The sequence below is a fragment of the Nuphar pumila genome, chromosome 9, assembly GCF_984573655.1.
Source record: "Nuphar pumila chromosome 9, dmNupPumi1.hap1.1, whole genome shotgun sequence".
In the NCBI taxonomy this organism is placed as follows: domain Eukaryota; kingdom Viridiplantae; phylum Streptophyta; class Magnoliopsida; order Nymphaeales; family Nymphaeaceae; genus Nuphar; species Nuphar pumila.
The window spans coordinates 115,798,226-115,870,314 of record NC_143257.1 but is presented as its reverse complement, the minus strand read 5'-3'; the positions used below and the strand labels follow the sequence as shown (position 1 = coordinate 115,870,314).

Sequence of the window (72,089 nt, the reverse complement as noted above, 5' to 3'; positions counted from 1 at the left end):
AATAATTCAAATCATTCATATCAGGTACTGCAATGCATTCAAGTCATTCACATCAAACATTGCAATGCATTCAAATCATTTGCATCAAGTATTACAATGCATTCAAATAATTCAAATCATTCACATCAAGTATTGCAATAATTCAAATCATTCGTTGCATAAATTATAATACATTCAAATAATTTAAATCATTCACATCAAGTATTGCAATGCATTCGAATCATTCGTATCAAGTATTACAATACATTCAAATAATTCAAATCATTCACATCATGTATTACAATGCATTCAAATAATTCGTATCAAGTATTACAATACATTCAAATAAAATTTTTAATCATTCACATCAAGTGTTGCAATACAACTCATGCATTCGCATCAAGTATTATAATACATTTAAATCATTCAAATCATTCACATCAAGTATTGCAATGCATTCGAATTATTTGTATCAAGTATTACAATACATTCAAATAATTCAAATCATTCACATCAAGTATTACAATGCATTCAAATAATTCGTATCAAGTATTACAATACATTCAAATAAAATTTGTAATCATTCACATCAAGTGTTGCAATACAACTCATGCATTCACATCAAGTATTACAATACATTCAAATAATTCAAATCATTCACATCAAGTATTGCAATGCATTCAAATCATTTGTATTAAGTATTACAATGCATTCAAATAAAATTTTTAATCATTCACACCAAGTATTGCAATACAACTCATTCATTCTTATCAAGTATTACAATATATTCAAATAATTTAAATCGTTCACATCAAGTACTGCAATGCATTTAAATAGAGATTTGTAGTACAAGATTTTGCTCACTAGCTTGAGAATTCTTCCTCGTCACTAGTTTGACTTTCTTCTTCTTCTTCTTCTTCTTCTTCATTGTTTGCCCATCCACTTGGTACATCATTTGGATCACATTCATCTATGAATGTTTCATCGGTCAATGGAGATATGACATGCATATCATGCGCAACATCGTGACCATAAGCGAAGTCATAGACATCATCTGATTGATAGTAATTGCTGTCTTCAGCTAACTCATCTTCCTGTAACTGATCATACCCAGGGTATAGTTTGGACTTCACCTTGCAAACTGCCCACCATTCATTTCTATCTGACTTTTTTATACTCGGATATGAAGTATAATAAACTTGTTGAGCTTGCGAGGCTAATATGAATGGTTCATATGTTCCAAACCTGGATTTATGATTCACCTCCACAATGCCTGAAGCTTTGTCGAGTCTTGTTGCAGTTGGATCAAACCAATGACACTTGAATAAAGTTACCCTGTTATTTATGCCTAAGTAAGTCAACTCCATTATTTCCTCTATAACACCGTAGTAATCATGTTTATTTTTACCGTAGCTGCTACCCTTGACACACATGCCACTATTTATCGTTGATTTGTTTATACCGTAATCTTTTGTATGGAATCAATAACCATTTACGATGTATCCGTTGTAGCATTGCACAACTTTGGTCGGACCATTTTCTAAATCACATATTCCTTTATCTTTAACATCACCATGGCGGACCTACGCACAGACATAAACAATTATTGTGATCGTGATCAATTAAGTAACTTAGTGTTGTTTATAAGTACAAAATTTATGTTAGCTTCTTTACCAACTGTTTCAACCACTCCACAAACTTAGTTTCACGTTCTTTTTGTACTTATTCATCAGTGAGATGTGAAACTTCTCTTTGCAACTCCAGATCAAATCGTCTGCAAACCACAAATACTTATATTACCGAGCCATGTATCCACATATAGAACATAAAAGGATTTATAATTGTGTTGCATCTACATATACTTACTCGATGTATGGGTCGATCGCTGAGCAATTAAAACGAATATAGATGTGTGCCGCATCTTGCTCTCGATCTGTCAATAGCCTTGATCGGCAACTACCAAATGCATGCCCAAGTGGTTGAAATATCGACAGCTTGTCAGCTACAGTTACTTGTTCTCCATCATCGTTACGAGGCGGGCATGTGTAACGTGTTGGAATATGAGGTTTGAAGTACATAGATGAGAAATTTGAAATCTCTTCTAAAGTGTATGCTTCACAAATAGAGCCTTCTACTCTTGCTTTATTATAAACCTTTTTTTTTAGGTCGAACATGCATCTGACAAGAATATACATTTCAAATTTTAAATATCTGTCATTAAAGAGATAAATATAAAAAAACATATACCTTTCAAATGGGTACATCCATCGATATTGCACAGGGCCACCAACCCTTAGTTCATATGGCAGATGTATGATCAAATATTTCATAACATCGAAAAATGTTGGCGGAAATATCTTTTCTAACAGACAAACAATGGTGATGACAGAGTCCTCGAGATTCTTTACATCTGATACTACGACCTCCGATGCGCACAATGTCTTGAAAAATCTGCTCAATTCAGACAATACCCCCCATATATGTTTGTCTAACATATCATAGAATTCTAGGGGTATCAATCGTTGCATAAAGATATGACAATCATGGCTTTTCAACCCATATAATTGTCTATCGTCAATCTTCACAGCCTGAGCAATGTTAGAGACATATCCATCTGGAAATCTCAGTTGTCTCAACCATTGACATACATGTTTTATTTGATAAGGTCCGAGCACATACTTTGCCTTTGGTTTCAGTACTTTGCCATTATACTCTTTGAGTTCCAATTCTGGTCTTTTACATATTAATTTTAAATCCATACGGACCTTCGGATTATCTTTCGTTTTTCCTTTAACATTCATTACTGTATTGAACACATTATCAAACACATTTTTCTCTACATGCATCACATCCAAATTATGTCGTATCAATAAGGTCGGTCAATACGGTAGTTCCCCAAAAAATAGATTTTTTCATCCAATTGTGATCCTTCACAAATCCACAGAAGGGTGTAGGACCGCGGGCATCTGTTAATACATCTGAAAAATATCGCAATCTTCTTAGAATCTCTATGCCAGACAATCTTGATGATGGACCTTCCGTTTCAGTTGTGCCTGCTTTAAACGCATTCTTTTGTCGTCGGAATGGATGGTCGCTGGGTAGAAATCGACGATGGCACTCAAACCAGTAAGGCTTCCTTCCATGCCTTAATCTAAAAGCTTTGGAATCCTCCATGCAGTACGGACAAGCCAACCTTCCATGTGTGCTCCAACCACATAGCATACCATATGCAGGGAAGTCACTGATTGTCCATAGAACAACGGCCTTCATATTGAAATTTTGTTTTTTTTGGGCATCATACGTGGTAACACCGTCATCCCACAGTACTTTTAGTTCATCAATCAATGACCTTAAATATACATCAAGATTTTGGTCAGGTGAGGTCTGACTAGGGATCAACAAAGACAAGAAAAGATTTGGATGTTTCATACACAAGCTTGGTTGAAGGTTGTATGGAGTTACAAATATTGGCCAACATGAGTATGGAGTTGATCTACCCCCAAATGGATTAAATTCATCTGTACATAGACCGAGTCTAACATTTCGCACTTCCATTGCGAAGTTCTGATGAGTACGATCAAAGTGCTTACAAGCTTCAGCGTCAACAGGATGCGTGATCTTGTTTTCATCGTGTCGAACTTTATTTGCATGCCATCTCATGTGTTTAGCTGTCCTTGAAGACATATACAATCGATGCAATCTAAGAGTGATAGAAAAGTAGCGGAGCGACTTGTATGAAACTTCCTTTGATCTCGTGCTACCATTGCCTCTTGTCTTTGGCTTAAACCGAGGATGCCCACATGACGGACATGATATGTTATTTTTCTGCTCCTTGAAATACAACATGCAGTGATTTGAACAAGCATCAATCTTTTTGTAACTCATACCTAGAGCATTGACCATAACTTTCGCACAATAAAAATTTTGTGGCAATTTCTCATCTTTGGGCAACATACTCTTCACAATCATGCACAAACAGTCAAAACATGATTGACTCAAATTATACTCGAACTTCAAATTCATTAGTTGAAGAACTGCAGACAAGATAGTGTGACTCTCACAATCGTTCCAAAGTGGCTCATCAGCATCTCTAAGTAAATCATAAAATCTACTAACTGCATTGTTTGGTGATTCTTCATCTACGGCAGTTCTTACATCACTAGAACTCATAGCAGAACCCAGTTATGTTCCTGCAGCATCAAATATCAAATTCGTATATGGATTATCGTGCACCATATTCACCCGTGCATCAAAATCATTTCTAAATTCTTCTTCATGAAACATCCAGTTCTGATAATCACTCACAAAACCCTTCCAGTATAGGTGATGTCTAACGCTATGAGGTTCTACAAATCGATTATTCTTACAAATCTTGCAGGGACACCTAATCTGACCTGTGGGATTCACTGTACTGACACTTGTCGTTGCAAATTCAATAAAACTGTCAACACCATCCATATATTCATGCGATAACTCATTGTCCACTATCCTACGGTACATCCATTCACGGTTTGCAGTCATTTTCTTATGATGTTACGAATAATAGCCTAACGAATTAAAAGAGAACAATCAGAATGCAACGATGAAGAACATATCAAATTTATCATGCAATATATGATGTCATACAATAACAAGAATTTCGATGCATGCATTGATAACTTAATATTTTCATGTGCAAACTATTTATGACACGATACAATCATTTGAAACATGCTTTCATTATACAATTTTGCATGGAAGTCATAATCAAATTGAAAGTAACTACATGCAAGCATGTATACAATTACATCAAACATTGCAATACATAGTAATCATTCATATCAAACAAATGACAAATATGTACCTGCAGCAAACACACTTAAATATCTCATTAACTACTATCATGCCTAGCATGGACTCCGTACTCCAAAAATAAGAACACTTCAATATTCATACATTAAAATCATGCTCAACATGATCTCCGAACTCCAACAAAGCAACCCTAAATATCAACAACTAAGTGAGTGTGTGAACAATAAAGTGTTACATCTAATAAATTAAATAACATGTGATACACTTGCATCACTTACTCACCACAGGTATTTACTCGATTTGCATTGTTTTTGATACTTACTTACCACAGGTGGCTGAGCACGAGTTGGTTCCGTTGAAAAATCTGTACAAAAAAATACTGCTTTAAAATGAAGTCACCACGAAAAAAAATGTTCTGGCAAGGGGTTGACTCCCCTGCTGTTTCGGTAGGGGGTCGACCCCCTTACGGAACATAGGGGGTTAACCCCCTTACGGAACGTAGGGAGTTAACTGACCCTCTGTTCGGGCAAGGGTCGACCCCCTGCAGGAACAGCAGGGGGTCGCCCCCCTGCCTGTTCCGGCAGGTGGTTAAACCCCTTGTCGGAAAGGCAGAAGGTTAACCCCCTGTTGTTCCAGTAGGGGGTCGACCCCCGGCCGGAACAGCAGGTGTTTAACCCCCTGCCGGAAAACGTGGGGGGGGGGGGCGTCCTTTACCTTTCTCCGAGCGGCGGGGCCGGCGGACGGTGGGACCGGCGAATGGCGGGAGCAGCGAAAGAAGAAAAGGAAAGGCTGTCTGGGATTAAGGTTATTCGAAACTTAGCGACGGATTAAATCCGTCGCTAAGCCCACGCAAATCAAATTTACGAAACCAACGACAGACTATACTTCGTTGCCAAGTCCGTCGCTAAGTACCAACAGACTAGAGTTTGTCGCAAGAGTCGTCGATAAATCGTGCAACCGTAACGACAAAATAGTATGTCGCAAAATCCGTCGCTAAATAGCGACGGACTATATTCCGTCGTTGGTTTCGTATGCTTCATGGATTATAGCGATGGATGTTTGTCGCTCGTTAATCCGTCGCTACCATCCGTGGCTAACAACGTGTTTTCTTGTAGTGTGCTAAGTTCCAAGAAAGCCTTACACCTTCCAAAGGCCTAGTTGCTTGGGAGGCTTGAGACAAACAAGTCTTAACATGAGAACTCAATCTTTGACATATCATTTGTTTACTGATCCTTTTTTTTTTTTTTGAAAGGCAAGCTGGGGTTAGGCAGACCCCTGCCAGAACAACAGCCGCCCCATGTGGCAGAGGGATTTGATCCTGGGCCTTCAGCTTGACACAGGACCCCACTTACTGCATGGGATACCACCTCGGTTTGTTTACTGATCCTTGTATTTGAGCAAAACTCAATACACACGCAAGAAAGAATTTTTAACGTGGTTCGGTGTGAGCAGCTTCTATGTCCGAAGATCACTCCACTCAATAATGCTAGAGTGGGTCTCTCTCTCTCTCTCTCTCTCTCTCTCTCTCTCTCTATATATATATATATATATATATATATATATATATATATATATATATATATATATATATTACAATTTTAAGTGGGAGCTTTACATCTTATCTTTACCAACTCCCAATGCGATCCAAGGATATGATCATTCATTTGAACGACCCACTCGGGTCTCTAGGATAGATCGCAAATGTGAGCTTCCTCTCCCATTAGATTTATCCTCATTAGCAACGTATCCTGAGAAGTAACAAACTCCTTGGACTCCACCTCATCTCGATATCTTTTCTCGGGTTGGGCTCACTGTTATCTGGGACTCTATCTTCATTTGAGTGATAGAGTCCTCTTGATCTTAGGACTTGTGAATTGTCGCCAATCTTGGACGATATCTGAATGTGGAGCATTGGATTGGATCTGGACCATCATCTTGCTATCATGCTCCCTCAAACTGGGTGCGGGGAATGGAGAATCCCAGTTTGCTTTTGAGATCTACAAAATGAGCTCGAGGAGGGGGGCTTAGTAAAAATATCAGCAACTTGTTTGGAGGACAAAACAAACTTGGTAACAAGAGCACCCATGCCACATTTTTCCTGATAAAGTGGTAGTCAATTTTCACATGTTTCAGCCGTGAATGAAAGGTAGGTTTTATGGTAGTGTGCAGGGAAGAAATGTTATCACATAATAGAGTAGAACCCAAGATCACGAAGATCAGGAAGAAAAACCTACCTTGCTACTCTATTATGTGATAACATTTCTTCCCTGCTAGTAGGTAGAACCCAAGATCACGAAGAAATATTAGGTTGTTTATTGGCAACCACATCAACTCAGCAATAGTCGAGTCCATAGAACACTATTCTGCTTCATAGCTGGATCTGGTTATATTAGGTTGTTTATTGGCACTTCAGGAGATACAATTTGCACCTAAGAAGGTACAAAATTCAGATATGGATCGTCTGGTAAGAGGACAGCCAACCCAATCCACATTAGAAAAGGCATACAACTCAAGAGAAGATCTGAAAAGCAGACGGATCCCATGATCCAGAGTTCCATGAATATATCTAATGATCCGCTTGACAATATGAAAATGAGAGAAGGTAGCTGCATAAATTGTCTCACATAATTGACATTGTATGAAATATCCGGATGGGTCATAATGAGATATTGGAATCTGCTCACGAGACTCCGATAGAAGGTAGGATTCTAGTAGGGAAGCTCACCATTTATGCTTTATTGAAGAGAGAGTACCATAGGCATGGGAACTGGCTTGGCACCAAGTAACTGAGCTCTGTCAAAAAGTTCACAAGTCTGTCAATTTTTGTTAAGAGTCCTTTTGAAAACCATTGAACCTCAATTCTCAGAAAAAAGTGAAGAAAACCAGCATAGCAATTTCCTAACACGTTCAACAAAGTGAGTTAAAAATGTAGAATCACTGCTGGTGAGGATAATATCATCGACATGGAGAAATAACACAATCATTTTGTAACTATCCTGACATACAAAAATTGAAGGGCCACACTGGAAAATAAACCAAGAGACAATAGGAAAGTCTCAAACTGATCATACCACGCCCGAGAGACCTGTTTCAAACCATAAGGGGCCCGTTTCAACTTACACACATGCCTTGGTTTATGAGGATCTTGAAACCTGTAGGTTGTTCAGTAAGAACAGTTAACATGGTTCGGTGTCCACGAAAATCACTCCACTCAATAATGCTAGATTGGATCTTTCCACTATTTTACAAATTTACGTGAGAGTTTTACTTCATATCTTTACCAACTCCCAATGTGATCCAAGGATAGGATCATTCATTTGGACGATCCAGTCGGGTCTCTAGGATAGATTGCAAATGTAAGCTTCCTCTCTCATTAGGTTTATCCTGATTAGTAATGCATCCTCTCTTTTGCTTATCCTGAGAAGTAACAAACTCCTTGGACTCCACCTCATCTCGAACTCTATCTCTTCTTGGGTTGGGCTCACCGTTATCTGGGACTCTATCTTCATTTGAGTGATAGAGTCCTCTTGATCATAGGACTTCAGAATTGGTGCCATCACCATCTTGGACGATATCTGAATCTGGAGCATTGGATTGGATCTGGGCCATCATCTTGCTATCAGTATTCAGTGCAGGAGTTGACAAATAAGATCCATGACAATGATCCAAAAAGGTGGTACCATCGTTCCATATGTTTAACATATTTAAACCTCTATTAGTGTCTAATGCATTACTGACTTTTATGAAGGATATTTGTGTCACATGGTCTGGCGGTTAAGAAGGAATATTTTCATTCATGCAAGAGCATAAAGGGAGCTAAAGTCACTTTAGTAACGTGAAAGGATTTTCCTTGCTCCCTTTGCTTTTCCTTTTAAAACCCTCTGCTTTATTCTTGGTGGTGCAGTTGCTTTGTGTTAAAAACATTTGGCGCAATTTCTTTGTCCTTGCTAAAGAACAAAAGAATTTTTTGCCTGGTTAGAATGTCCAAAGTATGATTACTAAATGCCCATAAAAAAGAAGGAAACTTCTGAGAAGGAATACATAATATCCTAATTTTTTTTCTCCAGGTCCTACTGCCTGTTTCTTTTATGACGAGGAATGCTCGCTGAAGCGAGGAAAACCCCAGGTGGGACCCCACCACCACCCTGCCTTACGTGGCCCACCTTTGAAAGCTATGGATACACCTGTGCGCCAGTGGGGTTTGATTCAGTGCCTTCATCTTAGCACCCTCACAACCACCTCACTGGCCACGCTGGCGACCCCTACTGCCTGTAATGAAAGTTTCCAACTTTCAAACTAATGGAAGTCCAGAAAAAAAAATGAGGCATAATGAGGTGTATAATGGTTATCTTAAAAGCGTATAAAAACAGATAGAGTTCATGATGACTCTGTTAAAACCAAACCCAAAGTTGCACACCAAGAACAGAGAAAGAGTTCATGATGACTCTAAAACTATGTCCAAAGCTTGACAAGGTTTATAGCTGGCCAAGGAAAATTTCGAGACTAGGTTGGCTAGCTAACTTGAGACTCAGAGTTGGGGTCTTGATGCCAAAAAGATAACACTAAGATGAGACTAAAAGCAACCAAGTGCAAGTCTATAAAGGCTTAGGCATAATCCAAATCATGCTCTTGATCCAAGTACACCATGAAGTCATATATGTCAGTTTTCTATATTGAAGCAAAGAATCTCCAACATTAACAAACAGTTTCCAGCCATACTCATTTTTTCTCTATATGACCTTTTGATTTGTTTAATCATGCCAGCCTCTATAGTGACATATAGGAAGTTCCCCTTATCCTTCACTAAGCAAAAGCCTGCTCTCATACGGGAAAAAAAATAAAAAGGAAAATAAAAGACCCTTCCACAATATTCCTTCTCCTTTTGCTTTCTGAAAATCTCAAGTGAATGAACAGCTTTGCTTCCCAGTCCAAACTTGGGCTTCCATGTGGGGAGCCTTTGCTTATTTCCACAAAGGTAAAGAGCAAAGAAAGCATTAGGATGAAGCTGGTTGTTGAAGTTATAGATGCCCATGATCTCATGCCAAAAGATTGCCAAGGTTCATCCAGTCCCTTTGTAGAAGTAGATTTTGATAACCAGAGAGTCCGGACCCACACCATTGACAGAAACCTGAACCCAGTCTGGAATGAGAAGCTGCTGTTTCAAGTGAACGAAGCTGCTAACCTTCACAGCCAGAGCATCGAGGTCTGTGTATACAACGACCGGGGAGAGAATTACGGCCGAAACTTCCTCGGCAAAGTGAAAATTCAAGGCTCCAACATTGTAAGAGAAGGAGAAGTGCAGAGATTTCAGCTAGAGAGGAGGTGGTTTTTCTTGGCAGTAAAAGGAGAGATTGGCCTTAAAGTTTATCTTTCAAGTCAAGCCAAAACTCCACTGCTGCCACCAACAACAACACCTTCACCTGCTGCTGCTACTGCTACTGACAACTGCAGTGCAATTGATGCTTCTACTGACAATACCACAAAGGCTGATAGCCAGAATTCTATTCCAACACCAGCAGCAACATCACCAGAACTAATATCACTAACACCAACATCACCGGCAGCAGCAGCACCTCCTAGTCCTGCTAGACCAACTTCACCCCCTGCTACTGTTCCAGAGGAAATCAAAGAGCCTGTGGAGGTGAGAATTGAGACTACCCAACACATAAACAGGCAGCAAGTCTCACAGCAACCAAACAAATCTGTGGAAGAGAGACAGCCTGAAGGTGTGCCAATAATCATGAACCAGATACACCACCCTCAGGAGGACTACAAACTGAAAGACACTGCACCAAAACTTGGAGAGAGATGGACTGTTGGAGGGACTGGATGGACTGTTGGAGGGATTGGAGTCTGGGGGAGTGGAGAGAAGTTCACGAGTACTTACGATCTTGTGGAACAGATGCACTATCTCTATGTTCGAGTGGTGAAGGCTAAAGAACTTCCAACGAATGTCATAACAGGCAGTTGCGATCCTTATGCAGAAGTAAAGCTTGGCAACTATAAGGGGACAACAAGGCATTTTGAGAAGAAGCCTAACCCCGAATGGAACCAAGTTTTCGCCTTCTCAAAGGAGAAGATACAGTCCTCACTGCTTGAAGTGTTCATCAAGGATAAGGAGATGGTAGGAAGGGATGACTATCTTGGGAAGGTAGTCTTTGATCTCCATGAAGTGCCAACAAGGGTTCCCCCTGATAGTCCACTGGCACCACAGTGGTACAGACTAGAAGATCGGAGAGGAGAGAGCAAAGTGAAGGGGGAGATCATGCTTGCTGTGTGGATGGGCACACAGGCAGACGAGGCTTTCCCTGAAGCATGGCACAGTGATGCAGCGGCTGTTCATGGTGAAGGAGTCTTTAACACCAGATCGAAGGTATATGTCTCCCCTAAACTATGGTATCTTAGAGTTAATGTGATTGAAGCACAAGACTTGCAGCCAAATGAGAAAGGCCGGTTTCCTGAGGCCTTTGTTAAAGTCCAAGTAGGCAATCAGGTGCTGAAAACCAAAATGTCCACTCGAACCATAACACCTTTCTGGAATGAAGATCTCGTTTTCGTTGTGGCGGAGCCTTTCGAAGAGCAGCTTCTGCTCACTGTGGAGGACAAAGTAATCCCTTCACGGGATGATGTGCTAGGTAAGATCATCATACCATTGACACTGTTTGAGAAAAGGTTGGATTACAGACCAGTTCACTCCCGCTGGTTCAATTTGGAGAAGTTTGGTTTTGGTGTCATGGAGGCTGACAAGAGAAAAGAGCTCAAGTTCTCTACCAGAGTTCACCTCAGAGTTTGCCTGGAAGGCGCTTACCATGTTCTAGATGAGTCTACCATGTACATCAGTGACCAGAGGCCAACTGCAAGGCAACTGTGGAAGCAACCCGTAGGAATTCTAGAAGTTGGCATACTGAGTTCACAAGGGTTGCTTCCCATGAAAACCAGAGAAGCCAGAGGCACCACAGATGCATACTGTGTTGCAAAGTATGGGCAGAAGTGGGTCAGAACAAGAACCATCACGGATAGCTTCAGTCCTAAATGGAATGAACAGTACACATGGGAGGTCTATGACCCATGTACTGTGATCACATTGGGGGTCTTTGATAACTGTCACCTTGGTGGAACTGAGAAGCCAGGCACAGCAAGAGACTCAAGGATAGGAAAGGTAAGAATCCGGCTCTCGACGTTGGAAACTGATAAAATATACACGCACTCATATCCTCTGCTTGTTCTTCAACCCTCTGGTGTGAAGAAAATGGGTGAGCTTCAGCTAGCTGTGAGGTTCACATGCTTGTCTCTGGTGAACATCATCCATCTCTATGGTCATCCCCTGCTTCCCAAGATGCATTATCTGCACCCCTTCACTGTAACTCAGCTTGATAGCCTAAGGCACCAGGCCATGAACATAGTAGCAGCAAGGCTTGGCAGAGCTGAACCTCCTCTCAGGAAGGAAGTGGTGGAGTATATGTTGGATGTAGACTCCCACATGTGGAGCATGAGGAGGAGCAAGGCAAATTTCTTCAGGATCATGTCCCTCTTTTCTGGCATGATCTCCATTGCCAAATGGTTCGACGACGTTTTCCACTGGAAGAACCCCATTACCACAGTGCTAGTTCATGTCCTGTTCTTGATCCTCATATGGTACCCTGAGCTCATCCTCCCAACAATCTTCCTCTACATGTTCATGATTGGCATATGGAATTACAGGTTCAGGCCCAGGCACCCACCTCACATGGACACTCGCCTCTCGTGGGCAGAGGCAGTTCATTCAGACGAGTTGGACGAAGAATTCGACACCTTTCCAACATCAAAGCCACAGGAGATAGTTCGCATAAGGTACGATCGGCTCCGAAGTGTTGCAGGAAGAATACAGACGGTGGTGGGAGACATGGCAACACAAGGGGAGAGGTTTCAGTCACTTCTCAGTTGGAGGGACCCAAGAGCTACATGCTTGTTCACAGTGTTCTGCTTGATTGCATCCATTGTTCTCTATGTGACACCCTTTACGGTAGTGGCTCTGATTGTAGGGCTGTTTACACTAAGGCACCCAAGGTTTAGGAGCAAGCTGCCTTCAGTACCAAGCAATTTCTTCAAGAGATTGCCAGCTAGAATTGATTGCATGATCTGACAGCTACTAAAGCTGCTGCCTCAATGATTTCAAAGGGAAGGTAGGGGACCAATGTAGGTTATGCTCCAGGGATGTGGGGGTTGGTTGACTGCTTTTCTTTTGTATAACAGTATTTCATTCAGTTTCTGCTTTTCTGCTTACTGCTTTCTCTCTACTGAGCAAACCAAATGTTGTCTGATAAAATAATTACAGGAGTCCAATGGCTGAAAACCTGGAGCTCCTTAGGTGTTGCTCCCATTGTAAAATTATATTGTTTGTGTTCTCATCAGTGTGATAAATTACTTGTCCTGACTTACAGCTTTTTTCCCAATGCCATTTTTCTGAATTGAATGTAAGCCAAAGTTCACAAAAAGCAAAACTAGTGGGCGACACTTTTGATCTAGAGCTGGCTCATCTGATCTGAGACTGCCAACTCGTTCTCAATCTTCCAGTTCTATTAAATAGGCAGTGGGAAAAGAGGACTTTTCTGGAGTCCAACTTGTTACTTCAGAAGATGAGTTGGTCCAGCTACTCCCAAATCAGACCTGGGACTGCTTACTCAGATCACTGGACAGGGTCCAAAGCATAGTAACCAGAAGCTTCTTGCTACATGGGGAAACTCGCTTCCCTGTAAGCTCATTCCGAAAGTGGAAAACTTCTCACTTCTCCGGGAGGGAAAGGCACTGGAAAACCTGCTTCTAAACTCGATTCTCTTTAGTGAAAAAGCCCACTTTCTCTTCGTTGCCCAAATCAATTCTCTTTCGCTTTCTTAAAGTTTCCATCTTGTTACTTTCTACTCACTTTCTACATTTTTCATATTAGAAAATTATAATTTTTTTTATAACAAGCTTGCATGTTGGTTTTATATCATATTATATGTGTTCATGTCATTTCTTATTTACTTCTGCTAGCACTTCATATTGCTTTGTGTTTTCTTTTGATCTTCCATGTACATGCTTTTCCGCTTCTGCTTTATGCATCACTTCTAGTATCCATTTTGTTTCCTGATAACTATGGTCAAAAGTATGCATGGATCTAGAAGGCAAGTGGGTGCGGAACTAATCCACCGCACATCTTTGCTGAAATTACAGATTTGCTGATTTAAAATGCATGTCATAACATAGAACTAAGGCTGGAAAACAAGTTTGTACCACTCGTACCACAGCCCATGTCCAGCTCGTTTGAACTCATAAAATCTGACGAACAAACCGAACATGAACATAGGTGTCCAGCTTAGGTTCAGCTTGCGTATGCTCATTAAGTAGCAATAAATATATTTTAAATCATATAATATAGTGTAGAACAAATGATTGAAATAATTGGTTAGCAGGCAATAAGTTGAGCAACAAAACCTTATTGGATTTTTTGTAATCTCGTTACTTACTCTAAAACAATGTATTCTTCCTGTAAACGTCTAACCACCCCTACACAACGCAGCATTTGCAACCATCGTAAACTTATATAATCAACTGAATTGCTCCAAATGAAAGTGGGCCTTTTTAAGTGAGCACATTCATCCCGTATCATCAAACGAGCTCTTCAATTAAAGATGCATTAAATAATATAATAATCAGGGATTAACTCCAAAAATTGATGGGGAGCTATCAACATATATTGTATAATTATATGCACGAATATAAATGAACCTTTTCAGATGACATACCCATTTACCCTGAATGACGAGCAGGTTTTATGAGATTATCAGAAGTACCACGAGCGCAAGTGGCGAGTATACTAGACCCAAGGGGTTTGGCGTAGTGGGAAGGGGCCTAGACCGTTTGATGGGTAGTCTAGGTTCAAATCCCATGGTTGTCACCCCAGCATAAGGCAAAGTTTGGAGTTTTACGCCCACATGGACAGCAACCATAAGTGTGGTTGGCTGAGCCAGCACAGCTAAGTCTCTGAACCTGCAGCGGTTTCTCCAAGTAAAAATAAAAAAAAAGTGGCAAGTATACTGCCTTGAGATGGGATAATATTTGCAAGCACCACTTGCACATAAAATCGACCTTGCAAGTTGCAAATTCTGGATTTTGTTTTTCTTTTTTTATTAAATCTAATCCAAGGTTGTAGCCTTCGAATTTCTGACAATACAAAATCTGATTGTTGTAAATGCACTGATTTTTCCCAATTCAAAAAAATATATAATCTAAAGGTCGATTCTTACTAAATCGGCAATGCTGAACACATCCAAGAGGTATAATCTAGTTAAAACTAATTGAATCATGAGATTCAACAAGAATTAGGCAATAGAAGATATAGAACCAAAGTAGCTCACTGCTACGCTTGTGGAACTCAGTTTCTCAATACAACCCGACCTTTTTTAAGAATTTTTTTTTATGGAAACTTGACTTTTTTTATTGTATTTTGTCGCCCAAAAGCAGCCTTTGCAGATTATCATCGGTGTCACCATCATGAGAATCAAGCACAGCTACATATTTAAAAGTAGTTTTCCTACAAAGACTTTCTTAAGCATTTTCAATGCAAGCACGTTAAGTAGAAAATTGCATGATACCATTGTGATAAATCTCGTTCTCAGGAAAAATTAGGCAAGGAAAATCTTGAGATACTTTGAAACATTTGGGGGCACGTTCGGTAGTTTATTTCAAAACATGATTCAGAATCACATGGAGTCTCATGTGATTTTGAATCTCAAGCAAATTAGAAAGTGAATCTCATTTGCAAAGGCAAATGAGATTAACTTTCTCACAGCTTACCTTTTTATGTTTGGCTGCTTATACAAATGAGATTCACTGTCATTCAATCGAGAAAGTGAATCTCATGTGATCCAACCGAACATGCCCTTGGTTTTCTTGGGAGAAATCTCAGGAAAATATTGACATTGTTAAAATTTACATTAATATCAGGACAAAATCATGGCATTTTCTTATTGTTAACGAAAAAATTCATGGCAATTTCAAAGTATCAGCAATGTGTGTCATAGCATGACACATGATGATGACAATGATAGAGTTGACGCATAAAAAGATGCAAGCAATAGCAACCAAGTAAAAATCCTATAATTAAACTCTTTCCTACTTCCTACTGTTTGGCATGTTTGACAAGAATGAACAGCAAGATGAACCTGCCAATTTTTGCCGGAAATAGCTTAACACAAGTTAACATCAAAACAAAGAAATCTGAAAAGCATCGGATAAAGAAAAAAGGGTGAAAAAACATGTCTAGCTACTGAATTGCTTAATAGTCTCCCAACATTTTCTAAACCTATAACAATATGCAAAGAAAACATCACTAGTGACAAAAACTGGCTATAAAAGAACAAATGATGCAGCCAGCAAAAGTCAAAACTAAAAGAATACTTGCTCAGAGACAACAGTAACATCCTACTGTTAAAATAACTTCTTAAAACACAAGCTCATGGGGTTTCATGCCCGACCTCAGGGAAAATCTAGCTGCCAAATAAGCTTTCAAGTCTGAGACCGCCTCTATTGCAGGGATAAGTTGGCTGTCAACAGACTTCTGGTCATCCTTCCTTTCTTGTGGGAGGACCTTGGATTCCTGTAACAAAAAGATAAGCGGTGATAAAAAATGAGTTTAGAACAACAAACCAAACTACAAAAAACTTTATGCAGCTAGAAGATATTAGATATGAGGAACCTCTTTGCCGGCCTCAAAAAATTGTCCTTCTGTCTTCTTATTTTTCTTCTGAGAATCCTTTGTGAAGTATTTATCATCAAACTTCTCAACATTAACACCAGAAATGTCAATCTTAGTAGAAGTTGCTATGACATATGCCTGATTAACACGTCTCAGTGGTACACCATTCACCTTGAATGGTCCTGCAAACCACAAATAAAGTTAGAGTGGGTACAAACATTGAAATCAAAACCAAAGCATAATACAGTAGCTTAATCATCAACAAACGTGAGTCCAATAACTGAAGCAAGCTATCAAAACTGATATTGGCTCAAGATAATTTGTAATAAATCAGATATAAGAAAGTGAAATTAAGTTCATTATCGCCAACCGATACCAATATACAACAATGAACCATTAGACATTTATAATAAGGATAGTTCTGAGAATCAGATGAACAGAGAAAGGGTCTTGATGATTTTTCCATTTATTTGAAAGAGTTCAAAAGAATGACAAATTACTGAAAAATAACTGAAGAATGAAGAAGATTTTTGTGCATGAAATGAAAAACCATGCATAGCAAACATGAGAACAAGGTATCCAATAAGTAGAATTTACCAGTAACAAGTAGAAGCCCAGATGGGAGCTGCTTTAAGAAAACAACTCTCTTTCCCATAAAGCGTCCTGCTAAAAGGATTAAAACTGTTCCAGGACTGATGCTTGCCCTACATTCAACATAAGAAAAAGTAAAATCAAAATAAGATCACGGTTATCCAATAAATGGAAGGACTGATAACTCATACACCAATTGAAGAAAAAGGGCAGACATGTAAAAGCTGACTGAGAAAAAACATTTGAACTTGAAAGATAAAATAAAATAAAACAGACCAAATTTTGGACTTGAAATGGAAGGATTGAAAACTCTTTAACTTGTTATACCCAGTTCACCTTTGAAAAAATGACTACTGTTGAATATAAAAGGGGACATGAAAAACATAGTTTTGACCCATCAGAAGTAGTATCAACTCCAAAGACCCAAAACCAAACAAAACAAAGAAATCTGACAAATACAGAAGGACCATTCACAATGATTGAAGTAAAAAAAAAAGAGTTCCCCAGCAACTACCAAGCTGCAACCATCTCCACATAGTCCCAAGAAAAACAGGCTGACAAAAATAAAATACATGAAAGGATCATTCAAAACAGATGAAGTTCAAACCAATTTAACAGAAAAAGACAACTAGAAGGATTATATCAAAAAATGAGATAAGAAAAAGACAGACTTGCAGGTGCCAATATTTCATTTCCTATTACAGTATGATAATTAGACTCAATATCTATGATTGCCATTTTGTTTAATATTGTTTCATTCTCTTCTCCTATGGTTGTGAATCTATGTCAGAGGTATACTCCATTTTGACCACCGTTCTGTATCCCTTTATATACAAGTCATATTGGAACTTCATAGAAATGGCCGTGTCCCCGTATCTACAGCTGTATCCATGTGACATAGTCGTGAATAAATCATCAATTTCTTTTCTTTTGACCTCCTAAATGATTTGATGTCTTTTTTCTTCGTTCTTCTAGTTGACTATGCAAGCGAAAACCCCATATTTCTTCTCCCTCCCGAAATATATCAAATTTATCTAACAAATTAGAGATGCACAAAACCTCCAATATGCACCAGCAATACAAGACCAACAAATAAAAAATGAACTATCAAAAAGCATATACTAAAGGGATACATTCACAAAAGCGTGAGAACAAAAAAAAATGCAAACAACTGAAAATATCACACAAAGAAGATCAGACTAAAAAGAGCAAACAAATATCAACACGACCAATACACTTTAATCCCCACATGAAAATGAATGGTCAAGTGGTTCTTATGAGGCAGAATCATTCACTTACCCAGAAAACCAGGATAAGTCAAGCCATTGTTTCCTGCTCCATTGCAAAAATCCCAACTTATCCTAGTTTTGCAGATAAATGGGTGCATCCAGATCAACATGAAAAAAACTCCACTTACACCAACAAAACTTCAACTCCACCACGTAAACAAGCAGCCAAGTGGGTTTTTGGAAGCACCCACATGTCCAAAAAGCGAGAACAAGTTGGGCCATCGTATCCTGCTCCATGGGGCAATATCCCAACTTATCCCAGTTTTTCTAGATGGATAAGTGCATTCAAATCAACACGGAAAGACAAAATTCTGCTTCTTACCAACAAAACCTTAACCTCGACATAAAAAAAAGAGATCAACCAAGTGGGTCTTCAGAAGCACACACTTATCTCCAAAACCAGGATAGGTTGGGTAGATCAGTGGGATAACCTATTCCAGTTTTGTACACAAATGGGGTGTATCATAACATCCTAAACCAACTGCCACAAAGGGAAAAAAAAAGGCCATCAAATCACAAACCCCCACATCAATCGATTCCAAATACAACCCAGGAGATCGCTCAATGAACAGTCAACTATGAATCTCACGGGGAGTTTGATCCTGGCTGAGGATGAACGCCAGCGTAATGCTTAGCAAGCGATGGTTTTAAGGAAGAGGAGGAGAAGAGAGAAAGAAGCGACCTGAGCTTGGTGGGCTTGGACTTGCGCTTGTTGGGGATGGGCTTGGGAGCGTCGTCGGCGGGATAGTACTTAGGGAGCCTCTCAGCGGGCAGGGAGGGCTTCGGCTGGGGGTCGTGGCGGGGGAAGGAGCCGCCGTGCTTGGCCTTGATGGCCCAGAGACCCCTCTTGTGGTACATCTTCGACCTGGAGACCCTTCCGATGCCCTTGATCAGCTCCTTGTTCCTGCTCCCCCTCGCCTTCTTCGCTGCCGCCATCTTCGACTGCTTCTCTCTCTCCTCTTCCTCTTCCTCTGTTTCAGCAGCACTCCCCCAAAAAACAAAGAGGTAGAAGGGAAACCCTAGAGTGGGGTTATAAAACCCTAGCGGCGCTGTGTCTCCTGGTCGGACCTTCACCGGATCTGTGTAGTTGGGTCCGAACCGGGTCCGACTTTGATATGTTAGTTGGGTCGGGTTTGACCCGGATATGACCCGTACCAAACCCTATAGGGTCAGGGTTTGGTGATAAAAAAGAAGGTCCGATTAGAATCTCCGTCCGACCCACAGGGTCCGATTAGTATATGGAGTCGGGTATGATTTGTGACATTTTATACCAAACCTGGGTCCAATACTGAGTTGCGATTAAGATCCGTGATTTTTCAACGCAAAAGAGATTAAAAATATTATTTTGTGAGGTATGAACCGGGTCAGGTTCATGTAATCCTTGTAAGATCAGGGTATGGTTTCCTTATGGTAGAACCGAACAGACCCAAGCCCGGACCTGGTACCTGCACCTGAAAATCGGATCCGGATTCGGACTGACATGGGTCTGAACTAGATCTGACCCCTTGACACTAGGGGTGTCAACAGGTCAGGTTTTGTTAGGACCCAAGTTGAACCAAACCCAGATCTGATTTGAGATTGTGGTACCGGGTCTGGATCTGAGTCCAATAAGACTTACCATAAAAAATGTACCTGGTTCTTATAAGGATTGCATGAACCAGACCCAGATCATACCCGGTAAAATAATATATTTTTATCTTTTTTACATGGAAAATTTGTGGATCTTACTCAGAACTTGGGTCGGGCCCAGGTCTGGTATCAAATTTCTCAAACCATACCCGACTCTATATTAACCGGACCCTTTGAGTTTGACCTGGATTCTAATCGGACCTCCTTGTTTATCATCAAACCCTAACCCTATAGGGTGGGGTTTGAGTAGGGGTGGCAAAATCTGACCTGACCCGCCAACCCGCTTCTTAGTCGGGTTAGGGTTTCGCCTAAACGGGTTTGTTTCATAAATGGGTCAACCCGGCTAACCCGTTTATTAAACGAGTCATGTTCATGTTAGGGGTATGCCAACCCGCCAACCCGTTTAATAAACGGGTTATGCAGGCGGGTCAACCCGTTTACACGAACCCGTCAACCCGTAACCTGTTTATATATATATATATATATATATATATATATATATATATATATATATATATATATATATATATATATATATATATATATATATATATATATATATATATATATATATATATATATATATAACCCTAACTCCTGTTTGACCAATAGTCCGAACCAAACCAAATGGTAAACAAAAATGTCTATGTTATCGGGTTGACCCGTTTGTAATCATGTCGTGTCGACCCGACCCGTTTATTAAACGGGTTAACCATGTCATGCCGGGTTACCCGTTTAATAAATGGGTCGTGTTTGCCACATCCGACCCGTTTAATAAACAGGTCGTGTTCGTGTTGAGGTATTCTGACCCGCCAACCCGACCCGATTACCACCCCTAGGTTTGAGTCAAATAAGACCCTTTGACACCCCTAGCTGACTCTAGTACCGGTTTTCTCAGTAGAATCAGACATGGGCCCGGATATAGATAGGCATGAACCAGACCTGGAGAAGTTTCTGTTTTTTTTACATATTTATTGCATTGAAAAATATTGGATCTTAAATCAGAGCCCGGGCTGTACTCAGGTTTGATGCTTCAGAGACCATACATGGATCCATATATTACCCGGACTCTCTAAGTCTGGCTCGAATGTTTAATTGGACCTAATTCATTATGCCCAAACATGGGTCCTATTGGACCTGATTCGGGTCATACTGGCCACGTTTACTTTACACCTAGGGGTGTCATCGGGTCGGATTTGACCCAAACTTGACCCCTACCAAACACGATAGGATTAAGGGTTGGAGATAAAGAAGGACCCCGGTTGTTTCTATAATAGGTCCAATCAAACCCAGTACCAGTACCAGCACCTCAAAGTCGACTCTGAGTCTGGACAAAGTTTCTTTCTCGGTCTTCATTCACAAGGTCCAGTACCAACATACATATTTTGGGTATGGAGTCAAATCCACTTCATCTCATTCATATCCAGATTCAGCTGGGATTATTGCATTATGTTTGGATTCATACCAATCACAATCTGGACTACGTCTGATTCATTTGACCCTATGCACTTTTAAACCTGATGTTAATCGAATTATCGAACTGCTGCTCTTCATTAAGATCCATTTAAATTGTTGGGCCAGGTTGGCATGGTTTGGTTTTCAGTTGGACTTCTACCTGGTTTCAGTGGTTTAAGTATGAACAGATGTCCAACTAAGGTCCGGCACATCTGCGAACCTTTATCGAAAGAGAGGTTTTACCCTTTGAATTTGGTTGGGTACAGAATAATCCGAATCTGGTCCTGGATCTAGACTCTCTATGCTAGACTCCATTAAACCTAGCGAGGTGACTTTAAGATTGGATCTGGATCCTCATGATTCAGATCCGTTTTGCAGCTCCATTGACTCATTCGTACCCTTCGCAGTCAATACACTAGGATCCATAGGATCAAGAAGTGGTATCAGACTAAGTCTTTACCAAAGTTTATGGACTTGGTATCAGTTTAGTTATTAGAACTTGATCTAAGGGTTGGCTTCTAGTACATCAAACATGTAGATTATCTATAGAGGATCAGGCGTGCAAAAAATATATATATATACAAAAATTAAAAATCTATAGGCCTCATTTGGATGAAAGGGGTAAAATCTGATTTTGAGAAAACCAAGTTTTACTATAAAATCTGGTTTTTTTGCAAACTGGGTTTGCAAAAAGTCAGGTTTTTAAATTGTTTGGGTGACTAAAAACTTGAGATTCAAGTTTTTTGCTCATTAAAAGCTTCAAAAAAGTCTTAAAAAATAAAATCAATTTGCTGATCATTTTTCAGTCAGCTATCAGCAAGTAAATGGTCAGGGTGGTAATGCCCTAATTGTGTGGCAGCGCCAGCTTGACCATTTTCTGGCTAGTGGTTGGCCCCAGAGACCCAAAAACCAAAAAATATAAAACATCAAAATAAAAAATACAAAAATTTTGCTCTTCATTTTATGGCCAGCTACTGATCGAAAAATGGCTGGAATCAGTGGCGAAGCCAGGGGTGGGCATGGGTGGGCGGTTGCCCACCCCAGAATTAGAAACTGAGTCGACTTGGGTCTTCTTCTTCATTCCGCACGATTTGGTGGTTGCATTCTTTCCTTGCGAATGCTTGTTGAAGAAGATCAAAACAGGGTGCTGCAGGAGTGGAGATCAAGCCTCCCTGCGATACAGAGTACCCTATGGCACCCAGACGGTGGACATAGGATGGAGCCAGCCGAGGGAGGTGCTCTGCCTCATGCTGTGGCGAGGACCGTCCCCTCCGAGAGGGAGCTGAGGAGACACCTCAGTTGGAAGACCTTCGGCTTGCTGCTGGATCACCATCGAGAAGGAGGTGGCTCAACTACCAAAACAGGCTTTCAATCTCGATCTATGATCTTCACCACCACGGAGGCTTCGAGCCATTGCGCCACCGATAGAGGTCGATCACCACCACCCAAAGTCTGCCCACCCAACGAAAAACTTCTTGCTCCGCCACTGGCTGGAATGATGTTGCCCTTGCTGAGAGACAACAGCCCCACCATTTTTCGGCCAGCAAGTGGCCAAAGAGCAAAAAATCTAAAAACATTAAAATCAAAATAAAAAAAATCCAGCCATTTTTCAGCTAGTTCTGGCCAGATACTGGCCTAAAAATGGCTGGGTTGGGAGGCAACAAATGGCCGAAGAGCAAAAAAATCTAAAAAGATTAAAATAAAAATAAAATAATCAAGCCATTTTCTGGTCATATACCGGCCAAAAAAATGGCCAGGTTGGTGCCACTCTTGTCAGAAGACACCAGCCCGGCCGTTTTCAAAGTGCAAAAAAATCTAAAAACATTAAAATCAAAATAAAAAATCCAACTATAATTTGGCCAGATACCGGCCGAAAAGTGGCCGGGTTGGTGCCACTTTTGTCGGAATGCACTAGCCTGGCCATTTTCCAGCCAGCAAATGGCCGAAGAGCAAAAAAATCTAAAAGCTTTAAAATCAAAATAAAAAAAATCCAAACATTTTCTGGCCAGATACTGGCCAGAAACCAAAGAGCCAAAAAAAAAATGTTTAAATTCGAAATGAAAAAATTTTGTCGGAAAATGGCCGAGATGGTGCTGTCCTTTTTGGGAGGCACCATCCTGGCCAGTGGCTGGCCGAAAAAATGGCCGGAGAGCACAAAAACAAAAACAAAAAGAACAAAAAAAAAATTGCAAACCATTTTCCTGTAGGAAAATGGTCGGACAGCCATGAATTAAAGAAACTAAAAAGAAAAATATTTGGCTATTTTCTGGCTAGCTGATCAGGCAGAAAAATGACTAGAACGGTACAGCCTATGCCAGATGATACCATCATTTGCCAACCACCCCTGGCCGGAAAGTGGTCGAACGGTGGTTGGCCCTGTGAGCAAATAGTGGGAGGGGTTAGTGGATGATGATGGTGAGAGAGAAGCCACCCCCACCCGCGATAAACCAGGTTAAGTGGGTGCAAAAACAGAGGGTGAGCTGTTTTTCACAAACTGGGTTTTCAACATAACCAGGTTTGCAAAAATTGTGTTTTTGTGGCATCCAAACATGCCCAAAACCAAGTTTTAGTCTGAAAACCTGGTTAATATAAAAAACCAGGTTTAAACCTAGTTTTGGGCATCATCCAGACCAATGTTGTCAATATCGGTGCGTATTGGCCTGTATCGGCACAAAATGGATACCATACTGAACTGAATTGGTTATATAAAATACTTAAAATTTAATTTTTAATATTGTTTTAATAGTTTTAACACTTGTCACATTCTGATTAACATGAAAATTTTTTTTTAGCCGATTCAAAACGATTCACTTGAGAATCAGCATCGGCAGATTCACTTGAATCGTTGGCTGACAACGTTGATCCAAACACTACCATAAAGTTTTTTTTGAAAGGCAACCATAGAGTTTTCACAAAGGGTTTGGAACCCATTAAGGTAGAAAACATTTTTTCTCTTGGAAAATAGGCGATATTTGGAAATACATGTTTTTTTAGATATAATATCATCCTTTGAAGATGTTGCAATAAAGTTGTGATATGTTCAAGTGTTCACATTATGCAGCGCCGCTAACAACCACCAATCTTGGCATTTCTCGAGATGGGTGTGGTCTCTATCTCGAGAAATGATGAGATGGGTGGTTGTCAGCGGCAGCAGCAGCGCTGCATCATTAGCATTACTGCATAAAAAATGCCAGATATGTTATATCTCGTCTAAACTTAGTAACATGATCTTAACAAAGTTGATCCTGGTCTATAGTAAATCATCTTAAGAAAGTTGATCTGGTCAACAACTTGGGCTTGAAGAGTCATGACTTGGTTTATAAAATGAGCATTTATGGGTAGAGGTTCGTTAAGATATAAAGTTGCATCATAGGAAGTCTGAATCCAAACCCCAGATATATGCAAAAGGTCAGAAACAAAGTTTTTTTTACAAGGTGACGTGCACTAGCTTCTCCTACCATACAAGTGGAGCTCCCTCTGGTCTCAATCAGAGCCTTTACCTGGTGTATTAGAGTGTGACTGAGTGTGGATGAGTCCAAATTTTATGTGATAGTACTAGACACCTTTGTCATATTAACACATCATTTAGGGCATGTTTGGAAGAGAGAACAACTCTCATAGGAAAAGAAAATTTTGTCTATGATAGTTTTTCATATGAGAAGTTTTTCAAAAGAAAGTTTGTTGCTTGTTTGTGTAGTATGAGAAAAACAAAGTGAAAAATGTGAAAAAATGAGAGAGAGGAGGAGGGTGGTGAGATGGATGGTAGTGGTGATGGTGAGATGGTGGGTGGTGGTGGTGGTGAGATGGGCAGTGGGGAGTGAAAAAATAAATTTTCTCTTCGTAGGAAACATTTCTCCACACCCCTCCCTACATGGAAGAATGTTTCCTATCAAAAAGTGTATTTTTTAGAAAAAAACTCTCAGTAAAAAAGTCTCTCTTGATTGGAATGGTCAAAAAATCCGTACAGTTTTTTCATTTTGCATCACTTTCCTACATCTTTCTCACTTCCAAACGTGCTCTTAGGGTTTGAATGTGTAGGATGCACTGTCTATAGGATGCTCATAGTGTGGGGCATGACCACACAAATGTGGGATGCATGGGCATTTCAGACACTAAGTCCCATGTATCCCTTTGGAATGTTTTTTGTCGTCTAAGAGTGTTATGCTCTCCCCTTTGGAATAGGGAGGGAAAGGACACACTGCACACTCTTAAAAAAAAGGTGGTATTTGTTGTCCTTGCCTAAAATTATCTGTGGAAATTACAAGACAAGGTATCCTTGTCCAAGCCTGTCAGCCAATCAAACGTCCCCTTTAGAGAGTGTGTCATGAGTCAGACACACTAACATGACTTTGTATGTGTGAAAATTCTTTAATAATTTTAAATTTTTTTAATAATATTTTAATAAAAACATATTTTTATTATATTAAAATATCAAAAAAGATTTAATGATAAAAAGTTAAAAAAAAAAGTCAACATTTTATTTTTCAAAACAATTTCAAACTCACATGTCAAACTAGAAGGATGGAAACAAATGGTTTCACATGTAAATATAGTTTAGATCTAAGCATTACTGATTTTATATTTCAACCTAATGAGATTTTGCATAATCTGAATTTGATGGAGAAACCTAAAACTGAATCCATATACAACTAGCTTAAATAGCTAGTTGGATTTGATATCTACATGCATTCATATTTGGTTTAATATCGAATTTGGATGCAATTCACATACCAAAATCAAATATAATTATATGGATCAGACAAAAATGAATCTGTCTTTTGTTATTATATCCAACAAAATGGATTTGGATTCAGACATATATCTGACTTAAATCCAAGTTGTTTGCATACCTACTTGGATATTTGGAAGAGTGATCTATTTATGAATCCACATAGAGATAGCAATTTAAATAGAGGTTCATAGTGTTAAAGACGTTAAAGAGCATACACCACACACGTTGGATCTTGGTTCAGATCCACCAAATAAGAAAAGAGAAGCATTCAACATGAGGAAGACTCCTAGCATTGAGAAGAGTCCCAACCTCCTCAAGACACCATATACAAGTGAGAAACCTCCCAAGGCTCTAACATGTGTTGTAACCTGAGGCTATATATTCATGCCTCTCCTCTCTTGTACCATTCATTGAAATAAGGAAATTGAGAGAGAGTTCTCGTGGGCGTAGGCTTAGCCCAGCTGAACCACATAAAATTGAGTTATTGATTGTGTTCTTGTTTGTCTATTTTCAATCCTTAATCAGGCTTGATGTTGATCCAACGTCAGATCTGATTCACTTTCATGGTATCAAAACTTGGATCATCAGATTGCAGAGGAGGTCACTCCAGCTATTAAGAAGTCAGTTGGTGTGTTGATCAACAACTGTGAGAATCGGGGTTGATCAAGATTCATGAGGTAAGCCATATGTTTTATATTGTATTACTGATTCAAGGATCAACATGAATCAGTTTTATGCTGCCTAAGAGAGGTCTGCAGTTGTTCAGTTTTGAATGTGTTGGGTATGTGGCTGAGTTCATAAGAATCATTTTTTTTTGTTGATTCAAGAATCAGGGTAAAATATGTTTCTCCTGGTTCTATTTTGGGTTGAGTTCAACCAGTGTTTTTGTTCTGAAAAAAGAAAAAAAGCTTATCGTGCTTGTGTGAGATCTGGTCTTTGGTTGTGCATGAGTGGGATCTATTTTTCTAGTCAGGTTCATATGGTGTTTGTGAGTGAAGCCCCATAGTTCAGTTATGAAACTGTGTGGTGTGTTGATTTTTTCCACGTGTTCTGCAGTTTGTTTGAGGTTGAAGTTTGTCCTAATATGACAACCCAATGAAATACCTTTTTGAGCTTGGTCTTGATAAAACTTAATCGTAATAATTATTTATTATGGCGATCGCAAATTGAGTCAGTTACGATCATCAAGGATTTGATAAAATTTGTTGATGGGACGTGTACAACTCACACTCAATATTTAAGTATTGCCAAGGAAGGTGAAACATGTTATATAAATCCTAATTCTTCTACATGGCTAAGATTTGACCATAAAATTTCTGCATGGATCGTAACTGAGGTTGTACTCAGTCAAATCATTAGGATTTTCATTGCCATAAAAGCATGGATTGCCCTTAAGAAAGCTTATGCCTCTCAATCCAGCCTGAGGATTGTGCAAATAAAGAAAGATCTCCAGAATGTCAGGAAAGGAAATAAAACCATGACCGAGTATTTAAATCATGTCAAATATTTATCTGATTCGCTAAGTGTTGTTAACGAAGTATCTAATGTTGATTTAGTGCATTATACTTTGAATGATCTCTCCCATGATTATGAGAGTTTTGTTACTATGGTTACTACTCTTAAAAAAAACTCTCTTAGTTATTTGGTCTATATCATATGTTGCTAAATCAATAAAATAATATCTAATTGACTAATCAATGATCCTTTCAAGATACCTCTACCACTACAGAGGTCATAGTCAAGGGTTTCCTAGGCGATTCAGAGGAGGAAGAGGTAGTGGTAGAGGTCGGGGCAAAAATTTTAGAAATTTTGGTGGTCATGGTTTCTATTTAGAAAATAACCAAGGTAAAGGTGGTAGTGGTTAAGATAAGGCAAGTTTCAGTCAGTAAGGAGTTATTTGTCAATTTTGTAATCGAAAGAACTTCTATGCTTGAAATTATTGGGATATCCCTAAGGCTTTTGCTGCAGTTATGGACGTCACTAGTAGAAAATTTTGAATGGTTTTCAGATACAAGAGCAACCCATTATATGATGGTAGAAGGAGAAGCCATGATAGAAAAGGCAAATGATTATGGTAGGTAATGGTGCTAACCTTTCCATAATCACTTCAAGTACTATCAAACTTCTATCTAAGGATAAATATTTTATTTTAAAGAATGTTTTTTTCGTTTTTCAAATCAAGAAAAATCTCCTTTTTGTAGCTCGTTTCACTCGTGACAATAACTATATATTTGACTTTCACCCTACACATTTCTATGTTAAGGATTTGAAGAACAGAGTTACCCTCATAAAGGGATGCAGTAAGGGAGGCCTATATATTTAAAGTAAAGGAGAGAAAGAGTCGAGAAGAGGCATAGAGGCACACAGTGTTAAGAAGGATACTTCTTTAGAAATGTGGCACTCCAAACTTAGACATCCTAGTAGGGGTGTCATGGGTATTTTTTATACTAGACAATTATCTCATGTCAATAGTTTGCATTTGTCTAATTTATGTTTTAGTTGTCTGATTGAGAAGACTAATAAATTATCAGTTGGTTTATCTAAGATGATTGTTTCTCATCTTCTTGAGATTTGGCATGCTAATGTGTGGGGCCCTGCTCTTGTGTTCTCTATAGAAGGACATAGATTTTATTTATTACATATAGATGTAGATGATTATTCTCATTTTTCTTGGTTATTTCCTCTCATGAGAAATCAGATACTTTGAGATGCTTTGAAGTATTTAAAAATATTATGAAAAAACAAATTGGTTTTCCAATCAATTTTTTTTTATAGTGATGGTGGTGGTGAATTCATGAGTTTCGCTTTTACAATTTTAAAAAAAAATTGTGACATTAAGCACAAGGTTTCATGTCCTCACACACCTCAACAAAATGAAGTCATTAAAAGGAAGCATAAACATGTTGTGAAAACAGGATTGAGTATGATGTCTCATGCCTCTAAGAGCACTAGGTTTTGGGTAGATGCCTTTAGAATAACTATTTATCTCATAAATAAGCTTTTTAGTCCTAATCTTGGTAACAAGCCATATAAGCTTCTGTTGAAATGTATTATAGATTATTCATTTCTAAAAGTTTTTGGATGTACATGTTACCCTTTCTGTGTTCCCCTCAATACTTCTAAATTGCCCCTAAATCCAAAGCTTGTAATTATAAAGGTTATCTATGTCTTGATCTTGTATTGAATAAGGTTTATATATCCAATCATGTGACCTTTGATGAGTCCAAGTTTCTTTATGTTGGTTTCAATGCTCTTATCTCCTTCAAGGAGGTCTATAGTTGGCTACGTCAACAAAATGTCTCCAATATATTTCAAGAATCCTCTAAAGTCGATTTAGTATTATCCTTCCAAACAGCTCATAAGTCATAAATGTTGGTGTTCTCATCTTTGCTAACCCATAACCTCCTACACCAACACCTACATTTTAGGTCATGTTAGAATCTGAGTCAACTAGCCCAAGTTCTGATCCTATAAATGTAATGGACATTAAACCTACTAATGCTAAATTCGGCCACCCTTCAGGAATAAATTTGGTTATAGATATTTCACTCCCTGAAGAGATTCAACAGTATGCTCGAACTCATCACATATTTACCATATCCCAAAATAGAACTCTAAAGCTAAAATTGTTCTTGTCCACCAAATAGCCCTTAAGCATTGCCATGATCAGTGTCCTATTCCAAGAGTCGAAACCTGAAACCTTTATTGAAGCCCTTTCAAATAAAAAGTGGAGAGTAGCTATGCAGGAAGAATTCAATGCCCTGGGTAGAAATAAAACTTGGACTTTAGTTGCCTCATCACCTACTCAGAACTGGTTGGGTGCTGATGAATTTATAAAATCAAGAGGCATGCTGATGGATCTATTTTCATATACAAAGTTAGACCTATTGCTAAGGGATACAACCAACAAGAAAGAGTTGATTATTTTGAGACCTTCAATTCTATGAATAAACCCACCATTGTCTGAATTGTTCTATCATTGGTTGTAAGTCTTGGTTGACCCATTCGCCAGTTAAATGTGAATAATGATTTTCTTTATGGGTTCCTATAGGAGGAAGTATATATGGTTCAATAACAAGAGTTTGAGAGCAAGAAGTATATATATTATGTTTGTAAGCTTGATAGAGCCCTGTGTGGATTAAAGAAAGTTCCAAGAGCCTAGTTTGAGTGGCTATTTAGTTATCTAACCCAAATGGGTTTTGTTGAGTTAAAAGCTGATATTTCGCTTTTCATTAAATGATATGAAAATACTACATTGCTTGTGCTTGTATATGTGGATGATATCATTATTACAGAAAACTCTTATGCTGGAATTCAAAGTTTAGTAAATTAGTTCGAAAAGAAGTTTTCTATAAAAGACTTGGGTTTTTTAAGGTGTTTCCTAGGTATTTTTGAGACATCGATTTCATCACGGTCGAGATCCAATGGAACCGACTCATCGGTGATTTGTCTTATCTCTTCAACAACCGAACCAAGTCACTGGCTATCATAAACATGTCTTGTAATTTGTTTGACTTGGAACTGACCAATGTGACCTTCTTCACCAACAACTTGAACATCGTCGATCTCTCTCACATTAAGATACGTGGCAGCATCCTGACCGAGATCATGGAAGCCTCGACCTTGTTCGTGTTCAACGTGAGCTACAACAGGCTATGCGGTGAGATACCCCAAGGTAGGCCCATGCAGAAGTTTGATAGCTCCTCCTACATAGACAATCGATGCCTGTGTGGCCCCCCTCTGCGGGTCAAGTTTTGAAGCATGTGGGCCCACATGTAGTGTGCTGAGTTTGGTTTGCTTGAGTTCTTGAATAAATACTTTTTTGACTTTGGATCCTATGAACAGATACCACTAAAAATCATAGTGTTTTTTTCGATATTTACACTAAGAAACCTTCTCAAGATCAGAAACTTAGTTGCGCTGGCTCTACCTGCTGTACTTATGGTTGATGTTCTGACAATGTAAAATTTCATGGGCTTATCCCTTGCTTCCAAGGAGTCATCACACTTTGGCTAAAGCAAAAGGTGACACCCATGAGATTTGAACATAGACCGCTTGCTTGGCAGCGTAGGCCTCATCCCACTACGTCAAACCCCTTTGAAACTAAATCACTCGCTTATCCAAAGCAAATTAGACTTTATAATACTAGTGAGCGTAGATGATTTTATTAAATTTGAACACTTATCCAATCAATGGCTAGGATTAATCCACATTCTCAATTGAATTTAGACTAAATCTAGATGTCCACATGCATCTATTGGATGACTAGGATCAATATAGATCTTCTGATGTCAAGAGGATACGAACTTTTCGGTGAATCGGTGTGTGCCTAACCAACTTCTATGCCAAGTTCAACAGTTCTAGCTTGGTTTGAGTCGCTCTTATTGACAATCAAATCGGTTAGGACCTGAGCTTCACATAGCTCAAAAAATAATATCCAAGCTGATTCATACTCGAAACTGTTTCATATACAAACAATTTCATTTTTTAAATCAGTAAAATTTGGCATTTTGATAGCCGTTGATTTTTAAATCACCAAAAAATCTTATGCACAGGTTGGATTTTGATGATTTAAATGTTGGCGATCACTAAATGGACCCTTTAGATCACATCTGGGGTTTGAGTGATCAAAACCAGGTGCATCAGGATACAAAGTTTTGGTGTGTAGTTTCTTCGATAATGATACAAGTTTCTAATGAAACAGATGTGAGTTTGTGGGAATTATATCTCACATTTGTGTTATAAGAATAATGACATCATATATGTTGACATAAAAGAAATGCTAAGAATTAAAGAAAAACCACTAACTTTAAAATCAAAATATCACATAATTTCACAATGTATATATATAGCAATAGCAATGAGGCTGACACGGGCTCAGAAGCTATGGAGCAAAATGTTTTCAAGTCAATATTCAAACAATCTCAAGCTAACATGTCAATGAGGTAAGGCTGCCTCTTGCAAGATTTTATGAAAAGTACATGCAATTATAAGCATGACATATTGTGTCTTATCAAAACTCAATGAAATTAATATAAATACAAAAATCAGGTTTAGATTACAGAAAAAAAATAACCTCCCGTGACAACTCCAATTGAGGTGAAAAAATCTAGTTGATGATTTCAATAAAAGTAAGATAGATCAACATATGTAAGAACGGTTTGTGAGGGGATGCAGAGGTCCTATTATCCACCCTTATTTGAGAGGGATAGAATGACTACCACTACCACAAATGAAACATCGACCATGTTATCTATAAGGTTAGATTGAGTAAAAATAACCTGTATCGTGCCATTCCAACTAGATTGTAGCAAATATAAATCTATATATTGTATATATAGGGAAAATATAAGGTGGTTATGTACCATGATACCATAGGGTTGGTACAAACTCTTGTTTGTAAGGAACTATTGACCAAACACATATCTGTTTATCATGATTTTTTTGCTATGTTATAAAGTTTTATCATGTCTCATACATCATAAGATGAGATTTTTGAGACAGTGAAAATCAACGGGTCTTTCAAAAAAAAATCAAAGGGTCACAATTCATGAAAATAAGGATGGTCTAGACATAGTATAAAACATCAACTTTTACACTTGAAAATAGTAAATAAAATATGTTAAACATGATCCAATGGTTAGATTTTACATTTGAACCTTAGATATACGTAAATCAAGTGTGTAGGTACCACCATATATATATATATATTCTATTTGGTGCTATTAAAGGCATATATGACTTGAAATCTTAGTTTACATTCGAACCAACAATGATCCAGCCCATCCCATGATCCTTATTCAATAGCACCCATAAGGCTACAAGGCTGATTTTCAAACTTGGTAGCCTATAAGTGATGTTCTCCACCTTTTTTTTCTTTTGATTGATGAGAATACCTGTAAGATTAAACTCTAATTTGCATAATTATATACTGTTAAACTCCGGGACATTGGACATGTCCCACACTTGACATCCCACTCAATGCTTTTTTATTCAGGTCCCTAATGAATGGGCACTCCCCAAAAAACCATGTAGATCAACATTAGACTGAAGACCATTAATGTCAAAACATACAAAGATGGCATTTAATTTTTACCTCTCTCTCTCTCTCTCTCTCTCTCTAAAGTTACACAAATGAATCAAAGGAAAGTAGCATATGTAGCTCGATTATAGATGGGGTTCCCATATGGAGACCCCATTTATTTATTTTTCTTTTCTTTTTTATTTCATCATGAACAAGGGAAGTTTCTCCATTCCATGATTGCTTGGAAGATGAAGCTGCTGCAGCTGAAAACAATGAAATCTCATATGGCTGGTTTGGAATACCATTCATAAAGTGATCAGACCTTTTACCAGGACAGAGAGATAATACCACTTGTAGATTTTTTTTTTCTGCCTTCTGTTTTTTTTTTCATTCATTAAAAAAGGGGTCCAACATGTGGCAGACAACGATATTCAACAATTGTGGCGTTTCGTACCGCGGATTTTCAGACTATGTTGTTTAAAAGAGAGGGAAGACCCTAAATCGTTCAAACCCTTCATAATGAGGCCCTTATCCTATCAAATAAAATACCCACTTGAATTTCCACTTTAATCCGTGTGTTAAGATTGTAGGTTCAAACGACCTAGAAAATGAGGGGGAACCCCTCCCCTTTTTTGTTTCTCCATTGATGTGATCTACATGTTTTGTTTAGTGGAAACCGGCATTCAGGTAGCCGAAATCCAACCTGTACACTGGTCTTTTTGGTGATTCAAAAATCAATGTTATGAGATCTTTTCCGACTTATAAAGACATTTTTTTTTGTAGAAAAAACATAAACTAAGAGTGGATTCTTACTGAATAGATCATGCTCAATACATTTACGAGGTTAGTTTGTAACAGAACAACTAGCATCATGAGATTCAAACTAGATTGTAGGTACAATCCATTGTACAAAATAAAAACCTTATATATATATATATATATATATATATATATATATATATATATATATATATATGTGTGTGTGTGTGTTGAGAGAGAGAGAGAGAGAGGGGACAAACACGGAATACAAAAGGTCTTTGTTCAAATGTCAAAAGTCCAAACTCAATGAACGTTAGAGAGAGAGGACAAACACGGAATACAAAAGGTCTTTGTTCAAATGTCAAAAGTCCAAACTCAATGAACGTTAAATGAAGGTAATTTTATATGTCAAAAGATGGCTCATTCCAACCCCAACTCAAATAAAAGGAGGTCAAAACAGCGGCTGTTTTGGGCTAAACCATGTGCCCCCACGCCACCCTTATAACTCTCACTCTCTCCTCAATCCATCTATCAGCAAGAACCCAAAGAACAAACACAGTTTCATAGAGCACCATGCCTCGCTTCCTCTTCTTCTTCCTCCTCCTCCTCCTCTCTCTCTCCCTCTCCCTCCACTTCACATCGGCTGCACGCTACCGATGCCGCCCCGAAGATGCCAAACTCCTCCGCCAAATCTTCAATGCACCCAGCCCTGTATCCGACTGCTGCAGACTGCATGAGGTAGGGTGCAACGTGAACACCAGCTGGGTGGAATCACTCATGATCAAAGAAGTCGACACCTTCACCGACGTCCCGCCCGCACTCGGCAAGATGACCAACCTGATCCTCCTCATCCTTGACCACTTGCCGAATCTTCGAGGTGAAATCTCGTCGGAGATCGCCAAGCTCACCAAGCTCACCTACCTCAGGATCACCTGGACCAACGTCACTGGACCCATACCAGCTTGGCTGGGCCAGCTCAAGGAGCTAGACTACCTTGATCTTTCCTTCAACCAGCTCACTGGTTCGATACCACCCTTCCTCGCCAACCTACCCAAGATAACATGGTTGCGCTTGGACCGGAACCGGCTCACCGGGCCCATACCCGAGTCCTTCGGCCAGTTCCCCGGCAAGAGGCTCCAACTCAGCCACAACCAACTTTCCGGGGTCGTGCCAAAGTCTCTCCGGTGGGTTGATTTTGAATACATCGACCTTCAGAGGAACCGGTTCGCGGGCGACCCATCTCATCTCTTCAACAACCGGTCCAAGTCCCTGAGTGAGATCTACTTGTCCAGGAATCAATTTGAGTTTGACCTTACCAATATGGTCTTTCCTGATAAGACTTTGACCAGGATGGATATTTCCCATAACATGATACGTGGCAGCATCCCAGTGGACATTGTGAATGTGGTGGGCCTGACCTACCTCAACGTGAGCTTCAACAAGCTATGTGGGAGAATACCCCAAGGTGGGGTCCTTCAAAATCTGTCCAGCTCGTCCTTCTTGAACAACCGGTGCCTATGTGGGCCACCACTGTCTGCCAGGTGCTCAGCTTCCATGGGACCCACTTAGGTTTGAAAGCTGGCAATTATTGTCCCACACGGACTTGTGTTATTGCATTGCAAATTGCTTATATAAACGGTCATGTAAGTTATAATAATAAAGAATAAATAAGCCAACGACTATATCCATGAGACAAATAATTCTCTCTCTCTCTCTCTCTCGTTTAATTTTTTAAGAATATACATGTTTTAATCTGTCATTCTCTAGAAAGCTTATTAGAGGATTCATGTTTGAGTCCAGTAAGACTCGCACACTATCTTACCTCATAAGCGTGGATCTACATATTGCTTTTAGCCTCTAGGGTTCCAAATGCATTAGATACGGATGATTATCTGATGTGAGTCTGACACAATATTTTCAGATTAAGATCCTTGAAGTAAGATCCCAATGTGCTTTCAGATCAGATTAGGATATGTTAAATTGGATTGTTTTCAAATTCAGATAGGATTCAGATCAATACTATAAGTCGAGCTAATTAAGATTCAGATCAAAATCCAATCCATTTGCCTTTTTTACATGTAAATAGCTTGAGTTTTTACTTTTTTACCAGATACACAGTATTATACCACATATAATTCAGATTTGGATTCAAGCTTACCTCATTGGATCGGATTCCAATTCCAATTCGGATTTATTTTTCAGATTTTGAATTTGGATCTGACACATGAATTTGATCCGTTTGCATTCCTAATTTTTATCGAGGCAGGTTGGTTGTTTTAAAGCAACAAGGTGGTGGCAAAGATTCCTTTTTTTTGTCTTTTTTGCAAGCTGGGGTTAGGCAGATCGACCCCACCAGTTATTAAGCATACCATTGTGTTTTGAACCTGCAACGTCCCACCACAAGGTGACCTGCACTGACAACTCCTACCAACCAAGCAAAACCCCCTTGGTTGGTGGCAAAGATTTACTTGGCTGCTTGGGAAGCTGCACCAGACAAAGGTTAATTTTTTTTTTAAGGCAAACAGGGGTTAGTCCTACCCCTACCAGATATCTCTTAAGTCCTAAGCAAAACCCCCTACCTTGGCACAGGACCCCGCGTACCACATGGGAAGGTTAAAATTGATTAGACACAAACAATACAAAATATCGCTAAAGGGATTAGTTTTCTCGTTGATAAGTCGTCGCTAAAAATGACTTGTTGAAAGAATCTCACCAAAACTGTGAACACTAATAGAGGTGAGGTAGCCTATAACGGTGAGGTTGTTTTAACGGCGAGAAAATACTATGTTGTAGTTATAGGCTATAATTGAGAGACAAAGATCTCATCGTTATAAGCTATAAACCTGCAAATTACAAGCAAATCTATTACATTTTAAGATGGACGGAAACCACCTATCACATTCAACTTAACCGACAGAAAGCCACATGAATTTATAATCCAAAATCTGAACTTTTAAATCAAGCAAACAACTCAAAGACAAACCTCAATAGAATCACAAGTAAGCAAATGAATGCACCCATAATTTGCATCGGGGGACAGGCTGTACATTTTGCATCGGCTGATGCCTCTGCCAACAATTGCCTAGAGCTGGAAATTCCCTTAATTTTAAAAATATGGTCAATCCATTACGACCAGTAAATACACAGATGCAGATAGGCCTATATATATATATATATATATATATATATATATATATATATATATATATATACACACGATGAAAGGGGAGTAAATTAAGATGAACAAGATTCACAATGAATGCCCATCTTAGATTTTCACCACCCAAGACAGCACAAGCCATTTGTTCCACACCACTCACCATATAGTCCTTACATTTTGGCAAACTTGACTCAATAATCAAGAACATGGGCACGCAACAGCAACCATAGGCAGCATCTACAGTCCAATCATATACATGAACCAAAATTTTCCTCCTAACAGAAATAAACGAATCCAGAGGATTACCAGGTGATGCAGATAGTAATAAAACGGTTGCTGGATCCGTGCGGAAGGAAAAGCCACAGTGCCCTGCAGAGATGAAGCATGCCCTACCAAGAAGCACATTTGCATGGGGAACTTCGGAAATTCTAAAAAATCTAGAAAAGGTTGCGATATCAGAAATGGGAAGAGTTTCCCCAATTCAAAATCATGACTCAGATTTACCTCACCATCATCCAAAAGTCACGAAAAAAAACCTCAATGCAAAATGGGGGAAAGCAAACCCTAGAAATGCCTAGTAGAGAGATCCACATGAGAGAGAGAGAGAGATAAGAACCCCTTGTCTTCTTGAGCCCGAACGCCTCCGATGATGCATAGATAGTGGAGCAGAGTTTTGGCTGCTGCTCTGGTGCCAGAGTCAATCTATAACAACGATATAACTATCACGGTTATAGATAAAGCTAATAGCAATGACAAAACTATCACTGTTATAGAGTAAAACCCTATAACGACGAGATGTGTGCAGGGTCAAGACATTCTAGGGGATATCCAGCTTACCGTTATAGATGAAACTAATAGCAGCAATAAAAATCTCGTTGTTATTAATGAAGCTAATAGCGGAGATAAAAATCTCGCTATTATTGCTTGATCAATAGCGGTGAGATTTTGTCTCACTTGGAAAGAGATTGACCCTCATCTTTGTAGTGGTCACTCTATAACGCTGACATAATTGTCGACGTTATAGAGTAAAACCCTATAACAACGAGATTTGTGTAGGGGCAATGCATTCCAGGATTGATAAAGCTAATAGAGGTGAGATTTATGGCCGTAGTAGAGTAATGGTGAAGAGATTCATGGCTCAGGGTTATTGATCAAGCTAATAGTAGAGACAAAAATCTCGTTCTTAAATAGTCACCGCTATTGACCCTCATTCTTGTAGTACAAACCGTTAGGCCTGGGACTGTAGCCCACCATTAAGGGGCTTCACCCCCACAGTATAGACCTGATCCATTTGTAATAAGGTCTTATAAATACTCTTTTAGGGTTTTTTTGTTAAGGTAACTTATTTTGTGAGTTTAGAATTTTTGTACGGCTTTAGGATCTTTTGCGAGAAGAGAGCCATTAACTACCTTTGTAATCCTCAATTTTGACATAATGAAAATCTTTGCTCCTCTGCCGCCCGTGAATGTAGGCCTTTGATTGAACCACATAAATTGTGTGTGCTTGTTTTTTTCTTGAATCTCTCTCTCAATCATGTTTATTTCGCTATGCAACTTTCTTACACTTACAATGATAAAAGTTCTTCCTTTCATGTAAATATATCTTCTATAGAACAAAAATATTTAAATTACCCAATTTTGACCTTGCAGTAAGGAACACTCCCTATGAATGTACCTCATGGTGTGGACGAATTTGCATCGATGGACACATCCTGGTGCCCCGCAGAATGCACAGGGTGAAAGTAATGCTTAGGGAGGAAGAAGAATAATACCTCAGCAGAATTCGTGCATTGTCGTGAGAAGACATGATTGTACAGGGGATTGGATGGTGGCAAAGCAAGATTCTAAAAAGGAAGTCTTTGAGTAATTTACATGGAACGTTAGGAGATCGGGGTAAGCATGAAAGGGAGAATGATCACCAAATCATCGACCGATGTTTCTTCCTAACCTTGGCAAGAACACTAAAAGATTGCAATGATATGAACTTCATTAAATCATGAAAGGTTAATGATGGGAAAAGAAGCGCAAACCGAATGCAACCACTTCTTGAACGAAGGCGATGGCAACAAAGTACTTAGAAGAACACTTTTATGCCATGCACATAACACATGAAATAACTTCTTCCACCCGAGCTCCAAAATAAAACCCTTATCATCCAAGGGATACTACAAAATATATATATTTTGATTCACAAGAGCAATGGCGAATAAAGAACACAATAAGAAAGACACACACTAATTTTAACGTGAAAAACCCTCTCAAATGAGAGGTAAAAACTACGAGGTTGAGAACAACCTAACAACAACTCCACTATGTGATATAAACAATGTCTACAAATGAGTATACACAATGCCTACCCACAATAAGCCCATAAATCACCACAATAAAGAAACAATAAAGCAAATAAAGAGATAGGAGTGGAAGAATATTATCTAATCAATAGTGATGACTTTCTCACAACAAAAGTCTTCTTTCTCTTGCCCTAATCTTTACAAAACAAGAAGGGGATAATAAAGAAGATGAAGAACACCAACAATCAAAGCTTGTCTTCTCTCTCTCTCTCTCTCTCTCTCTCTCTCTCTCTCTCTCTCTCTCTCTCTCTCTCTCTCTCTCTCTCTCTCTTGTGGAATCTTCACACAAAACAAGAGGAAGAAACCCTCTTCTAGATTGCACGACGATGGCCAAAGCCAGCTCTGGATGCTGCATAACCCAGATCACACAACGATGGTTGTAGCCAACCCTGGATGTCACCGAACCAGGTTCTGCGGTATCTAGGGCCGGTTACGGCCATCATCGTCTAATTTGGGTTCGGCGGCATCTAGGGCCAACGACAACAGGAGGCCTCTTCGACTCAAACTACAGTCTGTCAGGGTCGGTTCGGTATTCGACCAATCTAATGACCCAAGATGATTCAACCTTTTGGCCTAGGCCGGTTTGGCCTGAAGCCGACTGAGCTGAGGCCGGTTCAACCAACTGCTTTGGCTCCATCCAGCTGATCCATCCCGGACCAGACTGGGTTAGGCATTATGGGCTGACCTGGTTCGATCCTCATCAGGTTAAGGGGACCGAAGCAGATCGGATGGGCGTGCCAGATCCATGATGGGCTGGGATTGGTCAGACCCGCGGGTCAGGTTTGGCCATACCTCACCAGTCAGCTCAGGCCTGGTGTCAACTGTGGTGTTAGGGACTCACCCGTGATGGGACAAGCCCAATTTGACCGTAGCATGCACCTTATAAAAAATTTGAGGATCTTATAGCACTATTTGGTGTGCATTATGGGTCACTTTGGTGGGTTGATATTCAGTTACTTTTCGGCCCATGTATGTTATTATGCTTGCCTTATTGTTCATATGCATCTATTAACATATTTGAACGTCGATATTATTTCTGATTCTGGGTCTAATATTTTAAATTAAATTAATCAAATCAATATGTTATAAAAGTAACCTCTATTGTGTAAGTTAGTTCATTTTGAAATATTATGATGGTTATATGTTTGTAGCTCATGCGAATAGTGATTGGCCCAAAGAAATATTACTACTTGGCCGAGCTCAAATGTATACTTTCAGTAACAAATATGGGAAAATTATTCAGCTTTTTATGTGAATAATGAGTCAGTCCAAAGAAAGGCTTGTTGTTTAACAGGACTGATTGTCCATGTTTTGATTACTGTATCGAGAGTACTACTTACAAGTTGACACTTCTGTCCAAAGAGTAAGTGTCAATGTTGTGTTGGGTATCTTGTAATGGAGTTCACCGCTGTTTAAATATGTTATTTTATGTTATTGCATGTGAGAAATGTATGTTAATCGTGTGTTTGTTTGTTCTTTATTCAGTTAATATTGATTCTTCTATGATATCTGCAAACATTAATTTCATTCTTGTTTTGAGCGATTTCAATTTCAAGAATTATAAAGAAAATGTTATGATTGTACTTGGATGTATGGATCTAGATCTTACAATATGAGAAGATTAACCACCTTCTCTTACAAATAGGAGTTATACTGAGGATAAAAAGAACTCCGAGCGGTGAGATCGATCTAATCGAATGAGTCTCATGAATATAAAACATGTAATTCCTTAATCTTTCAAGGGCACCATGTCCGAAGAGGCAAATGTCAAACATTTCTTTGAAGAAATTGAAAAATATTTTGCAAAAAATGAAAAGGCTGAGACAAGTACTATTCTTTTGAGTTTTGTCTCAATTAGATATACGGGTAAAAAAAATATTCGAGAGTACATCATAGAGATGTCTCATCTTGCATCAAAACTGAAGGCACTAAAGTTAGAGTTGTCTGAGGACTTACTCATGCACTTGGTTTTAATATTCCTTCCTACATAATATAATCAGTTAAAGATCAGTTACAACTGCTAGAAGGAGAAATGAACTCTTAATGAGCTCATTTCACACTATGCAAGAAGAGGATAGGATGAAGCAAGAGAAGACTCAGAGTGCTAATTTGGTAGTAACCTCTAAGGATAGGTTTAAGAAAAAGGAAAAGATTAAGGAAGTTGCAGTTGACCCTCAATCATAGAAGAAATTGAAAAGACATTAGGACCCAAAGTTTAGTTGTTTCTTTTACAAAGGAGAGGGTCACATGAAGAAGGACTGTACAAAGTATCATGCCTGGCGTGAGAAAAATGTATGATCCTTACTTTGGTTTGTTCTAAAGTTAATTTGACTTCTGTGCCCGAACACACTTGATAGATGAATTTTGGTGCTACCACTCACATAAGTGTGTCTATGCGGTGTTGCCTAAGTTGCCGACCGGAGCGATGGCAAAACAATTGAAGTTGAGACAATAGAAACTTTTATGTTATTTTTCAAGACTGGAAATTATTTGGATTTGAAAGAAACATTTATTATGCCATCTTTTAGGTAGAATTTGGTTTTTATTTTCATTTTGGACAAATACGGTTATTCTTGTTTATTTCAAAATAATGAATTTAAATTATTTCTTAATTCAAATCTTATTGGGATCGGTTCTTTATCTACGGTTGATAACCTTTATTTGCTTGATACTATTGGCTCATTTAATGAAACCTTGCAATTAAGTTCCCATAGTAAAAAATAAAAATTGATAAATGAGAATTCTGCTTTGTTATGGCATAAGTGCTTAGGTTATATTTCTAAACAAAGAATTGAAAGGCTTGTGTCAAATGAGATTCTTGATTCCCTTAATTTTACTAACTTTCAAGTTTGTGATGAGTGTATAAAAGGAAAATGAACAAATATAAGAAAATTAGGTGTCGAAAGGAGAACAAATGTCTTAGAACTAATCTATACTGATATTTGTGGACCCTTCCCTATGGCTTCTTGGAATGGTCAATAATATTTTATTACGTTCATAGACGACTATTCTCATTATAGGTACCTATATTTAATTCATGAAAAGACTCAGTCCCTAGATGTGTTCAAATTGTTTAAGGTTGAAGTTGAAAACCGACTTGGCAAAAGAATTAAGGTTGTCAGATCTGACCGTAGTGGTGAGTACTATGGCATGTAAGATGGATCAGGTGAACAAAGTCTATGGCCTTTTGTTAAATTCCTAAACAAAGTATACCATGTTAGGCACCCCTAGCATGAATTGTATTGTTGAAAGACAAAACAAGACTCTTAAGAATATGGTGAGGAGTATGATTTCTCATTCTACCTTACCAGTGTCCCTCTGAAGAGAAGCATTAAAGACTGCAACTTATGTTTTGAATAGGGTACCCTATAAAGCAGTAACCAAGACCACATATGAATTGTAGACAGACCGAAAGCCTAGTATGAAACATTTTCAAATTTTGAGATGTTCAGCTGAGGCTAGGCCGTACAGGCCATATGAAAAGAAACTAGATTTTATAACGGTTAACTGCTATTTCGTTGGGTATTCTGAAAGATCTAGGGGCTATAAGTTTTATGACCCTACAAATAAGTCTTTTTTCAAAATGAGAAACACTTATTTCTTTGAAGGTACTGAGTTTGGGAGGAGTGATAAAGTAAAAGACATTGCTTTTGAAGAAGAGTCTCTTCATCTTCATACAATTATGGATCACAATTATTAGATTTTCATTCCTAACATTATTTTCATAAATTTGGATCAAGGTAATGCTTTAGATCTCCCTATCCAAAATCAAGCTTTTACTCCTAGAGTTTAAACTCAACAACCTCAAGAAATCCACTAGAGAGAGAAGAACAGCAATTTTAGATGATTATATCATTTTTCTGCAAGAACATGAGGTTGATACTGGCCTAATGGAAGATGATTCAATCAACCTTCATCAAGCCACACAAAGTTATAACTCTTAAAAATGAATTGAAGCAATGCATGAAGAGATTAAATCCATGAAGGATAATGATGTGTGAGATCTTGTTCTATTAACTAAAGGTGTGAAACCCATTGGTTGCAAATAGATATTTAAAACCATAAGGGATTCAAAGGGTAATGTGGAAAGATATAAGGTTTGCCTTGTTGCAAAAGAGTTTACTCAAAGAAAAGGCATTGACTACACAAAGACTTTCTCTCTGGTTTCTACGAAAGACTCTTTTAGGATTATGATGGCATTTGTGGCTTATTATGACTTAGAGCTATATCAGATGGATGTTAAGACTGCATTCCTTAATGGGGACATCAATGAGACAATATACATGGTCCAATCAGAATATGTTGTCTTAGGCGATGACAAGAAAATGGTTTGCAAATTAAAAAATTCATTTATAGACATAAGCAAGCTTTCCTTCAGTGGTGTCATAAATTTCATCAAGTTGTCCTCTCGTTTGGTTTTAAGATGAATGTGGTTGATGAATACATATATCATAAGTTCAGTGAGAGTAAATTTATTTTCCTAGTTTTGTATATGGATGACATATTGCTTGCTATTAATGATATAGGCATATTACACGAAATCAAGAGATTTCTGACAAAAAAATTAAAATAAAAGATCTTGGGGATGCCTCTTTTAGAGATCCAGATACATCGAGACCATTCTTGGGGTATTCTTGAATTATCACAAAAGAGCTATATCGAAAGGATTCTGAAAAGGTATGGCATAAAGGATTGCAAACCAGGGGATACTTCTGTTACTAAAGGAGACAAGTTTAGTCTCGCTCAATGCCCTTAACACCAGTCTAAAATTAAAGTTGCGGAACAGATTTTCTATGCATCTATTATGGGGAGTCTTATGTATGCTCAGGTATGTATGCGTTAAGATTTAGCGTATATTATTAGAATATTAGGAAAATATCTTAGTAACCTAGGTATGGATAATTGGAAAGCAGCCAAACATGTTATATGGTATTTGCAGAGAATAAAATGTTATATACTCATATACAGAAAGTCAGATCAGTTGGAGATCATTGGGTATTCTGATTCTGACTTTGCAGGATGCCAAAACAGTCGTAGATCTATGTCAAGATATATATTTTTTGTTGGTCGGGAGAGCTATTTCTTAGAGAAGTGCCAAGCAGACACTCATTGCTTCTTCTACCATGACAGCAAAATTCATGGTTTGTTATGAGGCATCCAACCATGAGATATGGCTACATAATTTTGTCACAGGGCTGCAGATTTTGGATAATGTTAAAAGACCGATAAAGTTATTTCGTGACAATAATTCAGCAGTGCTATATTTCAATAACAAGAGTTTCTCGAAGTCAAAGCATATTGACATTAAGTTTCTTGTTGTTAAAGAAAGAGTGTAGAATGGTCAGATATCGATAGAACATATTGGCACAAACTCCATGATTTCAGATCCGCTTACTAAAGGTTTGTCACCCAAGGTCTTTTACGAAAATACAGCTTGCATATGTGTTTTATCATTTTATGATATGTTGGTTTAGTAGGAGTTTGTATTTGGACGTTCTATGATATAATAAAGTTCCTTTTGCCACTTTGGTATAAAGTTAAAGATTTAGTTTCATTTTGTACTCATTATGTTGTGATATCACTAAAGCTTTAGGAAGGACCAGTTGAAAATAGGCATGTTTGATCATATTGTATGTAATTTTCATGCTTTACATTCATACTTGATCCATGTCATTTGGTTATGTCAATATACATGAACAATAATGGATCCAATTACGTTATTTGTAATGAAGATTACTTTGGTTCTATGTTGACATGATCAATGAACTAGATTGGTAGAGATATCAATTAATAAGACAGTATTTTTGAGCTCATAAGGTTACAATGTGTGATTGTAAGGTTACGTATGTGGCCCAAGTGGGAGATTGTTAGAAAATCGTGTGGGCCTACATACATTGAACCACACATTGTAAGGTTGTCTTAGGTTTAGGCTTGGTTCATGTGATGTAATCCGGATGGGCCCTGTAGTATCTTATATGGTATGGTACACTATGTGGAGAGACCTGTCCTGTCTACAATTCTATAATGAGCTGATTTGGAGACAAGTTCCTAAACACATTAGGTTATGAACCCCAAACCTTATATAATGACTCTCTCTTCAAGGTTTTCATAAGTCAGAAAGAGAATTCAGTCCTCTCTCATTAGGTTTAGAGAAAGAAAAAAAAAACAGATATACAGGTTCTGAAAGATCATACCCGTCAACGATCAACCAGAGTGCTATGGATTTAGATAACGCTTCTGCATTAAGTTTTGTTTCAGTTTTGATTTCAATGACTTAACGAGAACATGTATAGTAGAGGTTAAAATCCAAACCCGTGCAGGGATGGAGGTTTGGATTTTGAAACAGAGCAGGGGTGGAGACCTTGTCCCCTGCCCCCGCCCCGATCCACTACCATCCCTAGATGGGGCTCATAAACCTAGTTTAAGGAGTAATAACGGTTGGTGTGAAGCATGGGTGGGGGCCCCATAGGATCGGCATCTACCTCCATTCTTCCCACCCCCCTCTCTAAAGTCGTTAAGTGCCTTGGGTTTTTTTATAGCAGGAAATGGACTGTGTGCGCCTTCTTTTGCTTGGTGTGGGTCCTATGCAAGATGGTGGGAAAAAAGTGCGACGACTCTACTCCACAACTGGCTATGAAAACAAAGCAACATTCGGATTGTGGAGCGTAGACCCATCTCGGACATCAACAATCACAAACAGTTCAGATTGCATATCTAAGGATCCGTCCGGAAGGAAAAGCCATAGTGCCATGCAGAGATGAACCATGCCCTACCAAAAAGCACATTTTCATCGGGAACTTTGGAAATTCTAAAAAATCCAGAAAAGGTCGCAATTTTAGGAAAGGGAAGAGCTTCCCGAGTTCAAAATCACGACTCAGATTCACCTCACCATCATCCAAAAGTCACGAAAAAAAATCCCAATGCAAAATATGGGAATGCAAACCTTAGAAACACCTAGCAGACATTGTTGTTAGAACACGATAGCTGCTTTGAAAATATCACACAAAAAAAAGATATTTTAAGTCATCATTTTAAACAACAAAATATTGTGATATTTCACTAAAATTTAAATATCACAAATTTATCAGGATATTTATGTTTTTATTGGCTATTTTTCATAACATGGGTCATTTTATTTTTAGATTTTTATCTTTTATTTCTTCTTGCAACTATATTATTCTATTATGAATTTCTTTATATTTTCCAATAAAAACACGAAATATAAAAACAGAGAGAGAGAGAGAGAGCAGCAGCAGCAGCAGCAGCAGCACGCACAGTGTTCACTGCTGGTTCCTGTTCAAATTTGAAGCACGACTCATTTCTTGGCCTACTGTTTGTTTTGGAATGCAGATGGATAGCTTTGAAGGCTTCGGCCCACAGGGTCATTCCACTCTACCGAACCGTCTTCTTCTGTGTTTGACCATTTGATGATTGGCCTTCAAAGATATTCCAAAGTGCAGCACATCAGTCATTGCACTACTGTTTGAGGGTGCTGAGATGAAGGCATTAGATCAAACCCTGCTGGCTAACGGGTGTGTCCATAGCTTTTAAAAGTGAGCCACGTAAGGCAGGGCCCCACCCTGGGTTTTCCTCACTTCCGACGAGGGTTCCTCGTCATAAAAAAAAAACTTCTTAATTTTGGCACTGACTTCAAAGTGAAGAAGTTTTCTTCTTTCCAAGCTTGCCATTAATGATATTATAAATATGAGACTTTTTAAAGTGTGGATAATGCAGCAAGTAGGCAAAATTTTTCAACAATAGTGGCTTTGTAAACAACGAAGCTGAAAGTAAAGAAACAGAAATATGTGGATGTAAACCATGGGCCTTTGTCCATCCCGATCCTTGCTTTAGAATATCTTCCATGGTTTGAGAGAGAGAGAGAGGTAGGTAGGTAGGTTTTTCTGACTAAAGAAAACTTAAAAAAAAACAATATTTGCAGACTAAGTGCAAAACCTTCATGAGCTACACGACTCTTAGTCATGCAATCATTTGCACAATGTGGCTTTATCTTATGTAGACAGTAAGGATGATCCTTTTGAACTACTTTTTTTTTTTAAAACACACTTTAAATAAATGGGAATGAGGAGAATATGAGTGCTTAGTGGGCACCTGCCCGCCCTGACCCAAAAACTCCCTAACAGAGGGGTTCGGGTCAAGGGCACCACTCTGACCCAATGAAAGAAGAATCAGGATGGCAGTGCTGATCTTTTATGTGCCCCCTCCCCCACCAGATGACTCTTTCTCTCTCAACCCAACAATCTCCCAATGAAGGGGTTTGCTAGGGCTGATATAAACAAGTCGAGCTTGACTTGTTAAGGCTACACCCCGGAACTTTGTAAGCCAATCAAGTCATCGGATGGGGGAGGTGGGCACCTATGTTCATGCTTGGCTCGTTAAGGCTACACTCTTGTTCGAGCTTAGCTCGTTATACATACATATATTCTAAAAAAATTAATTGTGAAGTGTTTTTGAAAGCTTGATAATATATAAAATATATGTATAATACATATAAATATATGTTTAATCCTTGTACAAAACATATATAATATATGTATAAATATATAATATAAAAGTATACATGTCAAGCCAATCGAGTTTGCCATGTTCTAGCTCGGCTCATTTACCTAAATGAGCTAGATGATAGCTTGGCTCGCTGAGTGCAATTTCTGAGTCGGACCGAGCCAAATGTCAAGCTGTTCATCTGGTTTCTCCATGCTAGATTTTGTGCTTTTGTGCTCACCGTAGTTCAGATTCTTGGCTCTACCTCTGGTGCTAAAAAAACCTTTTTATTGTTGATGGCTGATCAGGTGCAATCACATTGCTGGCTTTGAGTGTGCCGCTGCACTTGACCGCCCTCCATCCTTGGAATACAGCTATCAGATGTAGGGTCCAACAGCAGATGGAGGGCGGTCAAATGCAGCAGAACACTAACAGTGTGCAATGTGATTGCACCTTATCCACCCTTTCCACTGTCTCCCTTTAAACCGACGTATCGTAGCATATATATATAGGACAGTAACATGGGGGCCTTAAGCACATAAGTTTCATTGGGACAAAGAACAAAATAAAAAAGGGAAAAGAGAACGCGTAAAGCCTTCATCCGGTAAAACAATGTGCAGAGAGAGAGAGAGAGAGAGGCAACTCAAGTTCATATATCACAAAAAGGCACTAAACAGAGTGACTGATCCCATGTCTCGCTGCTTCACCTTCTTCCTCCTCCTCACCTTCTCCCTCTCCCGCTCATCTGCTTATCGATTTCAATGCCCTCCCGAAGACGAGAAAGCCATCAGTGAGGTCCTTGCTGGCTTCAAGTACCATACCTTCGATGTCGATTGCTGCCACTTATACAACATGGTCAGTTGCAATGAGAACACTAGCAAGGTGGAGGCCTTCAAAATAATAAACCACTATGACTTCAATGGCACCATCCCACCAGCCATCGGCAAGCTCACCAACCTACAAGTTCTCACCATCCACAAGATCCCAAACCTTCATGGGGGGTTCCCACCATCCATGGCCAATCTCATCAACCTCAGGTCTCTCACCATCACATGGACCAACTTGACGGGGCCCATACCAACTTGGCTCAATCGATTCACCAACCTGGAGTGGTTAGACCTATCCGACAATGAGCTCGCCGGTTCGATCCCGCCATCTCTTGCTGAGCTACCAAAGATGTATTTGCTACGGCTCGACCGGAACCGGCTAACCGCGAGAATACCGGAGTCGTTCGGCCGATTCCGCAGCTTGACGCAGATTTACCTCTCACACAACCTCCTCTCCGGGAAGGTACCAAAGTCTCTTGGTGACATGGATCTGTTATACATCGAACTCCAGAGGAACCAGCTCATTGGTGATCCATCTCACCTCTTCAACAAGCGAACCAAGCGGTTGTCTACCATCGATCTGTCTCGGAACCTCTTCAGTTTCAATCTGACGCCCGTCATCTTCCCCTCGAGCTTAGGACTCTTGGACCTTTCACACAACATGATATATGGAAGCATCCCCATGGAAGTTGCAGAGCTGAACCTGTACCAGTTCAATGTGAGCTACAACAGGCTGTGCGGGAGGATCCCACAAGGAGGGCACATGCTGGAACTGTTTGATAGCTCGTCATACATGCACAATCAATGTCTCTGTGGGCCACCACTCTCTGCTACCTGCTGAACCGTGTGGCCACCTTGCTGTTGAGAGATTAACCTCGCCCTGCTTGGTTTTCTCTATTATGAATTGAATAAAAAAAAACGGGGATGGGCCTCTTTATGTTCTTCTATGTAATCTTCTTTTCTTTGATGGATGGGGTGTGCTATCTCATCACTCACTATCAATTTAAACTGTTATAAACTATTTATGCTTTAATGATATTTATTCTGTTCAAAAAAATAAAATAATAAAATAAACTGTTTTTATAAGCTTGCTTGTATTCTGGTAAAAAAAAAAGAAACTAAAAACAACTTGTTTGTGGTGAGAGGGTGGTGTGTGTTCTCCCCCGAAGACGCACTGAATGCCACAATGCGTGTTCGGGGTCCGAATGAGTGTCACGTATGTAAGCACATGGGGCTCGTATTCCCGTGTGTGTCGGCATCACTTAGCATCGGAGTATGGTGTGGTTGCAAAGACTTAAGTACTCTTTCTTGCTATTCTTGTCATGAAACGACGGTTCAAGAAAATGACAAAAATGTCCTTCATTCAAAAAAAGGAAAACAATGGTTAAAAAAAAGACAAAAATGTCTTCCATCCAAATAGTCTAGGATGATGTTGACTCTTCAAAGTCTAAACAGCGAAACGAACCTAAAGTGCTCTCTCTTTCTTTTCTGTTTGAACTTTTCATTGTCATCTTCTTTTTCTTCCTTCTCCATGAAACATTGTAAAGCCCCCCCCTCTCTCTCTCTAGAGAAGAAATTAAGAGAGGCAAAGAGTCGGCGATCCGATGGTAATCATCAACCTCTTTCTGCTAGCAGTGGCCGAAATGATGCCCTTGTCCAGCGGGCAACCGACTGCGGCGGCCCCTTCTCCACCTTCGAGAGACACCTACAACAAAATCTTCCAACAGTACACCTACAACGGTGTCTTTCAAAGTACAATTCATCTAACCCCCTACATCGGCAATACTTTCGATAAGGGCTATGCCTTCCAGGCCACCCTGACGTTGCTCAACACGGGCGTTGGGAATGGCATGTTCCTCTCCGGCTTTCCCATCATGGACCTCAAGACTGCCATCGGGACGGCTGGCGACTATAGCCTGATCACGACGAAGATCCTGCTTAAGGGGGCGGTGTTCTGCATTGCGATTTACGAAAATCGCATAGCGCAAAATCGAATAGCGATTTATGAAAATCGTGTATCAAAAAAAAAATAGCAAATCGCTATACGATTTTCGTAAATCGCTATATTGAGTAGCGATTTACAAAAATTGTGTAGCGAAAAAAAAGGCAAATCGCTAAATTGAGTAGCGATTTACGAAAATCATGTAGCGAAAAAAATTAGAAAATCGCTAAATCGAGTAGCAATTTACGAAAATCACGTAGCAAAAAAAATTTAGAAGAAAATCGCAAGAAAGGGTGTTACAAAAACCTCGAGCAAGAAACAACCGAAGAAAACATATGAGCGTCACGATCAAACAAAACACTTTATTGATCTTTTTCGACAGTTATAAGAGGGAAAGAAAAGAAAGAATTTATACAAGGCCTAAAAAAAATTTGTTATGGGCGGCGCTGCCCCCCAAAACCCCCCCCGCCAGGGGCGACCCCCCCTGGACCCCCGCTCCCTGACCGCGCAGCAGAACCTGCACCGGGGAGAGCGTCCGAACCCCCCTTCTGTAAGGGCAAAAACTCTGAATCAGGCGCCACAACTCATCCAGTTGAACCATGCTACAGTCAGTGCACAGGTCAGTCGGTGTTTGATGGAGCAATGTAGGATCGTCTGTTGGATGTGCACAGAGGCAGAAAGAGAAGGGAGAGAGAGAGGGTTGATGTTCATGGCCACTTTCAGGGGGGATTCCTTTCTCGGATAATCCTGCAGTGCAAAGACTACCATCTTTGGGGTACTTAAGTCTTTGCAACCGCTCCTTTTCTAGAATCATCATTTTTATGGCACCCATGGAGAAAAGGGTACTTAAGTCTTTGCAACTGCACCAGGCTCTGATGCTAACTGATGCTGATAAATATGGGGATACGAGCCGCACATGCTTACATATGTGGTGCTCATTGGGACCCCCAAACACGAGATGTAGCTAACGGTCGTCTTCGGGGTGGGGGGGGACATATAACCTACTTCGATTTGTGGTTGGTGAACATGAGAAAACTAAGAGTGAATTCCTTATCTTAAAAGCCAAGGTTTTTTTATCGAACGGAATGGTGGTTTAGTTGAATGTGAGGAGGAACTCATTGCGGTTGTAAGAGAGATTGGTTCAGCTAATGGCCCAGATCCAAAGAGGCATCATTTAGAAGGTGATGCACATCCCTAAGCATGCCGCTTCCTACTTCGGATTTTAAATCATTGGGTTTGAAGTCAGATTCGGATGAAAAAAAACTAAAATCAGATCCAGATCTGACTAACTTAAATATCTAACCAAATGTGTGACATTTAGATGTATTATTATTGAGATATATGTTGGATACGAACTCAGCTCAGGTTTAAATGTATTGCATTATACCAAACCTGAAACCAATTATTTGTCAAAGCCAGTTTCCTACCAAATTTGACCAAGCAAATTCAGATTTAATTGGCCGAATTTGAACTTTTTGCATATCCCTACTTGTGAAGTGATGTGTGGTCAATTTCACAAATCTTGTTCATGGAAAAATCTGGGTCAGAAAAAAAATTGTGATATTTTAAATCATGCTTAAGTTGTGCATTTAGAACTCATCATCCCAATCTCATTTGTAACAATTAAAGATCTAAAGGTGGTGTTGGGATCCCAAGGTAGCCCCGTATTTCCCCAAGTGTTACTAAAGAGGTATTGGACCCAAGTGCACCTCCAAAATTGGTGTGTAGTGTCCTCTTCCCCAGCATGACAAAAAGAGCATCAGCTCGGTAGATGAAATCCTTGCTTTTTTAAATTGGCATCAACTAGAATGTTATCCAATAACACTAACCAACATGTGAATGATGCCCTTACGGGCAAACCCTGATCCCATAATGCATAAGTAGGTAGCCACTGCACCACAGAATTTAAAAAATACACATGCATTCATAATTGAAAGTTCATGACAAGAATGAGCCATTGTTATGAGTGCCAAATATGGGTTACATGGTTGGGCATGGAAGTGGTCAACGAGTTACAAATGAAAGTCAAGTTCTGGCATTTGGAAGGCATGGAGCAAGGTGATGGACCAGATCGTGTATGGGTCCTTCGTTAAGATTGGCAATAAGTTGGACACCTTGTTTTGTAAGGATCCTTGGCTCGTGGACTCACCACTTATGATCATTTTCCCCTATCTCTATCGGGAAACTAGGCATAAGGGTAGTTCAATTGCGGGATAGTCGATGCCGCTTGGTGGTTGGGATGTGGTCTTACACTATAACCCTTTCCCTCAAACTGCACTTGAATGGATTCAACTCATGAGTCTATTATCTCCCATTGTACCAAATGATAGAGCTGATAAGCTATGTTGACCATAACTACTAAAGCTGAAATGCCAAGTTCAACTTCCTCAAATAAGTCCAAGCCTCCATGGTTTAAAGATTTGGACATCACTCTCCAGGAAGCAAGGTAAGGGGATTTCCTAGCATTAGGCACAATACAAATGAACTTCTTAATCGCCTTCATGATTCTCTTTTTCATGTTGGTAGGCATATTGAGAATCTGCATAAGATGAGAGGGTATAGTCATCATCACAAGCCTTACCAAGACAAGTCCTTCCAGTGCTGCAAGCGAACAAGAAAACCAATTATATATCTTTTTAATGACCTCATCCTCCCCTTTCGCCTAATGGGTGTCCCTAGTTACACCAATGTGTAAGGGGATCCTCAAGTAGTGCAACAGTAAGGAGGCTCTTATGCAACCAAAGATAGTTGATGCAACAGTTGACACCCACACTTGACTCTTGCTTTCATTCACCTGCAACCCAGAGAGACAAGAAACACTGCAACACCAACCACAAGGATCACATGTTTTACAAATTTGCTTCCTCAAATATGAGAAGATTATCGTCATAGAGGAGATGACTAAATCGAGGACATCTAGTCAAAGAGACCCCTTTAATTACCCCATTAGTGGCAGGTGCATCAAGCAAGGATGAGATCCCCTACATAGCAATATCAAAGAGTAGAGGAGAAACCGGGTCACCCTGCTTTAGGCCTCACAAGGGAGTAAAGAAGTCCCCCATGCTTCCATTCATCGAAATGGTAGTAAGAGAAGAAGACATGAGACATTTTGATGATGACGAATAGGCCCAAAGCAGACAGAGTTAGAGCGCATGACAAAAATGATGTTGATCGTAACTCGATCGACACTCGCAGCTCCTACGTCACATGTAAAACCAGCCAATAGGTTGTTCACAACAACTCTGTTAGCTCCTAATTTGATGGAGACTGGCCAAGGGTTCAACGATTTGATTAGCTCTAGTATGGGCCAACCAAAACAAATGCTTTACTTATAGCTCACGATGGCGAGGATAAACTGGCATGTGCTTAGTCGATGGCTTATCAATGCTCTCTCTTAGGTGTCTCTCACACAAAAAGCATGCACCAAAGAAAAAAAATTTCAAAAACTCAAATTTTATTAAACAGAAGAAGAAACAAAGGCATGGGCCTAGATAGAAGAAACATTAAGTTCATAAAATTTTATCAAACAAAGGCATGGCCGAGGATAAACACAGTTGATGGTTTATCAAATTTTATCAATGCTCTCTCTTAGTTGTCTCTCTTAATGTTACATTAAGTTCATTTAAATAGAATAAGAAACAAAGGCATGGGCCTAGATAGTCCCTATTTAAAAATCCTACCTAATTTCATCATTGACTTTTTCTTAGCTTTCAATGTCTATTTGTTAAATTACATGCATTTAACTCTACTATACTTCCTAGAAACTTTTTGCATTTTAGACACAGAAGACAAAATTATTTAATTCTAACATATCTAACTAACCTCTAGGCGCCCAAGTTTCTCAACATCTAATTAAGACCTACTACAACTAACATCTATGTATTAAATAAAAATTCAAAAAGATAAATACATTTCATGACTTTTATCGAGAACCCTAATTTAACCTAATTTTAATTAAAATAAAGATTCAATTTCAATCTTAAATAAAAACTAATAATAATATTGACTAAAAAATAAAAATATCATTCTAGAAAATTATATTTTCTAGAATTGATATTAATATTCAAAAATACAAAAAATATATATGTTGTCATTGACCCAATTTTTTGGCAAAGTATTTGATGTAGAATTTCACTGCATCCGACTCCTAGGGTTTGCTTCTCTTTGTCTTCGAAGAAGTTGAATACAAATTATAGGAACAATTTCAACACCATGCTCACTCCACGCATGTCTAATGAGGGTTGAACTACAACACACATCAAATCGCATCGTAGGGAGGTAGATTATGTCGAACTAAAAAGCTCGATAGCTAAGGCTCTGGTACCAAATGACGATGACTTATAGGCCCAAAGCGAACAGAGTTAGAGAGCATAACAAAAATAATGTTAGTTGTAACTCGATTGACACTCACAGCTTCTACATCACATGTAAAACTGGTCAGTAGGTTGTTCACAACAAGTCTACTAGCTCTTGGTTTGATGAAAATCGGTCAGGGTTCAATGACTTGATTAGCTCCAGCATGGGCTGGCCAAAATAAATGCCTCACTCATAGCTCACGGTGGCAAAGATAAATTGGCTTGTGCTCAACCCACACTTCATCAATACTCTCTCTTCGGCATCTCTCACACAAGAAGCATACACCAAAGAAGAAAGATTTTCAAAAACTCAAATTTCATTAAACCATTCACTCTTGTAATATTACATGAAGTTCATTTAGATAAAAGAATAAACAAAGATGTGGGCCTAGATAGTCCTTATTTAAAAACCTTAATTACCTACTTTCTACTTTGACTCTTCCTTAGCTTTCAATGTCTATTTGTTCTACTACATGCATTTAACTCTACTACACTTCGTATAAGATTTTTGCATTTTAGACACATAAGTCAAAACTTATATAATTATAATATATCTAACTAATCTCTTGGCGCCCAAGTTTCTCAATGTCTAATTAAGACCTACTATAACTAACATATATGTATTAAATAAAAATTCAAGAAACTATATGTGTTTCATGACTTTTATTGTGAACCCTATCTAACCTAATTTAACCTAACCCTAATTAAAATAAAGACTTATTTTAAATTCTAAATAAACCTAGTAACAATATTGATATTCAAAAATATAAAAATATATATGTTATTGTTGACCTAATTTTTATCAAAATATTTGATAGAGTGAAAACTCACTACATCAAACTCTTGGGGTTCGCTTTGCTTCATCCTCGAAAGCGCAAAAAAAATTATTGTTCCTCCAGGTTTGAATAAAAACTACAAGGACAATTTTAGCGCTATGCTCACTTTGTGCACATCTGATGAGGGATGAACTGCAACACCCGTCAAGTTTGCACTGCAAAAAGGTAGATTATGCTGAACTAAGAAGCTCGATGATATAAGCTCTGATACCAAATGATGATGATGTGTAGGCCCAAAGAAAGTAGAGTTAGAGCACAGAATAAAAATGATATTGGTCATAACTCAATCGACACCCGCAACTCCTATCTCACATGTAAAATTGGCTAGCAGGTTGTTCGTAGCAACTTTATTAGCATCTGGTTTGATAGGGACTAAGCAGGGGTTCAGTGATTTGATTAGCTTTAGCATGGACCACTGCCAAAATGAACGCTTCACTCATAGCTCATGGTAGCAGAAATGAACCTTTTTGTGCTCAGATCTCGATCCATCAATGCTCTCTCTTAAGCATCTCTCACACAAGAAGCACACACCAAATAAGAAAGATTTAAGAAAACTCAAATTTCATTAAATTACTCACTCTCTTAATGTCACTTGTAGTTCATTTAAAGCGAAGAAAAGACAAAAATGTGAGCCTAGATAGTCTTTACTTAAAAATCGTGCATACTTTCTATCTTGACTTTTTCCTAGCTTTTAATGTCTATATGGTCAACTACATGCATTTAACTCTACTAGACTTCCTAAAAGCTTATTGCATTTTAGACACATAAGACAACTTTTTTATTTGCAACTTATTTGACTAACTTTTAAATGCCCAAGCTTTTCAATATCTAACTAAGACCTACTACAACTAACATTTACCCATGTATTTCATGACTTTTATTAAGAACCCTAATCAACCTAATTTAACTTAACTTTAATTAAATTAAAGGCTTAATTTAAATTTTAAATAAACCTAAAAACAATGTTGACCAAAAAATAAAAATATCATTCTAAAAAATTATATTTTCTAGAATTTACATTGATATTAAAAAATACAAAAATATATATGTTGTCCTTGACCCGGATTTTTGCAAAATATGATGCAGCAAAAACAACTCACTGCATCACATTTAACCCAAGAAATCCATCTGTTTTCAAATCCCATCTTGTCAAGGCATGACAATATATACTCCCTACTAACTGAACCGAAAGCCTTTCACTAGGACAACCTTAATAACAAAAGCACTGTTGTTTATTTGATGAATATGATGTAAAGCTTCATGTGCTAATACGGCACATTCATGCTACCCAGAATAAATGTGCATTGCACCTGAGATACAACCTTACCTTATGAAAAAGCAACAAACATACTTTGAAAAGCATTTTGTTAATCCCGAAAGCTGCTATATTGGTTCTCATATTTTGATCTATCGGCACTAAATAAAGTTGCACATAAAAGTGAGTTTCTTCAAATAACCTGCTAGAATTTCATAAGTAAATGACACAGATCAAACTTAAGGGATCTCAACACCCATACAAAGTAAGAAACAAAAAGATGTAAGGGTCCATAATGCCAGTCATGTGCTTTAAATATAGGAACCCATATCTTGTCTCAATGAGGGGCACGGGGCATGGGCATGGAATTGGTAAGAGGCAACTTTGAGGGGCTCCATTGTCCCTCTTTTCCTTATGCAAAATGATTGCACGAAGGATGAGAATATCTGTCTTTGTTTCTTTGAAAAGTGGAGGCTTTATGTGTTTCCCGCTTTTGAATTTGCTTTCAATGTGCCCGCCTGGTAGTGCGTTTTCAGTAGTAAACTACAAACTCTCTCTCTCTCTCTGTATTCTGTGTTACCCAGCTTGTCAAATAATTATATTCCCTAAGATCATGGTTAGGATAGATCCATGAGGCCTTTGGCTTTGAAGTCATCATAAAAAATGATGAAATAAGAAATTGACTAGGTGCTTCCATAACAAAGAAGGGCAGGTTATGGATTGACTAGGTGCTTCCATCAAAATTGAAATAAGAAATTGACTAGACGTCTGCCAGCATCTGCAAGTAGGTTTAATTGCTGATCACTTTATTGATTTTACACCACTCTAAACTGTGGAACACAAGGACAAACTCTCAAAACAACAAAGATGGGCACACGGTTCAACAGGTAGCAGAGAGTGGTGGCCCACAGAGGCACCGGTTGTGCATGTATGACGAGCTATCGAATTGTTGCATGGGTCCACCATGTGGGATCTTGCCACACAGCCTGTTGTAGCTCACATTCAACTGGTTCAGGTTGGGCAGCCCTTCAATTCCCATGGGGATGCTGCCATAGACCATGTTGTGTGAAAGGTCCAAGATCTGCAAACTCGAGGGGAAAACCGCGGCCGTCAGATCGAAGCTGAAGAGGTTCCGAGACAAAATGATGGAAATCAATGGCTTGGATCGATTATTGAAGAGGTGGGATGCATCACCAAAGAGCTGGTTCCTCTGGAGATCAATCACTTGCAGATTGGTGTCAGCAAAAGACTTTGGTAGAGTCCCGGAGAGGAGGTTGTAAGAGAGAGAAAGCCCCAGCATGCTGCCTCGGAACCGAGCGAATGACTCCGGTATCGGCCCAGTTAACAGGTTCCGGTCGAGGCGTAGTGTTGTCATCTTCAGTATATCAGCTACAGATGGCGGGATCGAACCGGTGAGCTCATTGTAGGATAGGTCTAAGGACTCCAGGTTGGTGAGTTGATTGAGCCAAGTTGGTATGGGCCCGGTCAAGTTGGTCCAGGTGATGCTGAGAGACCTGAGGTTGATGAGGTTGACCATGGAGGGTGGGAATCCTCCGTGAAGGTTTGGCATCTTGTGGAGGGTGAGAGACATTATGTTGGTGAGCTTGCCGATGGCTGGTGGAATGGTGTCATTGAAGTAGAGGTCACCTACCAACCTGAAGTCCTCCACGATGCTGGTGTTTGGATTGCAGGTGACAATCTCGAACATGTGACAGCAATCATCGGCGAGGGTCATGTTGAAGCCGGCGAGAACCTCGCCGATGACTTGCGCATCTTCGGGATGGCATTGCCATCGAGCAGCAGACGAGAGGGAGAAAGAGAGATAGAAGGTGAGGAGGAAGAATATGATGAAGCAGCGAGACATGACCTCTCTCACTGAGCAATCTAATTATCTTCCTCCTTATAGGTCGCCTAACAGATTGGGGAAAGGATGGATGTAGGTAGAGCCCCTCCTTCAGTTCGCTCCACTGTCTCTCTTTTGTGGGTCTTTTCCTTCTTATACAAAATGATCTTCTCTCTCTCTCTCTCTCTCTCTCTCTCTCTCTCTCTCTCTTCTCTCTCGAGTTCCACTCCCCTTCTGCTCTCTCGTTCTCATCCCCATTCCTCTCTGTCTCTTCTCTCGCTCCCATCCCCCTCCCACAAAAAACTTTCATCCCCCCTTCCTCTCTTTCTATTTTCTTGCTTCTATTCTCCTCCCATCTAAGGTTTTCATCCCCATTCCTCTATCTCTTCTCTCACTCACCCCCCCTACCGCTCTTTCTCCCTCTTCTCTGTTGAGCGGAAGCAGCACGCAGCACCCTCCTACTCGCTCACCCCCATCCACCAAACTCTACATTCTCTCTCTCTCTCTCTCTCTGATAGAAGCCAATCTCCAGCTTTGCTAGAACCGATGAGGCCATTTTTGCCGAAGTGAGACCGATGAGGCCATGCTGCTTCCGAACCTTGCGCATCCACAGATCCGCAGTCGTGTGAACATTTCAGTCGTGAGATTGGGGGTTTCCAGTGAAGGTGCGAAACCCTAGGATTGATTTTATGTCCCTTCAGCCGCGGCATCGCTCCTTTTACCCCTCTTCCACAGCTCCTATAGATCTTTGGTTGCCTTCCTTTCAACTCCCGCTGCTGCTGTGGACCTGAGGTTTATCCGGTGATCGGTGAAGGCGACATTGAGTCAGTGTAGCAGCCCTCTCTTGCCCTTGCCCAACTTTTCCTCCTTTCCCCTCCGACGGCTGTTGTGGTTTTACCGGTGATTTGCGTCGGTACTCAGCCATCGGCGATCGGCGTTGTGGTTTGAGATCACGTATTGTTATTCCCATGGGAGTTGCCTCTGTCTTCTTCCAACGTTGGTGAGCTGCAACACTCCGATGCCAGCTTCGCCCTACCATCGCAGGGTCGTCCTTCACCACATCAGAGCCACCATCGCCCGACCTCTACAGTGTCATCCCTCACCGCATCGGAGCCAACACCAGCTGCAATCGCCCAGCTCTTTGGCGTTTTGACTGCTGAATAGGTCGAATAGGTCGACCTCCTACTGCATCCGTCGACCATCTCTCTGGCAGCCAGGTGCTCTCCCCCTATCCTTTCTTACTCATGAGTTGCTCGTCGCGTGTTTTCTGGGGTCTTGCTTCTGATCGCTCTTTGGGAGCAAATCGGAGGGCCCTTCATATCATTCAGGATGCACTTAATGACTGGGGTGCAGCATTCACCCTTCGACGGTGGGGTCTCGATGTTGACCTACCGTTCAGACTCAAGCATCGATTATTTTTCAATCTCTTGGATGTTTTCGATTCATGTCTGGATGCGGGTTCTCTTCATATCTCAGATGTCAGAAAATTTATCCGTACCGTCAGGAGAGAGCCTCTCGAAGCATGTTCTGTCATGGCGCTACTTGACCCGCCTTTCTTTTTTCGGGAGCTTCCACATTGGGTCACTGATCGAGGCTGGCAGCAGGTTCAACCTTCATGGCAACGCTCTTTTTGTGCCCTTCGCACAAGATCTCAGTTACATCGCGCTAAACCGGGAGATTGGTGGTGCGCTTCATGTTTTTCTCTAAATTTTCAGAAACGCGTTTATTGTCATAGGTGTGGTTCATCTTTCCTTGCTCGTCGTCATCCTTTTTGGAAGCGAAGGCGAATAAGTGTTCCTCACAACCATTCAACCGGAAAGCCTCTTCACTCCCACAAATCTCCTACGTTGGGGAGCCACTTTGCCTGTCAGAGCTCTAAGCAACCTTCACGACGTACTTCTTTTTCGCCATGGGTGCAGATTGAAGATCTTCAAGAGCCGAAGATTTCTTTTTGTGCCATCAAGATTGGGACTATCTGGGTCCCGATCCAGTTATCTTATGCTCTGCCAAGACAGTTCACCGAAAAATCATTTTCTCATACCGCTCTGGCTATATCATCACCTCCGGCGTACGTTGCCAAACGACCGTCGAACGTGCTGCCAGGGGCCCCCATGATTTCTGTTGCAACTAGTTTTGATTATTATCCTACCGGTGATAAGTCCATCAGTATTTCCCATGCTCATGCCCATCATGATTTCTCTGTCAGTGACTCAGTACCTTTCACGACTAGGGCCCCTTCTCGAGGTGGATTGGCAGCTTGGTTAGGCAGTCATGCAAAAGGTGGGAAAAGGTCAATTTTGCTATCGTCTTTCATTATTTTTCCATTGAGGCGTTTTGATTACATGGTAGTTCACATTATGGCGTTTAATGCTCATTCCACTGAGGCTCACAGATGCATGATTATTGGTCTATCGGTTATTTTTCCTTTATCGTCAGTCGCCAATGAGGCCACCACTACTGCCTCTACCGTCACTGATTCTGTGTGTAGTTTTTAGAGGTGTGTGGCTCTCCATTCCGCTCCACCGGTTCCTCGACAGTCCCTCACTCTGTCGCCTTTGGGTGTTGAGGTTGAAGAGGCAGCCCAGATGCTTGATATCTATCTCTCCTCATCGCAGTTGATTCATATAATTGTCGATATGGTTTCTACCATTTCGGCAATCTCTATTATTCTAGGTGGCTCCTTAGATCCTTCAATTGATGTTGGCTCTGGTCTAAGGGGTGATTCATCAGGTTCTTCGAGAGCTACTAAGCGTACGGAGGTTGTTCGACACAAGCATGTCAACAGTGGTAGTAGAGGCAAGAGGAGCAACCCTCTCAATGTTACGACTTTCGATGGCAGGTCTCCTCGAAGGTCGGCGAGGCCACACACTCCCCGGATTTTTCCAGATTGTGTGTCATGAAGTCTCTGTGTTGGAATATCAGGGGCTTGAATTATCCATCTAAGCGTACGTTTTTGGCTAATTGGGTTAGACAGGAGAAGCCTGACCTGATTGCTATCTGTGAAACTAAGATGGATGAAGTTTCTCGTTCTGTTGCCTCTGGTATATGGAGGGGTGCTGACTACTTTTTTAAGCCTACGGTCAGCCATGCTGGTGGTATCCTTATTTTGGGGAAGCAATCTTTAAATATTTCTCAACTAGACATTGGTCTGTTTTCATTGTCTGTTGCCCTAACTTTGCAAGACAGTGGCAGGAGGGTTGTGGTCACTGTTGTGTATGGCCCGACTCACGCTGTCATGAGGTCTGCTTTATGGAACGACTTAAATAGAATCGTCATATCAAATGGGGAGTATCATTTTCTTATGGGGGACTTTAATTGCCTTTTGCCTATCCAGGATTCCAATAACCTCGTTCTTCTCAATCCATCCATGCGAGGTTTTCAAGATTTTGTTAATCAGCATCACCTTTACCCAATTCCTTTTATTGGCGAGCATTACTCTTGGTCGAATAGGCGGATTCGCCCATGCTGCAGAGTTCTTGACAGGGTTTTTGTCACTCCAAATTTGCTCGATCTCATTCCCGATGTCAAGTGTGTTTTGATGGCTCCCTCTATCTCGGACCATGGTCAGTTAATCACTATTTGGGGGGGTGGTTTTAAACAAGCCATGAGTTTTGTGTTTGAACAATGGTGGCTCCAAGAGACAGACTTTCACACTATTATTTCAGACTCTTGGAACAAGCCTTCCAATGAGCAGTGGGCACACTACAAGAAAAATGTTAATTAGCGACAAAAATTTGCGACGGATTTTTTTCGTCGCAAATTAGCGACAGATTAGCTAGAGAAAACTTTCTTAATGAATCCGTCGCTAAGTAGCGACGGATTAGCGATGAAAGTTGTTTCATCGCTAATCCGTCGCTAATTAGCGACGAATTAACGACAACAATTATTTCGTCGCTAATTCTCAATACAAGAAAAACATTTTAGCGACGGATTAGCGACGGAAAAATTTTGTCGCTAATTAGCGATGGATTCGCGACGGAATTTTTCCGTCGCTAATTTTCGATTTAAACCGAGCGCAAAATTTTCCCTCTCTCCCCGTTCGAAATTTAAACCGATCGCGCTCGATTTAAACCGAGCGACGTCGGAGAGTGCGTTGGAGAGCATGTACATGAGAGTGGAGGACGGCGACGCCGGAGGACGTCGGCGCCGGTTCACGGAGGACGACAACGCCGATTCACGGAGGACGGCGACGCCGAAGGACAGCGACGCCGAAGGACGGTCGACAATCGCTGGATGATGTCGGTGCCGGTTCACGAAGGACAACAACGTCGGTTCACGGAGGACGGTGATGGCGGAGGACGGTCGGCGATCGCTGGAGGACGTCGGCGCCCGTTCACGGAGGACGATGACGTCGGTCCATGGAGGATGACGACGATGCCGGTTCACGAAAGATGACGGTGCCAGTTCATGGAGGACGGCGACGTCGGTTCGCGATGAGGCAGAGCGATCGTTCTGTGCATGCAATGCCTGTCGGGTGCGGTATAAGTCCGGCTTAGTGCTGCCGGAATACCGCCCGACAAGGATCGATTTTTTTTTATTTTTTTTTTAAAATTTAGCGACAGATTAGCGACGGATAATGTCCGTCGCTAATCTGTCGCAAATTAGCGACGGAATTAACGACAGATAATTTTTTCCGCTAATTAGCGAGCAAAAATTCGCGATGGCCTCTATCCATCGCTAATCCGTCGCTAAACAGTTTAGCGACGGCTTAACGACGGATTAGCGATGGATAGAGGCCGTCGCTAATCCACGGTTTTCTTGTAGTGGCAGCTATCTTGTGTCATGAGAAGTTGTCTCGTCTCGCTAAGGATATTAAAGCTTGGCTCCATAATCGAGATGTGGCTAAATTTCATCAAATGGCTACTTGGGAGCAAGAGATTTCAACATTGTATCAAACTATGTCTTCTCCGGAGTCTCTATCTGATTCTCACCTGCAGAGTTTGCAGGACAGATCTACTGACTTATCAACGCTTTTGAAGAACTGGAGGGTCAAAGAGGAAATTAGATGGAAGCAACGAGCAAGGGTGAAATGGCTTGCGGTCGGAGACGATAATACTAAATTTTTTCACTCATATGCTTCTTATCGTCATAGGAGGAATGTTGTCCCATCAATCACCATTGGGAGCGTTTCGTACCTTAATCAGCACGTTATTTCAGCTATCACTCAGTATTTTAAAGATTTATATTTTGTTTCACTTACTGCGAAGGGTGTCATTGGCCCTGTTTCTGTCGGTTCGATTCGGCAAGATCAAGCCAGAATTATGGAAATGAGGTTCTCTGAAGATGAGATTTTTAGGGCCATCAAAGGTTTGTCGAGGTGGAAAGCTCCAGGTTCTCATGGGTTTCATGTGGATTTCTTCAGAATTTTTTGGTCTTGTGTGAAGCCTGATATTATTAACATGTTTGATGAGTTTTATCGCAACTCTAGATTGCCTATTCAAACCCACTTGGCAATTATTTCTTTAATTCCGAAAGAGGATGCTGCCACTAATATCTCTAGGTTTCGCTCGATTTCTGTTATGAGTGCCCTTTATCGGATGATTGCTAAGGTATTGGCTAATAGGTTGAAGGTCGTGGCTCACCAAATTTTTTCGAACTCTCGGTTCGCCTTTATCCACAATAAGAGGATTCACCATTCATTCATCTTGGCCTCTGAAGTCATTCACTCCTTACATCTTAGTGGCCAACCTTATTTTTCTCTTAAATTGGATTTTCATAAAGCCTTTGATTCTGTGCATTGGCCCTTCTTATTTCAAATGTTATCCAATTTTGGCATTGGTCGTCGTTTTTCTGGGTGGGTGAGGGAATTGGTCTCTAATGCTCATGCCATGATTAAGATTAACGGCACTAGAGGTGGCCAGATCAAGTTGGGGCGTGGTTTAAGGCAAGGCTGCCCTCTATCGCCTTTATTGTTCAATGCCATTGTTGAGGGTCTCGTGGTGTTGCTCAAGTGTGCTGCGAAGAAATGCCTGAGAGATTCTCTAGATGTTCCAGATTTTTTGGACCATATTCTTATTTATGCTGATGATATGATTATTTTTGGGCGAGCAAACGTGCAGCAGATGCTTAGATTCAAGCTTATTCTCCAGTTCTTTCTTTCTCTTTCTGGGCTTTCCCTAAATGATAGCAAATGCTCTCTTACTATGTTCAATGTTCAGTCTCCTATGCTTGCAGTGGGTAAACAGATTTTTAATTGTGCAATCTCTGAGTTGTCGATGACATATTTGGGTCTGCCGTTACAAGTGAAACGCCTCTCTTCCGCTGCTTGGGCTCCAACTATTCAAAAAGTGAAAAGCAAGCTTCTTTCGTGGCAGGCTTCTTATCTCTCCATTGTTGGCCGTCTGACTTTAATCAGACATGTTTTTTCTTCTATCCCTGAATTCGTCATGTCAATGTTCATGATGCCTGTGGGTGTGGAGAAGCAAATTTGTCGTTTAATGTCGGATCTTCTTTGCTCTGGGTGTCAACTTAAGAGTAAGCACCATTTGGTTGGTTGGCGAACGGTGGTGTTACCGAGCCGTATGGCTGGCTTAGGTGTTTTTGCTCCAAGACAAAGGAGTATTGCTCTCGTAGCCAAGCAATGTTGGATGGCCCATCAACCAGGCTCTCCATGTGCTCGCTTGCTCCATGCTAAATATGGTGCTCCTGATTTATCTCTTTTTCGCCATGGAACCCGCGGTCTGGCGATCTCGCACTTGCGAAGCATGTGGCTGAGAGCCTTATCGTCCTTCAGAGATCAAACTGGGGATGCTGGAAATTATGATCAGTGGTTGCAATGGGCGATTACTCCAAATGGAGCGTTCCACACCCACAAAGTGTATAGATCGTTGCTCCCCCCAGGGGCAGATTGGTTCCCTGAGTGTGCGTTATGGGGTAAGGGCCCTTCTCCAAGATCTCGGTTCTTGGCTTGGTTAATTTTGCATGATAGGGTTCAGACTCACAGTTATTTAAAGAAGTTGGGCTTTCAGTTTCCAAGTTGGTGTGTGTTGTGTCAAGCTGCTGAAGAAACTACTTTTCATTTATTTTGGTCCTGCCCAATCTTTGTGGCCCTATTTAATAGGACGTGGAGATCTCCGAACGTAATTGTTAAAGAAGAGTCTTTTGCGCTTGATCTTCTCTTGGGCTCTATTGAAATTAGACGATGCAAGCGGTGGAGACTGATCTGGAAGACATGGTTGCTTACTACTTGGTGGTTTGTTTGGATGGCACGCAATGATGCTACTTTCCGTCAAATTCCGGTCATCTTTAATCATCTTGTCCATAAAATCCTGGTTGATGTATATGCAATATTACGTATGCATCTTAAAGACCTCTCCTCTCATCTGAACGACGTTCACTCAGCGGTGGTTTCTTCTAATCCTGCGGATTCTGGTTGAGTAGGCTTTGTTGTTTTGTTGCTAGCTGTCTGTAGTTTCTTTTTTTTTAGCTTTGTTTTTTCTATATTTTAGTTTTGTTTCTACTTTGTTCGGTTCATGGGTTCAACATTTTGTTGATCTTCATGAGTATTAATGTTGATCTTCTTTCGGCTCTCTCTCTCTCTCTCTCTCTCTCTCTCTCTCTCTCTCTCTCTCTCACACACACACACACACACACACACAAGGATTAAGGAATTATGTACCACGCAGGGGAGGATTTACCTGTTTTCTGCTTTGAATTTAGCAATAAGTTGGGGCACACCTGGTAGGCAGGCTCCAGCGGATAGCCAATCAGGTTCAAGGAAAGTAGAACCTAAAACTCTAAAGGAATGCCCTTGGATGGCATTAATCATCGAGATGAAGGGCATCAAAAGCAAAATGATCATATGTATCCTCTGACATTTGACACAGAAAGTCCAATGCTGATTCTAGTTGTTCAACTGATAGGTCTGGATGGCTACGCTCAGTCCACATATAGATGAGAAAGTGAACTATTGCTAGCCATTGGTTGGAAAGAAAAGAATGGACCTAGGATATATCCCATCATAAATGCTACCAAAAGTTTCTTGTAAAATAATTTTTTCCATCCATTTTCCTGCCATTGATGGAGTTCATCTAGAAATTGAACAACATCACAAGTTTTTATGGAGCCCGTATACACGGGAACCAGTATGGGTTATTTCTGCCATTCATCTTCATGATGAACGGCATCCAATGTGCTAATTAGCTCTGTATGTAGTCCTATAAAATGTTTAAAGAAATGAAAATATGTGCCTGTAAATTTGTTACATCAATGAACTCACCGTGAGTCAGTAGCAACGCAGTACAAATTGCACTTTTGGTTGAATTGCTAAGATGAACAAAAGTTCAGAGGTCCAACCACCGATTCATCCAGGTCCAGGACATGCACAATTATATTAAGAAACTCTAAAGCTCACAGCCTCGCATAACGTTAAAGGTGAAAGTCCCAGTTAATGGCTCCCCCAGCTTGCACACACACAGACACACAAGAGAGAAATCAAGAGAGAGAGAATCATGACACCCAGACAGCAAGTAGAAAATTTGGTCTCAGTTATAAAAAAAAATTTAATGTATGTCTTCACGATTGCATGTTATATTGGAAAGAATCTACTAAAAAAGAGGTATGTGATGTTTGTAAGGCATAAGATGGAAAGAAGTCGAAGGTCAATCAAATTGTATGTCATCTTCATCTTGTAAGAAACTTAAAAGAATTTCATGCAAAACTTTGTGTTACTTTCTCTTGATACCAAGATTGAAGAAGTTGTTTATGTCATTTGACATCGTTGCTCAAATAAGATGACACAATGAAGGTCGCACCTTCTGAGGCATTTTGCAGATTCATTAGCTTGAAATTTTTTTGATACACTGCATTCATCTTTTGCTTCAGATTGTCACAATGTGAGACTCAGTCGGTGATGGTTTTAATCATTTTCGAACTTTGAGTACATCATATAGCATATGGTCAGTTCTTATAGTTGCATGTAATCTGCCATTACGGATGTGCATGAAGTAGCTATATTGCATATATCTGGACCAAGCTCTTCAAGGATATTTAAAAATAAATCTTTACCTTTAGTTGCTTATTGAGGGACTGAAGACATTATGAAATGATGGTGTGAAATCCTACAATGCATCAAGGAAAGAGTATTTTCAACTGCGAGCAGCTTTATTGTGGACTATAAATGATTTTTCTGCATATGCAGACCTAGACCTATCAAGATGGAGCACCAAAAGAAAATTAACATGTCTTGTATATCATAAAGGCATATTCTTGTAGGCTAAAACATAACAAAAAAAATTGGTTAAACAAACATTCTTTCGATGGCAATATTGAAATACGAAACACTCCTACCAGAATGTCAGGCATTGATGTGCTACATCAATTGAACATGACTAGTTTCATTGAAAATGAGTTAGGATGTGAAGACATGGACTTACCATATCAATGAAAAAAAAAGTATTTTTTGAGCCATCATATTAGAAGCATAATTTACTACACTGTAATTTGGATGTAATGCATATTGAGAAGAATGTATATGACAAAATAGTTCGGACACTATTGAATTTAGGCAAGAAGTCAAAGGACATCTAGATTAGAAAACAATGAATATAAGACATGAACTTCATTCGGAATACAATATAGCTGGGGGGAAATTTCTTGCTGCATGCTTTGCTATGAGTAGGAGTAAAAAGTCCAAATTTTGCTGAGTGTTGAAGCATTTGAAGGTTTGGTCATGCAATAAATATCTTCTGACATGTGCAAATAAAAGAACCTAAGATTTTAGGTTTAAAGAGTCATGATTGTCACATGCTTATGCATCATTCATAAATATAGATGATTGATATCTGTTGTAGGAAGCAACCCTTACAATTTAAGAAGTAGCATTGTGTAGCATATTTACTTTGCACTTGTTATAGACGTGAATGTATTGAATATATTACAGTCCATTTGAACATGTTTTAATATACTTCATACTGCAATATTTATAGTACATTTTTTTAGTTGACAATGTTAAGATTGAGAGTATGATATCCTATATTTCAATTTATTTGGTTTATGAAGAGCATTTGGTTCTTTGTGACTACGATTGACAATTTTATAGAAAGTGTTGCCCAAAATTTACATTTCTCAACTTGGATTCATTGTAATGTATCTTTATGCCTTCTTCTTTTGGATTTAAGCATGGGTTTTTGGTTAACATTGTTAATTTCAACAAAAAATAGGGGCTTCTAGAAGACTTCATATTGACTTTTAGTCCCATGCATTAGATAACTAGTTTAATGCTCTCTCTTTGTAGTTCAGTGTTGAAATATGTTGTACCCTATGTAGATCAAATTCAAGCATGTTTTACTCTTTTGAGTGTGTATTTGATGAAAGATGAATGTGTACATTGAACTTGTTTACCCTCCAAGTTTCCAACACTTTTCTCTAGTGTGATAGTGATAAATATCATGAGATTTATGAAAATCTCGCGATAATATCGTGAGAAATTGTCTCAAAGTTTAAAATGGTAATTTCTCATGAGATTTTCAAAATATCGCGAGATTTATGAAAAGACATAAATATTGTGATTTAAACGTAATATTTATGTTTTAAATGACAATTTATCATGAAATAATGTGTGTGTTTATTTTTAAATAATTTTTATTAATATTTTCTTATAACAATTTTTTTTTTAGATTTTTTAATTTATTTTTTTATTGTCAAGATTTTTTCCAAAAGATTGCGAGACTTATGAAAAAATTTCAAATTCTCACAAGTTTTTGATAAACAATATTTTGTTGTTTTTAACTTTTGTCACTATGGTGTGACCATCTTTATTATAATACGAGTAATTGATTTTTTTGCCCTTGGAATTTTCCTTTTCACTTGACGATTTCTCAATGGGGTTTTGAGATTGTTTGGCCACGAAAGCAATTTTTTAAGTTTCAACATTCTCAATCTTAGTGGAGTTCATGACTATACAACTTTTCTCTCATGATGGTTGAACAAACAAAAATTTAGAGACGGCAGATCACAAGACATCAAAATTTGACCCCTCAAGTTTCCATAATCAAAGTCCCAACTCGTCCAACATCTGAAATATCTTTTCTTATTCTTTCTGTTTTTGAATGCCCTTGGGATTGATAGATGTTTGGGTTATACATGTTATTCATGACCATGCACGGCCATGCATGTAACGCCCCAAAAATACAACGGCATACAATTTTGCGTAAAAAAATTTCTCTTTTGAAACACAACAAAAATTGTTTTAAAACATAAACTTGCTCTGATCATTGAGCTCGTTACTGGTGAAAAGAAAAACCACAACAATTATTTCAAAAATATTTCATTCTATTGAATGAATATCAAAGTTCATACATGCCAAAAATATAAAGACTCAGAGACACTTTAAATTAACCTAATTTATATCAAAATCTCAATTGAGTTCTCATATATTGTAGCATCAACCCGTTTATATATGTGAACATGAAAATTTTAATAAAAACAAGTGAGACAACTTAATGTCATCGTATATACTAATAAACCTCTCTCGGGTCTCTAGTGTGTGTAGAATTATTTATAAAATATGTCACACAATACACATCGATAAGACACATCTTAGTTAAGTATTATTCCACAATTACAATTGAACTAAGCATTCATTAATGCATATTCATATTTCAATTTATTCATGTAACACCAATATGTATTCATGAGAATTTATAGATCACCAATCATTCCAAATAATCAAATTTAATCTAATTTGAATTGTTATGATTTGTTTGCATTTCAAAAATCGCTACATCATAAAGACTGCTTGTATCTAACATTCTTTATGATTGAAATACTAGGAGAAAAGAAAAGAGAGTACCTAGTGAAAGAGAAACCAGGGGAGGGAGAAATCGAGAAGGAAATAAGAGAAATAATTATAAATAATTACTATTTTTGGTTTTCATCCTCACAACCCTTTACAGAGTTAGATTTTCTATTCTTGGGTTTTCACCCTCACAACTCTTAACAGGGATAGATTTCTTGATCTTGGAAAAATATTTCTTAATACATGTCATTATCATAATAAGTGCAGAATGCTCAAAACTCATAATAAGTAGTACTTTTGGGTCAAAACCGATACTATTATCAATATATATTCAAAATCAACATGATTATAATTTTAATAGCATAGATTTATATTTAAAGCATAATTTCACTTCATCAAACATTTATGTATCACAATATGCATATCAAAATTATTTAAAACATATATTATAAAATTATTATATAGGTTGCATAATCAAATTGATTCTTGCCTACGTATCCAAATGGAAATCAAACATTCTGTAGTTTCACCCAAAATAAATCATCTAAAAATTTGACAGCATCTATCCATTTCGAATTATACGAAGTAGAAGTCAAATAAGGTATACATTCACTTTATCACGCATTTACGTATGTGTTTAAAATTAGTTACACACTAATAATCATCATAAATGATACAACATTTATATCGACAATTAAACGCATCGTATTATACATTTTCAATCATTCAATCACAAATGGATCTCTAAATAATTTTAGAATCCTAGGGTAGCGCTCATGGCTCAACCACAATCTTACATACATATGATGATCTTAACATACAAACTATATACAAATCTCACAAAATTATTTAATTAAATTATGTTTCTGAACCCGTAATCCCTATAATAAGAATGCCAAATCTCAGAGCCTACTCATTTATTTCACATTCTTAATAGTATATCAAATTAAATTTTAAAATAATTTAAATAAATTCTTATAAATAATCCTGGGTTTTTTTCCATTTTGAGATTTTCTGAAATATTAAACAACACCTGCCTTATTTCAGAAGGCCATGACACTGAGGTATTTGGGTATTTCTTACCCTATTTTCGATCGTAGTATCAAAAAATTATTTTAAAATTTTGAATAGAACATACTCTATTTCGGAGCATCAACGCTTTTGAATCTACTGAAATTTAGGCAATATTTGCCTTATATTAGCTCAAAAAATTCAATGATCATTCTAGAAATTTTGACAGAACCTCTCCTACGTGAGAGCATGAATGGACTAAAATTTTGGCATAATTACTGCATTTTTGTTTATAAGAGAGCTATGAGG

The 72,089-nt window shown here is 39.3% G+C and overlaps 5 protein-coding genes across 6 annotated transcripts; 3 read left to right on the top strand and 2 right to left on the bottom strand.

Annotated features, from left to right (window-relative positions):
- Positions 1-9,769: 9,769 nt before the first annotated feature.
- On the top strand, positions 9,770-13,202 carry LOC149828976 (FT-interacting protein 1-like). Of its 2 annotated transcripts, XM_090017019.1 has the most exons (2): positions 9,770-10,022; positions 10,086-13,202. In XM_090017019.1, the coding sequence occupies exons 1-2, from the start codon at positions 9,770-9,772 to the stop codon at positions 12,890-12,892; spliced, it is 3,060 nt and encodes a 1,019-aa protein (XP_089873145.1). In that variant the 3' UTR covers positions 12,893-13,202. The 2 variants fall into 2 exon arrangements, with proteins under 2 accessions (XP_089873145.1, XP_089873144.1); XM_090017018.1 differs by having other exon boundaries at positions 9,770-13,202.
- A 2,835-nt stretch (positions 13,203-16,037) lies between these two features.
- LOC149828975 (large ribosomal subunit protein eL6-like) lies at positions 16,038-19,368 on the bottom strand. The gene is made up of 4 exons (XM_090017828.1): positions 19,049-19,368; positions 17,084-17,190; positions 16,487-16,668; positions 16,038-16,387 (listed from the first exon to the last, which is right to left on the bottom strand). The coding sequence occupies exons 1-4, from the start codon at positions 19,300-19,302 to the stop codon at positions 16,232-16,234; spliced, it is 699 nt and encodes a 232-aa protein (XP_089873954.1). The 5' UTR covers positions 19,303-19,368; the 3' UTR covers positions 16,038-16,231.
- A 15,425-nt stretch (positions 19,369-34,793) lies between these two features.
- Positions 34,794-35,534, top strand: LOC149828974 (polygalacturonase inhibitor-like). The gene has a single exon (XM_090017187.1). The coding sequence runs from the start codon at positions 34,794-34,796 to the stop codon at positions 35,532-35,534; it is 741 nt and encodes a 246-aa protein (XP_089873313.1).
- A 13,130-nt stretch (positions 35,535-48,664) lies between these two features.
- On the top strand, positions 48,665-49,642 carry LOC149828973 (polygalacturonase inhibitor-like). Its single transcript, XM_090017186.1, has one exon. It carries the CDS (start codon positions 48,665-48,667, stop codon positions 49,640-49,642), a length of 978 nt encoding a protein of 325 aa, XP_089873312.1.
- An 8,427-nt stretch (positions 49,643-58,069) lies between these two features.
- On the bottom strand, positions 58,070-59,053 carry LOC149828972 (polygalacturonase inhibitor-like). Its single transcript, XM_090017185.1, has one exon. It carries the CDS (start codon positions 59,051-59,053, stop codon positions 58,070-58,072), a length of 984 nt encoding a protein of 327 aa, XP_089873311.1.
- Positions 59,054-72,089: the final 13,036 nt, after the last annotated feature.

What these genes read in the sequence shown, in the direction of transcription:
- LOC149828974 (XM_090017187.1), top strand. Translation starts at nt 34,794, where the DNA reads ATGACCAACCTGATCCTCCTCATCCTTGACCACTTGCCGAATCTTCGA.
- LOC149828975 (XM_090017828.1), bottom strand. Translation starts at nt 19,302, where the DNA reads ATGGCGGCAGCGAAGAAGGCGAGGGGGAGCAGGAACAAGGAGCTGATC. An exon ending in TGGGCTTCTACTTGTTACTG is followed by an intron (nt 16,669 to 17,083) that starts GTAAATTCTACT and finishes TGTGGTTTGCAG; the next exon opens with GACCATTCAAGGTGAATGGT. An exon ending in TTTTTGAGGCCGGCAAAGAG is followed by an intron (nt 16,388 to 16,486) that starts GTTCCTCATATC and finishes TTTTTGTTACAG; the next exon opens with GAATCCAAGGTCCTCCCACA.
- LOC149828972 (XM_090017185.1), bottom strand. Translation starts at nt 59,053, where the DNA reads ATGTCTCGCTGCTTCATCATATTCTTCCTCCTCACCTTCTATCTCTCT.
- LOC149828973 (XM_090017186.1), top strand. Translation starts at nt 48,665, where the DNA reads ATGTCTCGCTGCTTCACCTTCTTCCTCCTCCTCACCTTCTCCCTCTCC.
- LOC149828976 (XM_090017018.1), top strand. Translation starts at nt 9,770, where the DNA reads ATGAAGCTGGTTGTTGAAGTTATAGATGCCCATGATCTCATGCCAAAA.